A 60,948-nucleotide genomic window follows, 5' to 3' on the forward strand; every position below is an offset into this window, starting at 1 on the left:
GATCCTGACTTGTCTGGGGGAAAAGGGCAGTGCCACAAAGCACTAAGCCCCATCCCAATTGCCTGGCTTCCCTCCAGCCAACCTCTTCCCTGTACTGGTAGACACTGGATGGTCAAAGATGACCAAAACTCTTTGTCACAAATTCACATGGGTGAACTCAGGGCCACTGATGACAGTGGGACTGAGGGCGAGCGGCAGTAAGCACTTGCACTGAGGCTTTTTCTAACAAGCTCCAGGAACTGGAGGCTGCTGTTCTGTTCCAGAACAGCTGCAGCCGCTGGAATCCAGATTTGTCTGAATAAACAGAGCCCAAGTCTCCAGAGAAGAAGCCTCCCTGCTTCATCTCTGGTTTGGGAACAGCACTGCCTCGTTTTACCACGTGCAGCTCCTCCACAGGGCTGGTGCTGAGGCATATTCCCTCCATACCTTAAATGCAAAGATTAAATTAATGAAGGAAAAAGCGCAGTTCTGCAGAGTTTTGCTCTCCTTCAGGAGGTATCAAACATTCTTACATCACTCCAGAAGAACATCATCCCTCACACTGTGTTTGCAAAAGGAGCCTTCCCCCATCCCCTGCATTTCACTGCAGCCCTGGCCCTGCAGGTGTTGTCTGCAGGTTGGAGCTCTCCCACAGAAATGCCTTTGCCTCCTGTCCCTCATCACTCCTGGCAGATCATGACATGAGATCCACACCATTATTTCAGGGGAAATCAGGCTTTTTACAGAGCCTGGCCTTTACCCTGGGCCTTTCTTATACTCCAGGCTAAGTTTGTTTCACTTGTAATAACTTTATCATCTCCTTCGATTTTTGTTTTTCCAAGATGAAGTGTTCTGATGTTGCTTTTTCTTCAGAAGTGTTTTCCTTCGGAGGGGGGAATCACAGACTGCCAGATTTGGGCTGAGCTTAGAGATCCCCCATTCTGATCTAGATGGCAAGAATACAGCTTCTGCCTAATAAGGCAGGAATCTAATCTCCAAAAAAACAAGAGGAAAAAGGTGCTGTTTCTGTTCAGCTGTGGTCAAGTCAGGCACTGAGGGACTTTCTTCGCCCTGAGATGCTGTGAGATTTCCTCCTGTGCTCTCAACTCCAGGTGCCTGCTGGATGCAGAGAGAGGAAAAACCACCTCAGAGGTGCCCCTGCCTGTGTGTGGGGATGCAGGAGAGCCAGCTCTGCCCCTGTGGCAGCTAGTGCTGCCCTCACTGTACTGCTAGGCAGCACCACATTCTGTGCCACGACCTGCTGCTCTAATCCTGATGATAGGGCAGGCTGCCACAGAATTCTAGGAAATCAATTTTCAAAGACATATTTAAGAAGAAAGCAGGATGTGAGCAACGGAAGTGATGGCTGGCAGCAGGGCAAGAGCACAGATTCTCTCCCTGCTGCCTTCACTCCTGCAGATCACAGCTTTTTCACAATTCAGGCAGAGCCAACGTGTGCCCCAACTGCTGCTCACCCCGTAACGTCCAGCATGCTCCAACACCAGCCAGCAGCAGCTGCTCTGCAGCAGGTCAGCCGTATCCTGACCAGGAATACACAGGGCTGGCTCTAGCCTGCAGTGTAGGCAGATACTATACAAGCTCTTCTAGGAGGATTACCAACTGTGAAGTAACAGCCTTTGAATACCCAGTCAGTGCCATCCCCATATTAAGTAGCAAGAGCTACTTTTTTTTTTTAATGCCTGGGCATTGAAAGACAAATCAATTTTCACTCGACTGAGGGCTTTTTCTACTCCCATCTCAGTTCCTAAGGGCAAAAGCTGTCTACACTACAAACTACAAGCAGTCTTTAAGCTTGTCTGAGCAGAGGCATTTTCCCCTGAAGCAGTGCCCGAGATGTGCTGGGTGATATGGAACACAAATAGCATTTTAGTCTGTGAAGTATCAAGATCTCAGATTTGGCTATGAGGACCCGGAGGAGTTTCACAACAGCACCAACCTTATGGCCACAACAAACAGAGTTCCCCGGATCCAGCTGCCAGTAAAGGCACATTCCAGCTCAACCACATCTGGGTGCAGCCAGGAGGGCAGAGCTTTCAGGGCAGAGAGATGGATGTGTGCAGGCAGTCACAGACGTCCCCCAGCCCCCACTGCACTGGGCATGCTTCTCTGCAGAGGGAGAAGTGCACGCAGCTGGGATCTGCACCACACACAGACACGAGCTGAGGGCCAATGACATTACCCAGCCACCATGTATCCCACTCAGAGCTTCAGTTTCTACAGCCCCAACCTGCACTCCTGTCAGAGCTCCAGCTAGTGGCCTTGGGGAAGGCTCTGCTCTGTTTCTGCATCTCAGACAGATGTGCTGAGGAAGAATTTTGCAATGGGACCGGCCTCATGCCTCCAGAGAAAATAGCTTTTCAAATTCTTCTCTAAATGAACTCATCAGAGTGGCCTTAATCAGCAGGGTGAAGAGCAATGCTGCTCTGAAGCAGCACAGCTGTGGGCAGGGAGCATTTCCTGCAGGCCATGGATCAGCCCGGAGGATGCAGACACACACCTGGCTGATGCTGGACACCCACACCATAACCACAGTGCCAGGCTGAAGGCCAGGCTTGTCTTGCTTTAGCTCCAGGTGACCGGCCCTGATCAACCTGCCCAAGGGCTCCTCCTCTGCTAGGGAACCTCCACCTGCAGAGGCAGGAGGACAGCACTTCTCTCACTGGCTCTTTTTTAGCATGCATCAGTTAGGCTCCTGCTGCAGTACACGCTGCTTGAGGCAGCACACGTTAAGAACAGCCCTGTCCAGAGCAGAACAGGCTGTCAGGGCAGTATGTGGCACATCAAAACCCTCTCACCATGCTCCTCTGATCTCCCCCATCTCAAGGGGCTTCCTCCATCCAGGAATGAGTATTAAGCTTCTTGAGATTAAGATAACTCTGTCACGATGCAGAAAAGCCAAGGGTATGTGAGCATACATTCAGGCTCCTCGAGATGACCAGAGGCCCTAAGTGGTTCCCTTTGTCCTCCACACAAAAAGGGGGAAGTGATGACTGCACATCCCTGCCTGCCACACTCTTACTTTAGCCCATGAGGCCTGACAAAGCTCTGCAGAGAGAATGTGACCATTTTCTGCTCAGTGACATATTCAACTGAGAAACAGTAAAAAAAGAACAACCTTTAAGCATTCAATTACTGAGGCAGCTGCTTGTTAGGCTTTACCAAAAACCCACAGGCAAGCCCTCATCTCAGATTAAAGCCTGTGTTCTTGAATCCTGTGTGTTTATGAATCATGCTTCTTTAGAGGAGCAGATGTCCTCTCCAAGCTCCCAGAAGAGATGAAGATTCCATGTGCAAAGTAAGCAAAGCAAGCTCTGAACACATGAGAAATATTTGTTTCATTACCCAGGCCCAGTTTCCCAGCAAAGGTTTAAAGAAGTGCCAATGACTTTTCCTTCAGCTGAGAAGCCCCAGCTGCCCTCCAGTCCTGTGCTGTACAAGGAGCTTCATCTTCAGGATGAAGATGAGCTCTTCTGTCTATACTGCCATTTCATGAAGATGCTTCTGTGATTCACAGACTTGACTACAGTGAACCAGTGAACCAGAATAAAAGCCACAGGCTTGGCCTTCACTGCTTCCTTCCAGGCAGCAAGGATCCTATTGGAGGTCACTGGTATCAGAGACACTGAGGATTTGGAGTGCAACGAGAAAAGAAATGCAGTGACTGCAGATAACACTTCATTGTGTGCAGTTCGTCAGGAGGAAGAACTGCCTTTGCTGGATAGGATGAAAATAATGCAGCAAAATCAGCAGATCCTGGAAAACCTCCCTCTGACCCTAAAGCTCACAAACAAATCAGAAACCATCTCTAGCCAGGAGCTGTAAAGGAAACTGTAGGGCAACATGCTGTTCTCATTCCATCCCGTGGCTACTGCTCTCCAGTAGCTCTTGAGGGTTTGTAAGGCAGACACTGACTCTGTGTTTGTCTGATTAGTCAGTAGTTGAGTAAAATGTCAGCTGGAAACATCAGCAAGTGAAACTCGGGAGAAAGACAGTGTGCTTACCTGATAGGCAGTCCTTCCACTCGGGGACACGACTCGGGTGACAGAACGGTGATCCACCAAATCCAAAGCTGGGACAGCAGATGGGCCAAATATGAACTTCAGCCTGAAAGAAAGAGTGTCTCTGTTTATGTCATGCCACAAAAGGAGATCACCTGAGCTAGTTTAATCCACAGGACTTAGCCCTGTAGAGGCCTGTAGCCAAAGGGTCCCTTTGCATCCCCAAATCCCACCAGTTACAGCTCCACTATCCACCAAACAACGTGTCCATTTGCCATTCTCAGCTTTGCTGGCTTTCACCACTGACTGCCAACCCTGCCTCTGAGACAGCCCAGATGACAGCCCTGTTCCTGGAAGACACATCTCTGCAAATCCCAATGCAGATTTAATTACAAGGCATTTTTAGGATTTTTTTTTTCCCCCATGGAACATGCAGTGGTTCCTGTCCTGAACCAAATGAGACAAAGTGCATCAGAGACACAGCAGTGAGATTTGTACCTCAGCCTCTGACTGTGAGGCAGCGTTAGCCATGTAGGTGAGAAGAACATCTGATAAGCTGCATGTCAAACCCAGACAGCTGTACCTCTAGCCTATTGTCCAGACAGCTCATGAGCCTGAAATTATTGTAGAGCTGCACATCCAGCTGCTCTGAGAGCATTCCAAAGAGCGCAGGGGCAGCTGAGATAATCCTTACAGACCTTTTATTCACTGAGGAAAAAAATGTGCAGTCTAGATTAGCTGCAAAGGTAACCAACAAGAGAATCAGCAGCCATGAAACAATGGTACAAAACATGAGCAGGAGAAAGGAGAGGAACACTTCAAACAGTGCCAAAGAGCTGAGGCACAGCCGTCCCAGCAGCGTGACTGACCTATGAGGCTGAGTCAACCTCACTGCTGACAAGCCAAGCAGACAGACTGATTCCAGGAAGAGCAAAACTTCACTTGTACAAAGTCGAGGCACAAGGACTGGCCCCACTTGAAGGGCTGAGCAGCGATGGGTGGGGGAACGTCAACGTAAGACATTCCTTAGCGATTAGGTTTGGGAATAGAAGGGGGCTGAGTTCAATGAGTTTCAGTAACTCAGTTTGAGGGAATTCTTTTTTCACGTATATAATTTGATCAGTCTAACAGGAAATAAGCAAGGGGAATGCCTGAAGGAAACTGAAGTTCTTTAGATATTTGGAAGAGATTCAGAAGTGAAATCAGAACACTTCAGATCCCTTGGTTACAGAAAACTGATGGGAATTCAGCTGCCAAGAGTTACCACCCCAGTGTTACTAAACTTAACGAGGGAATTTCTCTTAACTTTTATGACAAGAAGGAAGCAAAAAGTTGAGAGTTGTCAAATGTAATCCCACGCTTCAAAAGCCACTGTGGTCCAGAAGGCCTCAGCACACACCTCCCCAAAGGCAGACCTTTCACAACTGTTATATTAAGTAACCTCACACCCAAAATTAGTAAGGCCTGAAGAGTTCCTGGTGATCTCCTCCCCTGGCTAACCTACAGCAGGCAGGAACACAAAGTTAAATAGGATTTGAAAGAAAAGCTTTTCTCACTGTAGTGGTGCCTTCTCTCTACCTCTGTCACCAATCAGTGAGGACTGGAACAGAGTTCTTGGGTCTGCCTGGGTACGACTTATTCACCAGCTTCAATCAGTGCACGGGTGTTGAAGCCGACCTAAGAATTCCTACAGAGGAAACCTCTCAAGGCAATCTTCAAAGTAACAATTCCCTGGTACAGAGGGATGGAAAGTTCAACTTTCCCTTTCCATCACACATATGTATGACTCAAACACAGGAGGGGATGGCAGGAAGCTGCTGTGCTCACAGTGATAGGAACGTAGAGGAGATACATTGCTCCAGTGGCATGAATCACCAAAATAGCCTGCTGCCACAGAAAACTCATGACGGATCTGAAGGTGGACTCAGAGGTCAGGTTAAACATCCTGGATTTCTGCATGTTTTATCCACCCAAATCAGTGCACATCATCACAGGAAATTCAGAGATACATTTCACAAATGTGGAAAAACCCTTGAGATATCCTTATTCCTGCTATAGGCAATGAACACTCAGCAACTCTGCAGGAGAAGCATTACACAGGGAAAAAGAGCAGCGCTGCACTGACAACGGGTTACCAGCTGTCCTTTGGCAGAACTTGGACAAGAAGCAAAGCAAAAGATACTCACCCCAGCAGCAGGTCATCGGGCACTGAAACAAAAAGGGTGATTTTGTTAGTGTGAGCCACTGCAAGAAACTTCATCCCAGGGAAGAGAGGCTCTCCCTGATCTGCCCCCAGGGGCCTCACCGTGTGCAGCCCTTCCAGCCCTGAGCCTCCCATGTCCTCCTCTGAGACCAGACCCACAGCAGCACTGCCTCTTCCCAAAGCACATGTAATAAACCCCACATCTCCCTCTGCCACTTTAAGAAGCTGGTTAAAAATACGTACATTGTTTTCCCTGAAGCTCTCTTGGCATCAGTCGAGAACTCTGTGGCATTCTAACTTTAAGTGTGTTGTTCTTTTCCCAGCATGGTCTTTGAGGGCCCTGCTAGTTTATAGCTCTTATTACAGTGCACAGAAACATAACATTCTCGTGTATTGGAACTTCTTGTTAAGATGGAAAACTGCACTTAAGAAAAGCAGTCTGTATAATCAATGGATATCAAGATGCTACAATCACAATATAAACAAGAGAGCTAGGCAAAGTGGACTATGATAACATGAGAGAATAAACGGAAGGCTTACCCTTATGCTGGGCTCACCACAAAACACCAGAAGGAGGGATCTCCAGACGAGACCCTTCCCCACTGCAGCCAGCTCTTAAACAGGTCTAGGAGGAGCCAGGCTCCACCCCTTCCTGCAGCACAGGTGAATTGCCTTCAGCTGTGCTCCTCTGGCTGGCTCATGGCTCGCCTCAGGTGATCAATCAGAGGTTCAGGCCGTGACTCAGCAGTTCCCATACACAGTCTCTTTTAGCTAGCAGCTTACACTGATCAGCCAATCTGCTATTTCTGTTATCACCAGCAGGACACAGTGTACATCTCAGTACTCTGCTACAAGACTATCAGTCTCCTAACTTTTAAAGCCCTTTCTTCCAACAATTCAAAATATTTTCTCTGACTTCATGCTGTTGGTTTGACTTTTCCAACTTTCTTCTGATTTTATTCTCTGAAGAGGCTGACCAGCTTCCTCCCGTGGTCACATCCCAGCACACAGCTTTGGGTGCTGTAGGGAAAAGTGGACTTTGAAAGGAACTCTGACTTTTTCCTTGTTTACAGAGGGATTTATGAACTTCTTTAAAAAGTCACATGCATGTTTTGGATCTCCTCTAACCTGACAAGAGCCACACAAGTACAACAAAAAGCAGTTGAGGTGGCCACCCTGTTTTGATATGAAGTCTTTGTTCCTTCTGCACTCCAATGCAGCACTCAGCCAGACTTCCCTGATCATTTATTTGGTCAGTTTCAGCACAGTTAAAAGCACTCCTTGCACAGACACTTTCCTTAGGACTTTTTTAGCGACAAAGACTAATATTCTTTCAGCACAGACCACAGAACTGTGTCAGTAATCCAGAATGCAAGGAAGGTAACAGTTCTGAACTGGCTGCTGGAACGGACCAAGGTTGGCTTGTGCCTTCTTCCTTTAAGCAATAGGAAAGCAGCTCTTTGCCACGCGATGGCCGACGCTGTACCCTCTGCTGGTCACTGATGAAACACAATCAAGTTTAGGAAGATTTCCCTTTCAACTCTGGTTTTGAGTCCATAAAAAGGAGCACCGTGTAGGCATGACAAAAAGCCCCACAGAAGCATGGAAACGGTCATCCCTCACACACAACCACCCGCACTGCCAGCTCTGGGCAGGCAGAATTTCCCTAAGTGCCGTGTTGGAAAGCATCCAACCATGTGTTATTTTTTTTAAAGGGGTGCTGCTCCTCATTATCTCTACTTCAGAGCCCTTTGTGTTGATTCCAGGCAGGGACGCAAAGGCTGGGAACAGCCCAAATAACAGCGAGGACCACAGCTGTGTGACGGCACGCAAAGGGCGCAGATGAGGGCAGGGCACCGACGCTGCTACGGAGGCTGTGCCAGCACCCGGGCAGCAGGGACGGCTCTGCTGCTCCTTACGTACCGTGGGAGGTCTCCCGAAAAGCCTTCCTGATCTCCTTCAGAAGCTCTTCTGCCACCGCCGGCAAGGTGCCGTCCATCCCACAGCGCTGCCCAGCGGACTGGGGGCGAGACAGAGGAGATCAGGAGGCGGTGGGAAGCCATTAAGGTCATTTTGTCACGGCAGCGCTTCGTCCCAGCCCGACACGAGGCCAAGGAAAAGGCATCCGACCGAACCCGAGCTGCGCTCCGGGCGCCTCTCGGCACCAAGGGCTTCGCGAGGCGCGGGGTCTTTCAGGCGGGCCTTTCGGACGCCGCACGCATAAACGCACCGCGGGGGGAGAGCGGAGGGGGCAGGAAGAGGCCCAGGCCCGGGGCGGCCCCGGGGAGCCCGGGGGTCTCTGGGGAGCGCCGGCAGCTGCCAGATCCCGGCAGCGGGAACCGAGCCGGAGCCATTCGGGGCCGGGGCCTACCTGCGGCCGCGTTGCCATGGCAACGGAGCGCGCCGCTCCAGTGACGCGGGGACTCCCGTCACGTGACGAGGGCGAGCTCTTAAAGGGCCCGCGCCCCGGGAAGATGCTGGCGGCGGCGCTGCCGCGGGCTCTGTGTCGCTCGGCCTGGCGCTGCCCTGCGGGGCTCGCGCGACCCCGGCCCGCCTGGCACGGCAGGGCCCGGCAGGAGCGGGGCGGCAATGACGGCAATGGCGGCAATGGCGGCAATGGCGGCAATGGCGGCGGCGCGGGGTTCGCCAGGTGGCGGTGGGCTCGGCCGGGCGGGGCTGCGCTGGCCTTCCTTGGAGGTGAGGCGCGGCGGGCCGCGGGCGGGCTGGGCCGGACCGGGCCAGGCGGCGGTCACCTCCGGCCCGCAGCTTTCTCCATCTTTCCCAGGGACGACGGCGAGGAGGACGGCGAGGACGCCATTATTCTCCTACTGCAGAAGGCCAAGGTGAGGCTCCGAGCGCGGCGGAAATGGCGGCCGTGCGGTGACAGCTTTCTCCCGCCGGGTGGGCCCGGAGCCCCGCAGGGGAGGGCCGGGTAAAGGGGTTCCGCCTCTCCGTGCCGCTCTCTGCCCGCAGCTCAGCTCCATGAAGGGCGAACTGGATGAGGCCGATCGACTGCTGCATCGAGCGCTGCGCCTGGCGCAGCAGGCCGACAACAGGAGGGCCATCATCTACACGTACAGCACGGTAACCAGCCGGGGCGGCGAGCCGTGGGAGCCCGGAACCGCTGCGGAGCTCCAGCGCTGTCTGTCTTTTCCAGATGGCAAACGTGGCCTTCATGCAGGGACAGCTGGACAACGTGAGTGGGTCTGGCGGCCGCTGGTTTTCCTGCCGGATGGGCCGACAGCTGAGAGCTGGGATCTGTAAAGCAGAACATTCAGCCTGCGGTCTCGCGGTGCTGCTGAAAACAAAGCTTTCCCAGCTGGGCGTTGGGCTCCAACATCCAAGGGAAGGATTCTTTCTTACTATTGAACGCCACAATCCTCGGCCCGAGGAGAACCTAGGAAAGCACTGCAGAGCCCCAGCTGGGATAAGTTTGTGGGCACCGTGGGGGTCCTGACCAGCGGGCGGTTGCACCAGACTCTGGTTGGCCTTTGACTTCTTACCACTCTTGATAATAATTGTGGCAATATGAATGCCAGAGTTTGAGGCAGATTCCTCCCAGCAGTTTTCCGTTGTAGGGATGTGTTGTCCTCACCCTCCAGTGATTCTTCAACATTCTCATTTCAGGCAGAAAAGCTCTACAAAGCAACGATGAGCTACTTGCTTGCAGGAGACACGAAGGAGGTGGGTTCTTTTGGTGAAGGCTTTTCACTGGGAGCATGAAGTGCTGTGCTCAATTCTTTGGTCTGTTTGGTGCGATGCTCTGCCTCTACTGGTACCTGGCAGCAGTAGCTGTGAGCCTGCCAGCTTTTCAGGAATGTCCTTTAATGGAAAGCTGCTCTGGAAACAGGATGGGCACATTGAAGGACTTAAGTTTGTTTTCTGGCAAAGTAACGGTTCTCCTGGGAAGGTGCAGGAGGAGTAACAGTTGCGTTGTGTGTCCTGGCAGGATGACAATGCAATCCTTGAGATGTCCCTCAAGCTGGCCAGTATCTATGCTGCTCAGAAACAGTGAGTTCCCTGCTAAAGGCATGTTTTGCTTTAATCTCAGCTTCACAGTGATAATGGTGGCCAAGCAGAGGTTTGTGCCTCTAAGAACAGAGTGCCTAAGGAAGCTTTGATATGATAAGATACCATCATATGAAAGTTCTGACAGATTTGCCTGCTCACCATCGTGCAGCAGCGATTGCTGTAACAACCTGCCCAGCTTAGGGCAGAAGCAGCCATAGAGGCCACAGTGCTCTAGCCTTAAATCCCCACCTCGCAACACGTGCTTTTGAATGTAGCTGGTGTTTGGTGATTTGTAGTTTCTTTTTTTCACAAAAGAGAGAGCACTGGGGGGGCAGCTTCTGTGGGCTTTTTTTCTTTTTTTTTTATGGGTCTCCTTCCTCCCTCTTGGGTCCCTTTGCACATTGGGTGCGCACCATAATCCAGGAGCATTGAAGGCAAGAATGGAGGGGTAAAGTCTTATAGGATAAGGAAAGGATTCACATCCATCCTTCTAGGGATGGAAGAAGCCTTGCACTGCTGAGCTGTTGTACATTGCAGGCACAAATTAGCCCTGGCTGGCTATGAGTTCTGCATCCTGACCTTAGAGGAGAAGATTGCCAAGCAAAAGGACTTGCCTGAGGATGTCTTGCCAGGTGAGAGTGCCTCAACTGCCAAAGGCTTTTTTCATTATCTTTTCCCTGTTTCTCTGTCCTTGCCTAAGCACCATCTTCATGCCGGTCCATTGTCTTCATGCTGCTTGGTTTTCCAGCTCTCATAGGAGGAGGTGAACTCAAGCTTCATGTTGCAGTGTTCACTTCCACTTGCTCTCTATTTGCAGCTGAAGAAAAAGCCAACACTCGTCTCTTGCTGGGGATGAGCCTGGACTCCTACGCTCGCTATCTGCTAGACATTAACCAGCTCTCAGTGGCCCAGAAAATGTACGAGAAGGCTCTGCAGATATCAAGTGAAGTTCAGGGAGAGACTCATCCACAGGTAATGTGTACAATGGGAGTCAGACTAGTAAGGAAGGAAAGGCACAACAGCTGTGAGGGATTGAACGGGGGAGGGCAGTAGCCTTAAAAGCAGCTTTGCTGGCAGTGAATATAGACAGCACTGTTCTGCTGGTAACAGGGAGCACGTGTCACGTTATACAGGTATAACATTAACATATAACATATAACATAATATACAGGTACTTCCTTACCAAAAGCTTCTCTGGGAAGCACTTTTATTAGCGTAACATATGAATGGGGAGCTGCTGTAGGCTCAAAGTTCTACACAAGTTTTGCTCTGAGGATTCCTTTCCTGTCCTGCTGCAGACTGTGGTCCTCATGAATGACTTAGCAACTGTGCTGGATGCTCAAGGGCACTATGATGAGGCATACTCTCATGTGAAGAGGGCAGCTGAGCTGGCAAAGGAGACACAACACCCTGAGGAGCACATGGTGCTGAATAACCTGGCAGCAATTCTGATGCACAAAAGTAAGTGAATGAATGTCCAGTGTCTGTCACTTTTGTGCATTCCTGTTTTTAGTTTAATTCGTGGGCCTGCTGACTTGGGGTAAGGCAATTTGTGTTGCATTCAAACCAGAGTCAGCTGCTGGAAGGTCTGGTCCAAGGTGAACCAGAATGTCACCCACAGGGACCTCGTTTGCCTTGTCCTGTACACAGTAGCTGTTCCAAAAGGACAGAAGGCATTTGTGATTTGTTTCAGAGACCTTGATGCTGAAGCAGTGCCTTGACATGTCATTATAGTTGCTATCTGGCTTCCCCAGTTGGTGGCAGATACTGAATGTTTTCCAAATCACCCCAGTTCTATAAGTGTTCCAGGTGCTCCTTTACTTGCCCTCTGCATGTGGGGGATGTGGTTGGTTAGAGCCACTTTTTTTTTCTCTTCTCACAGAAGACTTTCTGCAAGCAAAACAAGTGTATAAAGCAGCTCTGAAACAGGCAGAACAGAAGGGAGATGCTGATTCTGTCCGGCACATCCAGGAAGAATTAGCTGAACTGGCCAAGAGGAGAAAAGGCTCTCAGTGAGTTTGGCCAAAGAGTCCAACAGCAGCAATGGTGGGTGAATACAGGCAGCCTGGGACTAGTTTGGTACAATTCTCCAAAGGAGAAGCAACTGGGAACTTAAGGAGAGCTTAATAAGAAGGGCTGTTATTGCCTAACTGTTAAGCCCAAAATAAAGTTCTGAAATCTTAATAGTATTTGAATTTGTGGTGTAATCTATGGGTATAATAACGTAATATACAGGATCTTTGTGCTAGTGAGTGCAGTTTGCCAGCAGACTGCAAGTCCAGCCTGTTACTGATACCTGCAGTTAGTCAAGGAGCAGCCATTTGCTATTCCTGACTTTTCACAGTATTCAGTTTCAAAACATGTCTGTCCTAAAGCCATGTTGTGAAAAACAGAACAGCCTGCCATGAGGCAGCACCGACTTAAATTTCAGACTAAGGAAGGAGGATCCAACCTAAGACAGGAATTCTCACTCTTTCCATGCCAGCCAGCACAGCAGGGTGCACCTATCAGTGCTGCAGTAGAACACTTTCCACCATGTACCCACATCATGACAGAGCTGCAGCCTCCTCATGTTATTTTCAGACAGGTTGCCTGAAGATCAAGTGTGTACCTTCAGAGCATTTATTGTGCAAAGATAGAGCCTGCCTTCTCCAAAGAGTAAAAATGTTACTAAACCAGAGCTGCTATCAGAAATAAAAGCCTTTGACTACCTCACTCCAGCAGCCAGAGCACACTAAATGCCAGTTCTTCCTATGCCAGGACACAGTCTGGTGCTAGAGTGCTGAGGTTTCCTATTGGGAAGGATGATATGTGACAAGCATCAGGCTTATCAATTATCACTTACGTGCCATCATAGGGATTCAGTGTGAACAGCCTGCTTAAACAGCAGCAGTTTTCACTTTTTCCCTGTAGGGAGGCCTACTATGAAAGACAAAATTAAGAAGTTGCCAAACTGTTGTTGATCTGGGCGTGCAGAACTACAGGTAGCTGTCACTGATCATCATTTTAACTGCTCGACTGCAGGGTCTTCAGATAAGCAATATAACTCCTGGTTTTAATTGCATCATTATTAATTTACTTACAGCAGCATTAGCAGTGGCTCCAGCTCTTTGTGAACGTGAGCTAAGAGGCAGCACGTGAGCAGGTGTTGCTGAAGCTAGGAATTCAGTCACACATACAGCGTTGCTGTCAGCGTGCTAGGAAACAAGAGATAGGGATGTTATAGGCACACTTGTACCAACAAAGAGGCTCTAATGCATTAGAGCCAATTTTTCTTTATTATTTAGATTCTGTTTTTAGATACCAGCAGTGTCAGCTGGGAACCCTGCAGCAGCCCCTGAGGGAAATGCTTTGCCAGTTCTCATGAGCACAACTTGATGCTGCAAATCAAGAGGGAGACACAGGAGAATCAAACTGAGAACTGATCCCCTTTATTAGTTGGTCCGAATCCAGAAGTCGCTGCCTACTGCAGAGACACTGCGTGGGGAAAAAACCCCAGAGATACGATGCAAGGGTTTTTCAAGTCTTCCATGATTTCGTATCAGAATCATGAGGTTGAGATGACAGCATTGCAAAAGCGCTGGCCAGAAATCAGTTAAAAATTTGCAGCAGACCACAGTTTGTGAGCGGGATTTATGAACACCTTCCTGTGTGAAACAGGTGAGATGTAATTCCATATGTGAAGATCACTGGAATTATGTTTAGCTCTAACTTAGGCTCTGGAGAGGTCTTCACACTGGAGAAGTTAGAACTTGGATAACAAACAAAAGCAGCAGCAGCAGCAGCTTATGTGCAAACACCACTCACTGCACCTCAGAACTTTCCTCCTTTGGGTATCTTGCTGTTGCAGCATAAAGATTAGTGAGGAGCATGCTGTACATAGTGTACAGTTAGCAGCAAAGACTTCTGCCTGTCTGTGCCTCTTCTGTGTTGCATTTGTTATACTAAGAAAGTGAAAACAACTGAACTTTAGAATGCAACTCAACTCTCTGTTCCAATGTAAAAGCTCCAAACCAGGCAGATGTACTGTTGGAGAGCACCTTGCTGGGGAACAAAAAAGGTGTAAAACCAGGATGGAGAAATCAGTGCTTTAAGGCAGCAGGGGAGTGGGGACTGCCAGCTGCTCCACTCTGATGCAGTGTTTAAATTAAAAGAAGTAGCAAAGCAATCCTGTATTTACAACGCACAGTCAAGTTTTCAAATGAGTTCCCTTCTGATTTCTCTTTCCTACACCTATGGCAAAAAGGCTTTCCTCCATAAAGCAATTTGCTTAAGTAGATTTGCTATGGATAGCGATTCTGTACTGGTTCTTAACTGGACCATTAAGCTGTATCTTATGAAAAACCTGCACACAGGCTTCAGGTTACACAGCTACATTACACCTTCCATAAAATGTATTGCAAATGCAGGGTTAAATTTAAAATGTTTTGGCTGGAAAGTAACTTCTAAGCAAAGACTGGTCTATGAGGTGCAAAAGCAGTTTGGAGTCTGCCAGGCCATCAACTCTCCCCCTCCATGCTATCTGAAAATCAGTTCTACCCCAGAGATTTAAGCTCATTTTCCTGAAGTCAGTGCAGCAAAGTGTAAGATGCTCCTGAAGATGGATGCCAGGAGACTCCATAACAACAGACCCAGGTGTGCACAGGAGCTAGGAGCAGACCACAGCAGGCAGTGATAGATGAGTAACGACTCTCCCAGTACCACATACAATTAAAAAAAGAAAATAAATCCACCCTGATACGTATTGCACACCTCAGGAGTTCAGCCAGGCATTTGTAAGGACTTTTACCTTTAAGTTTTCTCATAAAGTCAGGAACTGGGATGTGAACACAGGCTTCAAAATTATTGTTACATCAAGATTGTAGAATCAGTCTGAAGGAAGGTAAAAATCACAGTACCTATTTCAAACTGCTGTAACAGAAGTCAAGTAGCTGACTCGTGTTGCTCAATTATTCTATAAAAGCATTCTGTTTTTATTTCAACTTGGGATGTAGAGTTTTTCCTTCTTGAAGGACTTATCATCAATCCACCCAGAGCCTCTGTCCAGGAAAACCATTTGCTGTGGTTAAACACGACGGTAAGGTTTAGTAGCCTATTTCAACTGCATACAATGCAGAAACACAGAACACTAAGGTTTGCTTTGGGGGCACAGTTGAAATTCCCAGTGTGCATAACAGTGAGGTACAGCCTCCAGAAGCTGCTCTTCTTTTTTTTTTTTTTTTATCCTTTTTAAAATTAACCATAACATACCCATGCAATAATATTTCTGCAGTGTTGCTAAATGAAATCAACTGCACCAAAAATGTACAATGTGGCAGAATTCAAAATTCAAAGAAATATATCATCTTATTCCAGCGAGCTGCTATGTTCATGTACACAGTTCAGTACGGGGTCAGTCTTAAAAAAAAAATAAATCAACATCTTCACAAGAGCTTGAACACCACTGAGAAAGTGTGGCTGGGGAAGAAAATATGAAAGCACAATGCCTGCAAGAAGTGGCACAGCATTAAACGGGCAACGACGCTGGGCTGGCTGGGAGGTTTGGTGTGGTTAGGGGAGGCTGGGAGGGAGGCCACGGTTATGAGGAGTAACTCTACACTGAGAAAATGCTTTAAAAAAAATTACAAAATGACCCCCAAAGTTTAGGCAATGATTTGAACATAAGTACACCAGATACTATAGCAAGGGAAAAAACACTGCAAAAAGTACTCTCTATTTACAGAAGAATGATTTAAAGACATTATGGTTTTCTTTACAAATAGATGTAGAACAGGAATAGTCCACATTTTTAAAAACTTTTTACATATTTATCTTTAGTAAGTCAACCTTCTTGATCACAATCCTCCGACACACAGCCGTGCTGAAGGCATTTAACAGACTCTCCATTAATTCTTCATTGTGTGGCCCTCGCTCTCTTGGAAAGTCTCTCTGGGCACAAGTCAAAAATAAAATCTTTTGTTTTGACCCGCAAATTAAAAAAACAAAACAAAAATATCTGCATAGTTCAGTCATCACTGTCAGACAGAGTCTCATATTGTGCTGAAAGCAGTGGTGCTGGCTCTCGCTCCCAGATCCTGTTCTGTTGGTGAGTGGTTGCTTGGCTCATGGACGGCGGGGCGCACGCGATGGAGGTCGGCGGCGTACTGCTGAGCATCCGCATTGTCAGCGGGTTGTAAGGAAACTGTGTGGAACCTGGATGAGAGAGCATCTGCAAGTCAAATGTGCCGTTCTGAGGAGTTATCAGAGCTCACATTCACAGATAGCACGGCTTTGGGCGCGACGACTATCAGAAAAAAATCAGTTTCAGACAACGCTTGCAATCTTTTGATGAACACACAGCAGAGCTCTGTGTCTGCGTCTGACTGCTCCACAGTTAGCATATCTAGTGCATCAAGCTGACAGAAAAGCTGCATGTCTCACCTGTTGATGAAGGCCGATCTTCCCAGGCCCACACCGGAGTCTGTCTGTGGTAGTCCCCTTCCGAATGCACAGATGAGACAGAAGAAGGTCTTTCGGTTCCCAGATATCCCTGTCCAGGAATCGGAGACTTGGACTTCCTACTGTTTGATTTCCCAATTAACTTCTGCTTGCTGACTCCCCCTCCTGGAAATAGAAGGGACACGTTTTCCAAAAAGCATCACGCTGCATTTTAGCCTCTATATGGGTTCCTATAAATGATCACTTAGCACCAAACACGAGCTGATGCCTTTTGGAATGCTGATTTACTACAACTAGAAGAGCAGCTGATACAGTCACTAATAACACTGTTGCTAGAAATGTTTTCTGTGTTGTTTTTTTTTAATCATAAAATATGTGGGAGCTGAACTGCCTCACCTGAATTGGGTGATGGATTGGCTTCTTCCCTGCGTGTCTCATTGCTTGCTGATCCCACAGCACTGGAATTGCCAGGTGCTACTGCAATGGATTGTGACATTACAACTCCATGATCCTCGCTCTTGTCATCAAAGTTTCCCATCAATGCTTTTCTAATAATGTCTTCTAGACCCAGATTACTGGCAGGATCTGCAAAGGAATGACCCCTAGAACTGACTGCACCTGGGAGATAAAAAACATACATGGAAAGGTGGGAGGGGAGGCAAAAAATATATCTCAGAAATTACAAAGGGACATGGAAGATGATTTTAGAGAGAGGCAGAAAGTTAGGAGAAAAAAAAAGATTTTTTTAAAATGCAAAACAACTTGCTCCAAAGCAGCTCACAATGGCAGGAAATTCTGTGTGCCAGCAAACACCAAATATCCACAATAGAGTACATTACACATTAAAAAAATGCAAAAACAACAAAGCAAAGGAAGCTGACCATGCTGATTGTAAAAGCATATCAAGTCAAAATCTGCAACTACTCATCAGCTGTAAGACAAGAGACAAGAAAAATACTCCTCACGTTAATGATCCATGCTAATTCATCTTATGAAGTATGATTTGTGGCAATTTTTATTCCAAAAGCCTGTTTTTCCATCCAGTTTGATGGAGATCAGTACCTCCTCCACTTGAAAGGCAGAATCACTGTATGAGGAGAGGAGGCCGCTGGCCAAAATCACTTACAGGCAATCTGCAGTTCAGCTCAGATTTACCAGTTCTTATCTCCCTTATTTCTATTCCATTCTCTTTCACTGATTGCTTTAACATCGCAGTGTATGGGTTATCTTTAATATTTTTGTGACAGGAAGTTTGGAATTTTAATTTATTTTCCAGAGGAAAATAAAAAACAAACAAACAAACAAACAACTACACATTTCACGTATCCTGGTTTATCAGCTAAACTACATTTGATACCTAAGCTCAAGTTTTGTTGAACTACACTGTATTGGAATTCTATTTGAGTTAGATGCTAACCAACTTCATGGCTTTCTCTCCGTAAGATTTGCAGACAACACAAAAATAAAACACTAAGTCCCCAGTTTAAATATTTTCTGAAATCTTCAATCATTTTTGCTTCTTCCTATGACAAACTTTTTTCCATGTGGGATATTACTTCTCAAGTTTTCATTTTCTCACTTACTGCATTCCTCAAAGCACATACATTAAAATATTGCATTAGTTTACCTTCTCTGAAACATCAGTAGTTTTATTTTCTGAAAAACTCACCTGAGGTAGTGACTGCTGGCAAGTTGAATATTTCAGTCCCTGGCTGAGCAGTTGCTGCAATTGAAATACAACATTTAAATGAATTTTCCAGTATCTATTGATGTTCATTCACGTTACTTGAAACACATTGATGTTGGAACATCTGTGGACAGCAGTCACACAAATCTCAAGTTGGAAAAATTCAGCGAAAAAGCAAGAGCTGCATACCCATGTCAGCGTCGCCTCCACCAGATGAGTTCAGCTTTCGAAATATCTCTTGCTTCTTGGATTTTACCATGGGTGAAGTATTCTCAAGTTTGGTGAAAAATGAAGGCAGGTAGCTCATACTGCCCGGGGAGCGAGAGTCAGTCCTGCCAACAGCAAGTGTCGAAGAAAGAACTTTCTTAACACTGTACATTTACCTTCTTCCCAAAAGCAGTCACAGGCAGAAACTTCCAACATTCATCTGCTTTACAATTACCTCAGGATCTCAGTTCTACACATACCTCTGTTCAGTAGGCTCAGCTCTTTGGGAAAGCAATAGAATATTTTCCTGTTTCTCATGTACAACGGGGACCTGAGGGGGTGAGATTGGCTCATAGGGCTCTGAGGAAACATGACTCCTCTCCGGAGACTTTCCAGGTCTACATTTAGAATTCAGAGATGGATAAGTAATCTTAATGCATGAAGTACAGCAGTTAGCACACACAATTGCATTCTGACTGTTCAATAACTATTTCTGTTTAGTTATACGCATTACACGCATCAGTATATTTGATCACAAAAATATCAGAATAATTATAGAGAATTCAGTGTCATAAATTCTAAGTGATTAAACGTCTTCACTTCTCTAAAGACTGGAAATCAAGCATTGGTAGGGAGGGGAACACATTTATAAGTGATATTATGGAGCCAAACAATCATCAAAAACATGGCAAGATCAAAGGTTACCTCTATTTCCGATATCCTGATCTACACAAGGATTACCACCCAAGTTTTTGTAATTATCATATTTGAGAACTAAACTTGCAGTTAAACCAAATACATGCATTACCTTCCCCGGGACTTGTCAGACAGATTTTCAGGTGACACTCTGGCTCCTGGCCTCTGATGGTGGACTGGTTGTGACTGTGACTCGGGGCTGTAGCGATTTGATGTTTTTGCTCGGGTAGAAACAGGCGTTGGAGCTGGGGTAGAGTTCTGGAATGTAGTGGTGGGAGGCTGCAAAGAGGCCTGAGAAGCTGCCTGGTTTCGAGCAAAGTCCTGTGTAATAATTTGCTGATTGTGTCCAAAAACAAACAGAGAGAATTTGGTCAGACATTGGTTACAGAGTAATATTAAAAAAATCTGTGAACGAGACAAGTATGAGACTAACTGCAGCACATGAAACAACTGCAAGATCAAACACATTAGTGCATAGTGTTCCCTATAGCAATTCTACAATTACTAGTTTTTATTAATGTTCCAAAATGTATGTTTACATAATTGAAATATAACTTTTCGTATCTGCAAATAAACCTACACAGATGTGATCAGCAAGGGTGATAAGTCGGTGCGTCCTGGGCACGTGTGCCATCCCTTCAGCCTGGGAGGAAGGAGGTGGAGGTTGCTGGGGTGAAGGAGGAGGTTCCTGTTGTGCCCTGTAACGGTGAATCGTCCCTTCATACTGCCTGTTTGGGTCACCTAGTTGAACAAAAGGGCAGTCATAAAGGTCAGTATTACTGAAGTTTTAAGGTTTCAAAGCTCTTAAAGATTCTTGAGTTACAAACTGATGTATCTTAACTACGTTTTGAGTTCACGATAAATACAAGGAAGATAATTGCCAGCATGTTTGCATAAGCAAACTTACCCTCAGCTTGGCTTGGTTTAGGTGTCTCTTGTTGATAGGGCTGTAGCTTTTCTTGAGTTGGTATAGGTGAATTTGCAGGACTGATCACCTCAATGGCATCTCCAGGAGCTTCATACCGGTGAGAAGATACTGATTATCAAGCAGAGGTTATGGAATAAGGTGTAAATATTACAGACTTCTGCTGTCTATACTTTAGCAACACTAGTGCTTCCACCAAAATGACACCAGTACAATGGAAGTCAAAATACTGTCTTCTTTTTCTAATAAGAACTGCAGTGAAACATAAATTTCTACAGAAGAACATTCTAACATAAACTCAGTTATTTTACATCTCCTGACTTCTGATAAGGTTACTTCTAATACCCTCCACTTCATGATGCAGCATGGAAACCAAAGAAAGCTATGAGCTACAGTTTTGCAAGAATCCTCAGTCACTACATACAAAAACTGTATTTACCTATCAAGCACATGATTTGTGCAAAGCCAAATATTTTATCATTAAATATCAGAATCACTTCACATCTTATTATCTCCCTACAAGGCTAAGACAGTAAAGAAGTAGATAGTTACTAAGATACGTACAACTACTGGAAGAATCTGAACTTTGAGAGCCCCTATCTCGTGCATCCTTGTCTGAAGCAATCTGTCGAGTGATGATCACATCTATGAAGTTAGCAGCAGTAATTGTGGTCTTTCCTCGAGTTCTCAGCTCTTCCTCGTACCTGGATTTAGGAGGAGGTCCTTTTTCTTTACCAGCCTCTGAATAGACTACTGTTGAAGACTGTCCCTGGGATTTGCCACCAGAAAAATTTGCAGATGTATAGGGGCACTGGACAGCCCTCTTTTCTACCTCCAGTGTTTTCTGCTCTATCTGCTGCTGCTCAGTAACCACAGCTGATCTGCGTCCCACATTCTCTTCTATCCTGGTTCCTTCGTGCTTGGTATCTTTTGCTTTGGCAACTTCCATCTGAGGAGCAGAGGCTGCAGCATCTACTAGTGCAGCAAGGGCATCAGCAGCTGTATTGTAGCGGGAAGCAGGTAAACCTTGAGTTATGGAGGGAGCTCCAGGAGTGAGCTGCCTGTTGGCAAACATCGAATATTCCAAATTATATCACACTGAATATTCTGAACTATGTCACACATAAAAAAGAGTCATTTCACGAGGGAAACAAAGTAAAGCTTTAGTGACACTCATCTCTATCTAAACCGAACTGAGTGAAAATGCAATAAATTCAAGAGCCATCTGACAGCAGTACATCCTAGTTGCTTAGAATCTTCCTCAGACTAAATGAAACTTTAATAGGCTCAAATATTAGAAAAGATATCCCTGGAACAGCAACTTAAGAAACATACATGATACGAAGCTGAGCAGCAGGATCCAAAGGTGTGATTACGCTCGTCCCATTGGTTCCTTGAAAAATACTAGGCCTTTGCTGCAGTATGTTCTCCTGGCTTCTAACTGAAGGGGATGGGGACCGAACATATCCATGACTGCCAGGTCTGCCAGGCTGCTCTGTTCCTGCAGGACATACAGCAGAGAGGGAAAAACAATAAGTACTAATAACTCTTATAACAATACAGAACTACATATCAGTGTTTTCTCCTCCACATTCTTTCCCAACTGCCACCACTACTATAGATATAACAAACTGAGGTTTGTTATTAAGAGTTTAAGTAGTAGTGTTCTGAATGTAAGTAGCAAAGCATGGCTGAGATTCACACCTTTCCCTGGGTACTTCATCATTGTGACAGAAAGATGAAGAAGCCTGGTACTTGCTGAAGTTTCAACCAGAACTGCAAAGTGTTAGGAATCACCATTCAGTTTAAAGCCAAACGGTACCAAGCAATTGTGTTGTTAAGAAGCTGCATTTTGTTTACAGTGGACATAGAAAATGAGCAGTTACAGTCTACAAGACGACTGATCCAAATGCAGCAATGCACACTCACCTGGTCGAAGATAAAGCTCAGCAGGGACTGAAGTTATTCTCTCCCTTTCTCGCTCCCGTTCTCTTTCCCGCTCCCGTTCTCGTTCCCTCTCCCTTTCCCGCTCCTTCTCCCTCTCTCTTTCCCGTTCCCTTTCAGCATTTGCAGCTGCAGAAGCTGCCAGGTGTGTAGGGTGTCCTGAAACATCCACAAGACAAGAAGTAGCAAAAACAAATACTGACCTTAAGCACTTAAGTTTGATGTAAACACTGTCCGATGCATTCTGCCACCTACTTGCAACAAGTTTCCCAAATCCATTTCCTTTCCAGTCAAGTCTATCCACTTATTTAGGAAAGCAAAAGCTTAGCACACAGCCAGTGGAAAGCTGAACAGCTTTTTACTAAAGGGTTTTCTCTACAGTTAAAACTAGACAGATTAGATACCCAAGTTCCACCCTTTAACACACCATTGGATGTTAGTGAACATGCAGTCAATTTTTAACGGCTTATACCTGGTGACAGAGAGGCAGGATTGTAAGGCCTAGGGGGGAATGTAAGCTGAGTACCAGGGATGTAAGTGATTCTCTCCATGGGTGGTGTGCTCGTTCCTCCAGGATGAGGCACTAAGATAGTGGGAGCCATATTGTTCAGGTCAATAATTCCTGTCAGGAGATGACACGTGTAAGAAGGACTTTTCAAGGACAGACCAAAGGCCCACACGTTAAATACGCTGTTCATTGATAACACCCTTTTCCAGACTTCTTACATTCAACAAATAAAATGAAACATTGAAATGCACAGGACACACTCCAGTATAACTTTTACTATGAAAAACACTTATCCTTTCTTTTCCAGCCAATTAAATCGCTGCAAGAGCTGGTATCTCATCCCCAAGATAGTCAGTCCTACTGGACTAACTCCTTCACATTTCTTATCTTCCATTCTACGAATAACTTCCCAAACTGATTTAAATGACAGGCAGATTACCACGTTCAGTAACCAAGCTCATGGCTCAGCCATTTCCTGTTATATCTCTGACTCCTGAGAATGCCATGTAACCCCAGGGATTCGTAACTATTTGTTCACTATTTTAGCCTAATATTGCACTTTTCATTTCAGTGTGAAACTCCTCTTCAAAACTATGTTCCATTTAAGTCTTCACAGAAATCTGTGCCTCTAAGAAATGTAAATCCCTCCACAGTGAACAGAGCTCTGATCATTTATCAACCCCTTCTGCCAAGCTTATCCAAAATACGCTTTAAATAACACCAGACCAAACGCCATAGGCATACCTCTTGCTCCTGCATACGGGAGAGCTAGAGTTTGCTCTCTGGGAGATAATCCTCTGGTTACATCAGGACGTAAATTGACTTGCATTTGCTGTGAGGTAATGTAGTCATTTAGGATTGTCTGTCGTGTATTCTCCATTGCGTAAAGCTGGTACTGACTTGGGTAGCCTGGGGTGGGTGAGAGCTGCCTTTGGAACAGGTAAGCAGCAGCAGCTGAGGGTGAGGAAGGAAAAAGAAGATTTAGTGCTCAAGATACAGAATCAAAGTTTCAGATGTTTATATAGTTTCAGTGAGAAGTGCTATCAATTCTCATAATGAATCAAAATAGCACTGTAATACTGGTATTTTATTGAATATAAGCACTGAATGTGGACAGAAAAAGCTAAGCAATCCACATTCTCCTAGAGAAGAGACATGAATAAAATCATAAAGTTTTGAAAATGAATGGCTGAAACACCTGAAGAAGGTTACAGCACCCCACAAAGTCAGACTGACAGATTATGTTAAATAGAGGCCTACTGACTTAATATCATCAGAGACAACCTGATAATCTCTCAAGTGAACACAGGAGTTCTGATTACACTTTCATTCTGTGGCATCTTCCACAACCTTATTGGCACAGTTTTCCTGAAAGCTTTTAATACATTTCACAAATACTTATTTTAAAATACCATCTGAAGCTTCCAGAAGAAATATTACAGTAAGTTTCCTGGCTAGACATCAAGCCACAGCAGTGTATATATAACTCCTTCTAAATTATATCTGCCCCTCACTAAGAGCTTTATTAAGACATCTTTCCTGTGCCAAGCACACAATATTTCTAAAAACAAACAAAGCCAAAACACAAACAGATTTACCAGGATCCAGAGCCCTGTGAAATGGCATAGCAGGATCTAAGTGAGGAGGGAGGTGACTCCTATAGACTTCAGGAGTAGCCCCTCTGTGATGAGGGTCAAAAGGACTGTGAGCCACTACAGGATCAACCCCTGGGACCGGAGATTTTGCTGGCACGCTCTCTCTCTGTGTGGGAGTAAGTGTGTTTTTCCTTTCATGATTTGCTGACTTTCCAGAAGATATTCCAGCTAATGAAAATCAGGAAAAATCCAAACTCAAAATACATATTTTCAATAGGAGATACAGCTATATGCATACATGCTGCAATTAATTACAATAAATCATAGGCAGTATTTTATATCACAAAATATCTAGTGAAAGTTTAAGTCCTAAAACTACATTTGTTTGCAGTGTGCCACATTATCTTCCTTTTTCAGGAACATCTAATACAGAAGTAGTTTCTGCCCTCAGAACATTATGCTCTGAGATAACATTAACACAAATGCCAATGGAGATTGAACTACTTTTTGACCTCCATGTTATGACACGGCAGATTTTCATTTTCTTATTTCAATTAACAACTCATAGCCTTCTTTAATTCCTTCTAACCAACCTCCAAATCAAGAGGAACCATTAGAGTGAAAATAAAGTAGAACAGGGTACGGGAAAAAAGAAGTTAAAAATACATTTCAAATGAAATTACTCAGTTGTTCTCTTACTGTGGATCAGAATAACATACCCTCACTAACTCTATTCATCATAGGTGAACTCCTGGACATTGGACTCTGATAGTTCACAGGTGTTCTCCGTGCATTGGTATCATCATAAATCCCAGGGCTCAGTTGTGATTTAGGAGTTTCATGAAGAGTTGACCTGAGAACAGAGGGACCAGAGCTGACTACTGACGTGTGACGGGAACGAACTGCATCCCCGGTCTTCACATCTTCGTATTTTCCTCGCTCCACCACCTTCACATTTTCTGGCACCATTTCCAGCTGAGGCATTCCACGGGGTAGCTTGCTTGGTCCAGTGATTAACGATTTTACATTGTGTTTGATGGCAGACTGGCCAGAATTGCTTTCATATTTTATGGGTGTGCCCTGAGAAGGAAAGAAGGATCAGGTGAGGTTATTCTGCCAGTGTTTCACTCCTGCTAAAAAAAATGAAAGAAAAATTAAAAAGTAATCACATGGCTGATATTTATAGTTCATTGCTGCTGTCACAGCATAGAACATAATTGGATTTTAGCCACTGTTACTAGTCAGTTACATCATACTTGCTAGTGAGTGTGTTCCCTGCAGGTCAAGTGTCAAGATTTCTCTAACACACAGAGGATATTTAAGCCTCATACATCAGTAGCTTTCTTGGAAAAGAAAACAAACAGAACACCTACACATTTGTCCTTACTCAAATACCTGGAACTGATTCACTGCTGACTGTGTAAGCAACCATAAGATTCTATGAGTGCCTTCTGTAATTACCTGAGATATGGAGCCTTCTATGATTGGCCTGGCTGTCTGCACGATTTCGGGAGTCTTGCAACTCTCCTGGCTTAACAGGTCCTGTCTTGGGATCTCGTGGATGGAACGGCCCATTTCTTTGATGGTAGTGACTCCATCATACGGCTTCCCTTTAGTGATGGCTCCTTCGAACGCCCTTATGGGAGGTGACTCTCTCTTAATCTGTTTAGGGTATTTCAAGCCTTCCTCGAAACTTTCAGATGTTGCTCTTGGTGTGCCTTTTATAGAAAGAAAGTCACATCACTGGTATTAATTATCACTACAACTCCTTTTTCATAAGCAGAGTAATTAGCTATTAGAACTCTGATTTGCTGAGTCTATGATAATGGATAACAAGAGTAAAACTATGTCACAAAAATCACAGTGAACAGATTTTCAAGTTACTCAAAGTATCCCAGGTTATTTCAAATGCTGAAATAAAAGCAGTACCATACACCTTCATGTCTGGGGGGAATTATTATTGTCTATTTAAAATTTTGTAAAAAAATTTTAAAAATAGGAGAAAGTGCTAAACACTGACAATTTGTACTGAAAAAAATCTATTTTCAAAAAATACATATATCGACACTTAATATATTAGTTTTACATATGGTGTACTAGAAAGTGTGTCTAATAAAATAAGCTCTACTCTTAACACAGCTACCATTCTTAATAACAGATTTCTGGGAATGTAATTAATGCCTGCCTTCCAAACTAGCAAAACTTACCTTGCATTATAGAGCCAGACAACACGGTTCTTTCTTTAAGTTCAGCATGTGGGCTACCCCTAGGCAGTGCACGGCATATTAAACCTGAAATTAAAATGAACATAGTTTAAAGAATTAAATAACAAGTGTTCAAAAACACCCTCCTCCTTCTTACATAATTACAGATATTATCTGTATGCCCAGAGCTTTGCCTCATTATGCCAGGCCTTGCATCAACATGTCAGAAGACCATCTTGCCCTACGAAGTTCTTTGGTTCAAGTATTATAATGCTATTACACCACTGCAAGTTTTAACGTATTTCAAATCAGAAGGTTATTTTACAGTTCAGCTTAACTTGTTCCAAAACTTAACACTTTCCTTTATTTTCCAGAAGACAAACCAAGTGCATGAGCAAGTTGAAGGTACCACTGAGTTTTTACACGTGGTTTAGAAACGTCTTATTCATTGTTCAATCTGATGAAAACAAACCAAAGTGTCCTTTAAGGGCTACTCAAAGGTGGGACAAAAATGCATCTTAGGACCAAGATTCCAGAATTCAGGTAAGAAATATTTTCTTGATATTTTGTGTTTTACAAGACAACCATAAAAGTTATATAATGGCCTGTGCTGACCTTTACAATCTTAGTCCGACTGCAGTTTGTTAAATCAAAATAATGCTAGGGATGCCCAGAAACAGAATACAGCAGCTGTGTAAATCTTCTGCTTGGCATAATCTGAGCTATTTAGTGAAGGAAAGCAAAATGTCATAGCAAACACGTTACACTACTGTGCCACAGCAGAGAAGCAATACTGAACTGAGGAGCTGTGCGTCCATGCAGTCAACACCAGTATGACTCAGTGCTGTTTGAGCTTTGCAACAATTCACTGGAACTGTGAAAAGTCCGTTACTTCTCTGAGAAAATGACACATGTGCTAGCTGAGTCACCTGCAGTTATGGGGACCATCCAGTAGCAAAAGAAATAGAAAGTCTCTACTCCAGTAATAACTACAGCATGCTTTTATTGTAGTAGTTATTATACGGATTTATTAATGGCATAAGATGTAAACATAATTCCTCTTTTAATGTGCCCCATAAGACAATTCTAGGTTATCTTACATCAATACAAAAGACCTGACTAAAACACAAAACAACTCAGAAGCAGCTGTTTTTACCTTCCAGTGGTGCAGATACTGGAGACTCCCGCATTGACATTCCTTGCTTTATATTTCCTTCCATTGTATCATAACTTCTTTTTAAACTAATTTCATGAGCAGTTCTTGGGCTCCTTGTTCCCTCACGAACATTTTTAATAGCTGGTAACATTTAGAGAAATGTGGTTAGAAAATGCAGAAGTCATGAGCATTACATTTAATGAGACCTGAGGACATTAATACTTTATTGATGACTTTGATGTAATACTGAAACATTACAATGAAAGCTTAATGATCTTTCATGGTTTGTTAAACAAAGCACTTTCTCAGTTACTTGCGTATCAGTATTTCAAATGAAGCATAGTTTAAAAATAAAAAACAACAAAAAACCTGTGGCCTTTATTTTAATATAGGGTATTTTAAACTTGATTGTCTCAAAAATCTTTTCAGGACACAATAAAAATCAGCAGCACAGCAATTGAATTAACTACATTTTATCTACACATACAGGATACTCATCAGAACACATAAAATTTCCGGACCGTTTTAGTCTTTATACCCACAGAAACACACAGGTAGGTCAGTGTTTCTTCCAGGTGGCACCCAGTGACTGAGCTTTATATCCATACATTTGGAAGCACACAGACTTGAGCAGAATCCACTGCAGTCTTGGCTTTCATCGAGTAGAACATATAAATACTCACCATCATAAGATAAAATATGCCCACTTTTGCCTTCATAAATAACATGGCCTTTGGCTGAAGCTTCCTCTCGGCACTTTTCTGGGCTGCTGTCTTCTGTAGCTAGCCGGGTAATAGTCCCCTTCAGTAACGCATCAGCTGCTATGCCAGACTGGGACAGAGCTGGTGTACCCTGCATTTAAATCAATCAAATATAATTCAGACCATGTGTATTTAAGCAAGAAAATAGGCAGCTATGAAGGACAGTGTTCTATTTTTAAGATTTAGAACACCAACCACTTTAACAAGCAGCATTTCTTAAGCTTCTGTCCCTATTATCAGGAATTTAACCCACATATTAATAAAATTATTTGTAAGCAATTCTCGCCTTTAAAAAAAAGCACATAAAGCAGAATTGGGAGTACAATATTATAGAATTATTTAGTGAACTAGAACATTTACACCATAGTATCACCTGGGGGAAAGACAGCACACTCTACATACTTACTGGAGCCATTAAGATGTATGTCTATCTACAGTAATGAAATCTACCCTTCTGAGAATAGAATTGTTCCTATTGCTGTCTGTAACTAAGAGAGATCCCAAATCACCATTTAAAACAGTTTATCCATCCTCTGTGCAAGACAGGTTACAACTGATTTTACTACTCGAACTCAGGCATGATGCTGTTTTTCACAAAGGTTGGATGACACTAATAAGCCCTCATGTATATGTTATATATATTAAAAGCTCCAGCGATTTTATTTGACAAGTTTGAAAACATGAAGATGAAATCCTTGCAGTGCTGACTTCATTGATGGTTGGATTTGACTATCTAATTCTATTTAAACTTTTGAGGTAGTTCCTGTTCTGTGGTATTTACTCCTTTTAGACATGCAAAAATACAATCACAGCAATAACTGAAATACACCGTTATGCTACAGCCTTCTCAGTGAGAGAATACCTGAGTTATGGAGCCTCTCAAAGAAGGAATGGTCTCAACAGAAACTTTATTGGTTGGAGTTCCTCGTGTTATACTTCCCTCCTGTATGGTTGTGGTGCCTGATTTAAAATAAAGATATGTATAGATAAAAAAGCAAACAACAGAAAATATAGCCACTCTACTTGAAACAGAAACTGTAATAAGAACCACTAGTTTATATCCTAAAGTACAGGGAAATTTTCAGCTTGTTAACAACGTGTATGCGAGGCAGCTAAACTATTTCCTCTTTTGACTTAGCCCTTTTATGGCATGCGAAGCTATTAACCCACGCTGCTTAGCTTCCTCTCCTCTGAAATATTTCTATATTTCACAAGTATTGCACTTGTGAAACTGGCATCTCTGGAAACCAATTTTTTTAAAACGAGATATGCAGACAAGAGGAGCTTTACTAATACACATGTAGACATGCCTCAGAAACAAGGGAACAGATTAATCCTTTAATGTTTAAAAATAAGACTTGAGTAGCTTAGGCTCAAACTCTCTGCTCTCCCAGAAAGAAATTTCTTTCTTAAACTGTATGACTGACATTACCTCGAACAACACCTTCATGCTGTGCCCTGACCAGGAGTCCCTCAGGTTGGGAATTCTGACTTCTGGGAGAAAATTCTTCTTGTTTGATGTAAGGCAGGGAAGCTATTCAGAAGAAAAAATAAAAGGTTTTTTTTCTTGCTTGCTGGTATTCTCTCCCCCACTGTCTTAGTTACAAGCTATTAAACAGTCTGTCCAAAAGGTATGTCAGCTCCTCTTTTCTTACCAGATTTGGCTGACTCCTGCTGCCTTGGCAGTCCAAGTGATATGGAACCCACTGATGGCTTTGCTGTTTCTTGCGTATAGGAAGCTTGAGTGTGAGATGTTAAGTAAGTGCCAGGTGTTCCCTGAAACAATACATTATGTTAATTGTTGGTTCTGGAAAAAAGATTCACTTCTGTGTTTGAAGGAGACAGTTAAAACTATCATCCTAAAATGCTACAGAGCATTGCTGCAAAATAAGTGCAGAACTATAGGAGTCCAGAGCAGAGATGCAGTCCACCTGAACAGTGCATTCTCAACTATGTAATAAACACAAACAACTGCAGCATGTTTTATTTTATAAGACACCTCCTGGATTGTTAGAGATAACACGTGTAGTATCTTTAACTGTTAATGCTGTGAACGTGTTACTGAATACAAGATCCTGGAGGTTGGTGAAAGGGCAAAAAGTGTTGTTACAAGGCACAGATTTTCAATGAATAATTCTCTTACTTGTGAGATTGAGCCTCCCATAATGAAAGAAGGTTTTTCTGATGGCACACTTGTTTTAGAGGATGGAATGAGTGGTGGTGGTGGTCTGGTAGGTCTGGTTGTAGGAAGGCGGACTCCTTCAGGAATATTGGTTATTACTTGATGAGGAGCAGGCTGCAGAACTTAGGGAAAAATTGTACATTAAACATGACAGTCTGTTTCAGCTCTGTTAGTCAGTAGAGAGACAAGAACACAAATTCTGTAGCTCATCTGACAATTTCCAACAAGAACAGCCTCGCAATACCCAAAAGCTATCTCATGTATTTCCAGCTCTGAAACTGTGTCCAAATATGTCATGCTTTAAAAATCAAGTGGGTAATACCCAACCTTGCAGTGGCGTTCAAAAAATGACAGAAGCTGCCCATTAGAATTACAAACTCTTAAAAATGAATTTTTAAAGCTAACAATCCAGGGTACATTCATCTTTTTTGTTGTTTTCCTGTTTTTAGATAAAGCATTCTATTTAAAGAATAAGAACAACTGAGCAGAGTGTAGTTTAGGCTTCTCTCAGCTCTGCCTGAAGATGACAGTATTTGTCATATTGAGCTGAAAAAACTTTTGATGACTTTGTCCCTACGCTGTTCTAACACTTTACAGATCATCCTATTTGTTAAGTAAAATACATGTTAGCTGATAAAACAAAATCCAGGACTAACAAAACCACAACCTCACTGGAGGCAGAAAAATACATACACACAAACAACCCCCTTCTTCTGTTAGTTCACAAAGCACTCAGAGAATAATTTGATACTGCAGAAAGTAAAAGAAGTCCATCTTTCAGAGACCACACAGTGCTGTGGTACCACAACAAGCATTTACCTGGTGGGACACTATAGCGAGCTGCATTCATATCGGGCTGAGGAGAGGCTTTATTGACTTCTCTTGGAGACAGCCTGTATGGTGATGCTGACCTTGCTGCTGTAGTTTGCACTTGTGCTTCCTGTTCTATTGCTCGCTTGACCTCAGCGTAGGGCATATAGGCCACTGGTTTTCCTATCAGGGTTAAAAAAAGAGGAGAATCCTAAGATTAGAAATTGGAGTCAAAAGGTCCAGCATGCAACAGAATTTTAGCAAAGGGCCAATTACAATGGTCAGATTGTACTCAGCAGGTACAGATGTTTAAATGCAAAGATGCAATTTGACTAAAAAGGAAACAACTGCCTTCAAAACATCACTTGGCACTGAAATAACAGAAAAATTCCAAAGTTGGGCATGTGGGCTCTTCCTAAATGAAAAGAATGAAAGTGCTACATACTGAGGCATGAGGATACCAATTCTTGTGTCAGTTTCCTGGCTTACAACAAGTAAGCACTGCAACCAGTAGACGGTGAGTGTATTTAGCACTGCTATCTTTTAGATAATTCAGACTCATGCATTTGTTTCAAAATCAATGTGCACATATACATACATAAATTCATTCTAGAATACTGTCCTTGGCAAAGACTTCAAGTTTTTTTTTAATTAAGTTACACATAGGTATCAGGTTGCTTTCCAAAATAATTAGAAAATTAGATTAAAGGTGCAACTTAATTTATTATGTTCTTAGGTCTGTACAAAATTTTGAACAACTCTCAAACTTTGTGAAAAAAACAGTATTTGGTCCCTTTACACCTCTTAACTGTCATAAGCCAGTTCAGCAGCAGGTCCTGCAGTCCAGCTGAAATTCCTGATGATTTTTACAGAGACTACATGCTCCCTCCTACATACAAGAGTGAAAGGACAAACTTGCATCTTAGGAAGTAGCTACTGTAATGATCTGATGACAAGTCAGCCTCTTTAATTTGCAGATGAAAACGTCCAGGCTTGTAGAACCCATTTGCATTAACCATGTTATCCCCCCACTACTTCAGTAACACTCCTGATTTTTGTGGGCAGACTTCATGCTAGAACTTTCCCACAGTTTATAACACAGTACTGCCAACGTCAAGATTTATTGAGGTAATATTTTAGCTAAATGGTACTTGAGCAAAGGTTTTGAGCAAACCGTGACTTTGCACCTAAAGAAGCAGCTTCCAAAAGCCACAACCTTATACCCACTCTCTCAGTGTAAAAGCTCCCTTTCTCATCATTTTAACAGGGGGAAAAAAAAGTATGTTTCCTTCTTTTTAGGTAAAAATAATGAAGACGAAGCATTTTCATAGCATATTTTTTAAACTTACACATGTTAAATATAAAATACTCAGAGCACAAAGAACACAACAGTTCATATTGCTAACGTTGTGGAGCCACCAGACACAAAGCACAAGGATATTAAATCAATGAATGAAGAATTAGACATCAATGAGGATATCTCTAACTTTGCAGTGCTCAGTACATTGGTGCCTCACTGGTTTTGTTTCCCTGTTACAATGCATTTTCTGGACTGCTTCCTCCTCCAGTAAAGAACATTGGGTATTCAGAGGTAACACTTACAGAGAAGAACTGGGGCTTCCACTGAATATGCACAATTCTTGCATAAAGACAATCATCTGCTCAGCTGCTTCTGAACACTAAATTCTGACCTCACCCTAAGGGAGCCCAATTTGCCTTATTCAGTGAGGTTATAAGGTAGCTCCCTAACCCTGTAACTGTAGCAGGACCTGTTACAATAGACTGGCTCCTTCAATCAAATTCCTTAAGAAAGCAGGAATTCATCAAAAGTACGTTAAATTTTCCTTCTTAAACGAGACAGAGAGGTGAACATGTGACATACAGTAGAATTACTTCCACGACAGATGTAAAACCTACCTTCCCACTCAACATTAGGGCTTTTGGAAGTGCCACACGGGCTCACAGAGCTTCGATACTCCATGTCCAGCTGTTCCTGCCTCTGGCGTTGCTCCTCCAGCAGTGCTGACTCGTGCATTGCTTTAATGTGCCGTTGATAGAGAGCATAACCACTCACTGGTGTTCCAACAGGAACAGTACAGGGACTGCAAGAAACCTACAAAGAGGGGAAGATGCTCACAATTGGTAAGTTAATACTAAGTATTTCCTGAAGTAACCATCTTGTTCAATGGCCCCATTGCATCAGGGGTACAGTCTGCATGAGCACTTCAAATGGTCTACTTCTCTTTTTAGGCCAATACTTGTATATTTGTTTCTATTTCATTTAATTCACTCTTGAAAAGTACCACGATAACAAAGTAAACAATGTATTTCTTTCTTTGTTTCAAAACTATTTGCTGCTTTAGCATTGAAACTAGCTATCAGGAAAACAAATATTCCTTCAAACACCACTTAAAACACTCCCATACCATAGGTGGTATGACAGCTGCTCGGTGGTGAAGCTGTTGTAGGTCCATCTGCCCTTGCTTTATTGTAGGTGACACCAGTATTGATCCAGCTGGGTTTAACAATGAGGGCTTTGACTCCCTGAAGATACTGGAAAAAGAGAGAGAAAGAAGGGAAAAAGCATCACCAAAAAGACCAAGATTCAACATGCTGGACAACATCAAATAAACGAAATAAAGATTATGTTTTGTTTGTCCCAAAGTACATCAGGTAGAATAAGCAACAGATTTTTCTGTGTTGTAAGAGTCACAGAAATAACAAGTGTACAAAATCTTCAGAACTATATATTTATGTATGCAGTTTCCGTATGTACAGTATTACAAGAGTGCAACCTTCTTTATAAAGAATGCCTTGAAAAAAAATAGGTGGGAAGTGCAAGATTTATACATAAACAGTAGTGTATAACAGAATTTCCACCCAGAGACCTAATACATTTGTGATGTCTGAAGAGGCAGAGAGAAACACCATCAACTGCACTCTTCAAAACAGCACATGCAGCACAATGACACTGGATACTTATGACATTTAACAGCTATCCTTGGTACAGTGTGTATATTAAGACCACTGGCATAGAGGAGGCATCGGCTCTGAAGCTACGCTATGGTTACAGAGGAATCTCACCAACAAAATACACTGGGGTGGATGAGGAGCAGAACTCGTAAGCGCGCTTACGGATCAGGACTAAAGGGAGAGCAGAGACAGGTAACGTCACCAAGCTCAAGAGTGAAGCATCCCAACAAAGAATTCAGGCAAAAATAATAGGAAGCATGCATGGATGAGCAAAGAGCTCAAAAATGTCACTACTGATGACAGTTTTTAATCACTAAGTAAAACCATATCAGCTTTTTAAATACGGAAGTTCTTGAATGCTAAATAGTTAAACTCACCCTTGTCTGTCAGGCTCTCCATCAACTTCCTCATCTGCACTACAGGTGGCACTTGAATCATTATCTGAATGGGATTCTTGTCTTGCCGAGTTAACCTGTTGTGACAAACTATAATCCATTTCTTCAGGTTCTGACTTCTCCTTGGGTTTCTCCACCTCTCTCTCTTTGGTATCACTCTCTATTTTTACTTGAATATTTTCTGGTAGCCTCATTTCAGTCTCTACAGGTTCAACTTTGGTATGCACTGGAAGATTAAGCACAGGCTTAGCTTCAACTGGATGGCTTCTACTGTCAACCTCCATAGGTTCTTCAGCTTCAGTATTTATTTCTTCCTTAACCTGTGGCTCAGAGGTCTGACTTTCAGCTGTTGATACACTTTGGGATGTTACGGAGGGAGATGTGCTGGCTGCAGGTTTAACAGTAGATTCCTGTTCTGCTGCCGTCTCAGTGGTCATTTTGGGAGCAGCACTCTCAGATGGAGTTTCTTCAGTTGGTTTAGCAGTTTCTGCTGGAGTTGGAGATGGAGCACTTTCAGTATCAGAACTATTTTCAGCACCTGAAAATTACAAAGTTTTAGAATCGACTCAACATTAAATGAGATCCAACTAAGCTTCAGTCAACTGCTACTTAGTATTTACTATAACGATGAAATATACGTCTGCAAAACACAAGACAATTGCCCTAAGAGCATCGACTAGCAAAGATCTGATTCAATTTTCAGACTGCTCAATACCAAAAACAATTTTTCCTCTCCACATACAACTAGTGAAGTAAATTCCAAAAGCTGAAAATCAACTGTTTGAGTACGACATTATGAAATGGAGTCCAGCTTTCCGATCAACACCTTTCCCTTCCAGTGCACATGGGCGTCCCCTTCCCACGAAGTTACCTTCACTGTCCTCTGGATTCTCTTCTTCATTAGATGCTTCGATGTCCTCATCCTCCTGAGCTGACACAGTCGAAGCTACACTCTCACACTGTGATACATCTCGCTCTTCACGGGGCCTTCGTGAGGACTGATAAATACATGGCATTTATACGTACTGAAAATTTTAAAGTATTCTTTCTTTCTAGATGCAGTCTCATTTCTTAACCTCAGGTTGAAATGAAAGGCACAGAATCTCTTTAGTACAGACTCATTTGCAAGGACATACTCTTTCAAGCTCTGTACAGCTTTTGCTGCTCCTGACCAAAAGTAAGTTTGGGAACAAACCACTGTCTCCATACACATTTAGGGGAAAAAAGGAATTACTGCAGCAAACAGAGAAACCAATGCTCTTCACTTCAGCAAAGAGAAGACTAGGACACTACAGCATAGAGGATACCAACTTCCACTTCAGATGCCACAGAACTTTCAGCTCATGCTCTTGTATTAATACTGTTGCTCTGTTCTGTAAGGTCAGTGCTTACTGTGCACTGAGACATATTTCAAGGTAACTTTTCCATAGCCATGCCCTGAACTTCATCTATAGTTGCTGGTGTACAAATAAAAACACTTAGGAATTCTTCAAGCTTAAGCATGCCATCCAATAGACAATTTTCTATTGTATTTTAAAGCATTAAGTGATTACTATCACAGGTCAGTGAGCATCACTTGCCTTCTCTAGATTTACGCCACAACACAAAAACAGAAACGGAAACAAGTGGCGACTGCAAAACAGTTTTAGTGAAGTGCAATGAATGACTTCAGAGATCCTAAATTTTTCTCTGCAAAATATGCAATGTCCACTGTATTTACCTTCTGTTTGTGCTGTTGAAGGAGACTGTCCAGGTTATGTCTCCTTTTATAGTTGAAGTAGAAGTTTTTACACTGAGCTTCACTTTTTGTCCCAACCATTTTGGCAATTGCTGCCCAGTTGCGGCCATGTTCCACAAGGCCTGTTCAGACATAAAGAAAACAGATATTTGCTATAATGAGTAATTCAGAGATCCAAACCCTCATAAATTGAGCAACACGAGCAGTTGGAAAGGAAGGTACTGAAGTATTGCTGTCCTTACAAATTATCACAGTGAGAATCCTTATGCGACCACTAACTATGGGGATGGAAAATAAACTGTCTATCAAAATGCCTGCTAAAGAAGCCTTCAGACTTAACTCTGCTGTTGCTAATACATAATACTTCTGTGAAAACACTGGTTTTATGGGTAATATTTAGAGATAACATTATCTGTCAAATGAATAGACAGCTTACAAAACACACTGACTTTTCTGTCAGAGGACTGTCTCGCATCTCGCACAAAAGGAACTTTTGTAAGTTGTAAACACAAAAACAGCAAATTTCAAATAATTCATTTAGTGTAGTGCTGCACAGAATCACAGTACTTACAGAATTCAGAAGGAAGCATTCAATAGTTCAGTAAATACAGTAATCAGAAGTAAATCAAATTTTTACAAAGTTTACCCTTCTTAGCAACTTCCATTTCTTCTTCTGTCCAGCGGGATGTCTCCACAGGCTCTGAAGAAGCTGAAAGAGCAAATGATAGCTGATCAGAAAAAAAGAACAACAGTTTCTTTTATGGCATGCATCCCATAATCCATTACAGTAAGGCTTATTCAAGACACATGGGAAAGCTGCTCTTGTCGGTGGGAAATAGTCTTCATTAAGCCAAGACAGAAATATACATTCCCAGCAGGGCCCCTTTTCCTCTTTTGATCCATTCTTTCCTTTCTATCCACCAGGGTTCCATAAGTTTAGATGTTACAGTAACGCAAACATGCTATATTCTTCTAAAATCACAAAAGAACTTTCTGCACTCTTATTGCCCACGTGATTGTCTACGTTTTCAGCATGTTGATTACTGCAGTGGCTGAACAACAACAATAAAAAAAACCAACAAACTGATTCTCAGTTGTAATTTAACCCTGACCTCATAAACCCAAGCATATAATCAGCTCAGGTAAAACAAATCAGCAGTATCTTGTTGTTGTTGGAGGGAGACATAACACAGTAGCTTCTTTAAAAGGTGTTTGGCACTTTTCTCACAATCCAAGATGCTATAGAGTGGTTCCACCTTATTTCATTGACTACTGTGGAATGGACTGAAATGGTTTTTCAACAATTAGCTGTTATCAAATCTACTATTCTTGTACTGATTACGTTTTCTACTTGAGTAACAGAAAAATAAAAGAACAGTGAAAACAAAAACAAGAAGGAAACTATGATTTATGGCAAAATCTTTTTCATTTACTTCTCTGGATTCGACAACATTCTGTTTCTGAATGGCATTAAGTGGCAACAGCCTCCATTTCCTTTTCATAAAATCTGCCATTACAAACAGCATACAACGTGGACTTTCCAACAACTTCCATTAACAATACAAGAAAGATGCTACAAAGAGGATCTGACCCTCTGAAAAGCTATTCTGGATTTTCCAGAAAATCCTGTAAAAACAAAGAAAAAAAAAGTAACTATTGCCATTTTCCAGCAGCTGACAAAAAAAGAATCGTCAACTGAGAAAAAGTGTTTATCACAATTACTGATATTTACAGCTAAAGAACTCATTTGCCTACTTTCCCTGTTAGGATGTGAAGAAAATTTGAGCAACAGAAAAGGTTGTTACAAATTCTGTAAGAGCAGCTGCCAGTAACTACCCAGCTGGAGAGCTGAGACTGATGTTTGCCACAGCACAGCAGTGAAGGAAAAAAAGCCACACCAACTTGGCTTATTACTGACCTGTCACAAAGCATTCTGTTTGCCAGTATTTCTGCACCACCACAAATTATGTCAGAAATGCAGCTAGAGTACTCCCTTCTAACACGCCAAGGGAGTAACATTTCTATTTTAAAGAATTCTCTTGCCATCTAATGCAGAAATGATAACAAAAACAACTTGCTGGGATCTATTTCAGATTATGAAACTCCCCAATATACTCAAATATGAAGTCTACTTATTTATTTAAAATAAATTCTATGAGCTACGGCCTGTAAGTCAACCTCTGCCAAAAGCATTTGGATCTGCATGCATCCATCAATAACTCTGAAAAACAGAAAAAGTAGTTAACGCAAAATCTTAATTGGCTCCTACCATATGTGGTTTTGAGAGTCATCTGACTATAACTGTATCATTCAGATGCACCTATGAAATTTAACAGTAACAAATGGTCATAAAATTATAAGCAGGCCTAAGAATAAAGATGTAATACTAAAAACAATCCCAAAATGTACTCCATGTATAGAACACGCTCCTATGTCAGTGATGAGCATGACCACAGATGGGTCCCCAAGTGTCCCATCAATGCTACTCACAAGGTTCTGGTGGGGGTGGAAGAGGCGGTGGTGGCTCTTCAGTGGCTGCAGCTGCAGCAGCATTTGCTTGTGCAGCTTCATTTGTCATTGATCTGGTGATTCTGCCCTTACGACGACCTTGGCTATTGGCAGTTTTGCGGCCCCTAGGAGTGGCCTGCTCCCTTTCCTCAGTTTCCTCTGTGGCAACTTCAGTTTTGTCCTTTTCTTTGGTATTCTCTCTGAGAATAGTTTAAAAAAAAAAAAAAAAAAAAAAAAAAGATAAATACAAATAAAGTTATTATTTATACTCATTCAGATTGTAGTTATGGACAGTCTGATTAGTTAAAAAAAAAAAAACAACAAATTAATCTATGTTGTTTGATGCATAAGAACTAAATAGGAACAAGATGTCACTGCTGGACTCATTCATGCTGAACCTTATCTGTTTTCTATAAAAAAAACTGCATAAAGGTTACTGCAATCTAGATTAAGTATATTTTCTGTAGATATACTTACTTAGATTCCTCCTTCTCATCCTTTTCCTCCTCATCTTTCTTTTCCTCGTCTTTTTTGTCTGCTTTTTCTGCTTTTTCCTCTTCTACCTTTTCTTCTACTTTTTCCTCTTGAGAAGGACGAGCAATTTGTTGCTGAAATAAAACAGAACGTACATGTTTTAAACAACGATTTACACACCAAGGAACAGAAGCTCAGAGCACCACAAACTGATGTTATTCCATTTGCAAATTATATTTTAAGCTATAATCACCACACATCTGTCAATGTAACAGTAAAACTGGGTCAGGAATTTAGACTTGTTTCTAGTGAATTTATGTTGTGTAGATGGAAAATTACAGTTCAGATTATTTTTTTTAAATGCTATACCTGTATTGAGATGATAGCTCTGCAAGTACTTAAGTACTGACAAAAGACAAAAGGTAATTACCATTACCTGTTATTGCTCTACAGAGAACAGCACAAAATACTGTTTATGCATTAAGGGACACTCACTTTTCAGAGTGAATCCAGATGTCTGCTACGTGGGAAAATTACAGAAAGCACATAAATTTGATTTAAACTTTCCAGAAGATATAATCTATTCCAAATCAGGAATTAATGGAAGAAATGCCTGTTACTTTATATGACTGCATGGAATTTTACCACTGCTAGAAAGTAAAAATTTAATTTTTAAAAAGTCTCAGAAGTGTGATGAGAACACGTGCCATTATTTTTGCTACTACCTGTCACACATACACAAAAAAATATCTCAGTGTTCCCTATCAGATTCACTTGTTAGCTATAGGATAGCATTAAGCAAGCCAAATATCCCCTGATGTTCTAAGAAAGCATAAAGAAAATAAGAAATACTCATACAGAAAAATAATATGTTAAGGAAAATATATTAAATATGGCTGTTGAAGAAACTTCCTTAAGTTCTAGCATTCTGTCCTTCTAGTACATTGCTTCTCAGCACTCTGAAGACCTCAGTTTTTCTGACCTGAACTGGTCAAGATAGAAAGTAGAGCTGGTAAGTATTTATTAGCATTAATGAAGAACACTTCCCTTTGGATCCTTTTTAAACCACTGACTGCTAGCCAGATAAAATGCTGTTCAGTTCAGCAGCACCGAACTTTGCCACACAGGCCACAAGTCTCATTAAGCATGACAAAGAGCCTCATATTGCTTTTTGCAATCCACAGTGCTCAACCTGAACATGACAAACACATCTTATGCTTGTAAGTCATGAAGGCAGAAATTCATCAGTGCTGGATATTCCTTCCTCTCCCGATGAAAGCATCAAGCAGCAGCTGGCTGTCACAAAATAAATCATGTAACCCACTCCCAAAATTCACAGAATCCCCACATGCAAACAATGGCAAGTGAGTGAATTCTCCTGATGGGCCTCAAAAGCCAGCAAGACCACAGAGAGTATTCAGAGCTTAATGCTGCGTCCAGATGTTCATGCTGAACCTTATCTAAAACAAGGTGATCCTCCAGGTGCCACAAGAAAATCCAAGCCTGCTGTATTAGGCACGATACATCAAAACTGGGAAAATCACCAGCTTCAGATTGCAGACGAGTTAGAGCAGGAACAACTCCAGCCAGAGGTGAGGAGGGGAGAGGGAAGAATTAAAAAAAAGTTCTCTTCCTCCTCTCTGAAAATGTGTTTTCATAACATAACTTAAATAAATGATTACAGTTTAAATGTTTTCATAAGAAACTACAGCACACACAGAGAGAGGGGATTCAGAAATAGCCACACAGAGGGAACCATCAGCAGGAATTCAAACTGAAAGAGCTTGAATGGGTTAAACAAAACCACCTCTGCCAGAGTCCCGATGCCAAAGAACCACCGCACTGAGGTGGCTTTCCACTCACATTTGTGTTGTGCAGAACAGAGCTGCTCCTTGCTGGGTGCTACACTCTGCAAATCTACTTTAAAAAGCAAAGTAGGTGTAGTATTTACATACGGCTAATTTTATATGGGGCTACCTTTCACATAAATGCCAAACATACACTGGGAAATCTGTAGAAAGCCAAGGACGGGGATCTAGAAGATAGCTGGTTTAGAGCTAGCCATTCAGTAATTGATAGCCCACTGAAATATTCCTCAAAATAAGCTTTTTTTACTGAAGAACCTTCTTGAAAGCATAGCAGCAGGTGTCACTGTTTCATCAGCAAAGCTGAAGCTGGAAATAGTTAAGAAAAGGGCTTGTTTCTGACATTTTAATAACGTGAATTGGAGCAGAAACCCCGAACACTAACCATTATTATCCTGCAAATTAGTAGCACCTAAGTTACTAGTGTTACTTTGTGATCCAAAACATTCCTTCACAGAAGATGCCAGAGACACGTACTAAGGTAAATTATTTCCACTGCCCCACACAGAGCAGCCTTGAAAACGAGGAGTTAAAATCTGCATTTTCAGAAGAAAAACTCCGTATTTTACATTTAATCTAATCCCAAAACAGTTGCTGAAAACCCTCTGCTCTTTTTGCCATTTGGTTAATATGATATCATAATTTTTTTTAACATGCATAATCGATAGGTCAAGGGCAGGTTAAACACAAACCTTCAAACAGCTGAAGCCTCAGTCAGCGACGTACCTGCACATTCATCTGTTGATTAAAACTTTTACTATCCAGAGAAGGGGACGGGCTTTAGTTCAGGATAAGATTCAAAAGGACAAAACCCCCAACAGCACCGACATCACACGGCTCTCGAGCAGCAGCTGCCTGACCCAGCAACATGTTTATTCCAGGAAATTGTGTCATTCTGCCACTTAAGCTGCCCGCAGAAGAGTTGCCCATCTCACATACAACCTTCTAATCTCACCGGGGTCACACGAGGCGATCCCGTCAGCTCGGCTGATTGGCGGCCGCAGGAGCACGGCGAATTTCTGTCTAGTCAGGTCACCGGGCTGGGCCACCTGCTGCAAAGCACAGCCTGCAGACACTGCTGAGCAGGCAGCCACGGAATCGCAGCCCGGCTGCTGCTTTGCTGCTGAATGTCAGTGAGAAGCTTTACTCAGAGCCTCCTTTCAATGAGCTATTGAAGGAGTTATCTGTAATGAAACCAGTGCAAAAACATCGACTTCTTCGCTCCATCAACTCCCAACTTGCAAAACAACAACCCTCAAACCTTCTGTGGGCAACTGTTTTTCCCTCCTGAAACAAAACTTGGAATACGTCTCGCAAACAGCCAAAAACGTACAGTCAGGCTTGGATCTTACAGCCACGCTTCCTTTTAATACTATGTTAAAGATCTGCACTTTGTTTTATAATTCACATTTGGTTTAAGGCACACCACCCTCCTCACCTCTGTGAGCATTCTGGGACACTTTAGGCAGCATTTTATAACAAGATCCTTCTAAGCCTATTCAAGGACAATACATCAGAATCCACTAAGCTTTACATCTCTTAACTTTATATGCCTTAACCTAGCAGTCAGCTTCTGTAAGCATAAGCCTCCATTGAAATTTGAGTCAGGCTGTACTCACTGAAGTTCTCAATGATTTCAACATTGTTACCATGTTTAATATCTCCACTGCAACGTTCTATGTGCTTGCCTTCTACTTTATAAAAATATATGAACTCTGAAGAGCTTAAGCTGAAGCACCTGTTATTGGCATAAGCGTATCTCAGAGCACATCATAAATCTTCACACCTTGTATTTGCCAATCAGCAAGGAAGTTTCAGGTTGCCACTCAGATAGGAGAAAGATCAGCTTCAAACAAAGCTGGGGTGAGGGAGGGACAGGGGGAATTAATTACAGTCTGCAGCCACAAGGAAGAATCCTGGCAAGCAAGGCACTTCAACACTCTCAAGTCCTCTTTAACTAGTTTACATAGATGTCACTAATCAATCATCAATAAAATTAAGAACTAGAAATATGACTCTTTACTTCAGGGTTACTAAACACCAACTGTAACACTCCTAAGTTTAAGCTTCAAGAAACAGTAAAAGTGTTCACATCTGGCACATTCATAGCATTTCTTTGTCTTTCCAAGTATGCTATAGCAGTCACCATTTATCTGACATTTATCTGTATCCTTACTGCAGAGCACACCTTAAGTCCACGCAGCAGCTGTCCATTGATCTGCTGTTGTATTTAATGTGGAACAACAACTAGCAAATAAGATCCACAAGTGACAAAATTCAAAGACTGAGTAACCTGAGTCTAAAAACCGACTTCAGCAGCTCCAGTGCTCCAACCCACGTATGTGCTGCGACTTACGTATGGATGGTATTCATAGGAGAAGTCACAAAGCCAGGCAAGAGCACCTTCATCTTCCTTTTAGCTGAGGTCACAAATCTATGTATGCACTTTTGTACAAGACTGTAATTCAAATCTTTCTTGTTTATAAGTGTTATTCAAGGAAAGTAATTTATGGACAGAGAAATCTGTTCAAATTTTGATTCTACCAGTTCTGATGCTCTAAAATGCAGCAATGCTGAAAGAAATTTAAACACAGTTGTGATCTTCTGAATGCTTCACAACTTAAAGTGATACAGATGGAGCCAGTTATGTCTCCTCACCTCTTATTACAGAGAACATCGTATGGCAAAGGCATCACTTAACATATGTGTACTATCACCATGCCAAACTCATTTTATACTGAACTCTAAAACTAAACCACTTAAAACAGCAGCAATACGTGTATTTGGTTCTTACAGCAAATTTTGGACTAATCTCATTTATTTTCATCTTCTTTGTATTTTCCATACAATCTTAATTGAATTTTTTTTATTTTTTTTTTTTACCATCACTAGTCACACAGAAATACATTTTTCTTATTATTAAACCAAAGAAGTCTAATGTAAGTTCTGGTAAAATACAGGGCATATTTCATTTACTTCCAACCACTACCATAGTCATAGCTTCTACCCAGGCTAACTGCCAAGTCCTTTACATAATGAAATTATTTTCTCCCATCAATCCATAATTTGTGGGGCTACAGAGAAATCACTCCTTGTTGGCACAGTCTCTTCTGTCAGAATATCAAACAATATGTTAAAAAGGCTTAAATGCAGTAGCTCCATAGAAGCACAGAATACTGTTTTTAGCCAACAGGATCAATTTGTCAGCTGCAGTTGCATTACACTTACTGGGACTTATTATTAGATAAGAGGATATGCACATATATGACCTTCTTTCCTAACCTCATTACTCTTTTATTCTATTTTCAGAATGCTGTTAGATGCAAAGGAAAATCAAAACACGATGACAGTGAATATACAGCATTGCTCCCTTTTTCTAAACAAGTCTCAGCATTTTTGTTTCCCTAATATCCACATTAAACCCAGAAGCCTAACAAACATATATATTCTTCATAATATGCTGTTCTTTCCCCTTGGAAACTCTTCCAAAGGTTTCCAAGACTTCCAAGTGAATTATTCCAGAATCAGTAGAATTTTTAATTTGCATGCATTAAATTTGTCTCTTTCTTCTTGCTATTAAGTTCCAGTTTGACTTTGAGCCTGACCACCAAGAAACTATCACTACTAATTTCTGCTTTTTGACAAGCACTGCCATTACAAAGTGATTATATGTTTTCCACTGCAAGTCACATGTGAAACCTTATTTCTGTTGGCTCCACCATGGAATTTAATAATTATGGATTTGACCTCCATGTCTATGGCAGGGTCCTCAGATAAAATGAGTTGACATTGGAGAAAAAAAAAAAAAAAAAAAAAAAAAAAAGACAGTCATAAATGTGCAAAGGAAGAAGATACTGCACAGAGTTAAGTACTAACCAAAAAACCTTTAATGACAGATTCCTTAATTTTAAAGGGAGGTAAGAACGAACAAAAAAGGAACTTTCTTTTCCACTTCATACCTTCTGTATAGGATATCAAGATAGCTATAAATATGGAACAGTAAAACAATATTCAAGTGAGATATCAGTGTCAGATACCTGGTTTCTTCCTCTGCGTTTACCATAATTCCTTCGCACAAGGGCTTTATAGTTTTCATTTTTCTTAGTCAAGTAATAATAGAGTACACAGTCAGGAACATTCTAAAATGGAAAAGGAAAAAAAAAAGTTTTTATACCTGCAAGAAAACCCCCACATTGTAACTACTTAATTTCCTCCAACATTAAAAATACTCATCCCCTAGATTTACAAGCTACAAGATTTGATAGTTACATCATTAGGAAAGTAAATTCATACACAAATGTAACAAATATAACCATGCATAAAATTACACAGTGCTAAATACAAGTCTTATGTATTTATAATATCCCTCAGGTACCCTAGTTGGCACAGTTTAATGTATACCAGTCAGTTTGCAAATTTGTGAAAGCCTCTATTTATAATAATAGTCCTAAGTAATCAAGATCCTTATGTCTCAACAAATCATAATTCTCCATTACTTCTTACATGATCTCTGCAAAGTCAGTTCTAAAGACTAATTCAGCCAGCAGTAGGATCTCACTGACCTGAACTGTGGAGGCAAGGTTTCTTAGAGTTAGCACAGTGGCATAGCAGACCAAATGATACCCTTACTTAAAGATTTACATCACTAAAGCAGCTTCTCAGCTTCAAAAGTAAAGTAAATCAAAACTAATTCAAGTGTCATTTACTTTTACTGCTATCAATAGTGTCATTCCACTAACTTTTGTTAGATGCTTGCTTGTGCTGATCGTGTAACTGTTCAAGCACTACAAAATCCTGTCAAAGCAGGAACTTTTTTCAGAATTGCAATTTTTCCCAAGCTGATAAAATAATGCTGGAATAAACAACTTACATTTAGAAAATTAGGGATCCCACCCATGGCTCTACATGTATTCAAAAAGGTCTTACCTTTCGTTCCAGGTAGGAAGCAATTAGACCAAAGTTCTTGGGATGTTGGACAAACCTTTTACAAATCAGAAATTATTTAAGTTTAACAACATAATACATATCAAGTAAACAAAGCAGTCTTCTAAACAATCTGCACCATCAGCAAACTCTTGATTTCTACAACTGAAATTAGTCTAAAAAGTTTAGTTTTCAAATCGTTCAAACTTAGAACAAAGCTAATAATTGTCATAATGAGATCCTACACATAGTCCTCTAATTTTCACCTTATCAAAAAACTGAAGTGCTTTAAAAATAATTTCTGATGTACAGCCTAACTGGATGCAATTGAAAGACATACAGAGCAGTCTAGAACTTCTTGCAGTGTTTCAGTTGGTTGGACTAGGTGATCTTACAGGTCGTTTCCAACCTTGTGATTCTATGATTCTATTCTATGATTCATTCAACTAAGTTATCAAATAGTTCACAAAAACTTCAGTTTTTCCAGTTTAACTCATGTTTAACTCCAGTCTAACTCATGAGATAGGTGTTCAGCTGTCATCAGCATGCAGCAAAAATAAGAGATAAGAAAGCCCATTACTTTTCTTTAAAAATCTCTTTCTCGTGGTCCGTCCAGACGTTCATGAATTGTCTGTCCTTATAAACTTTCATGGGATCCTCCATCAGACCATTCATATTAATAAACTTCACTCTTCTCTGTTCTGCATCAAACATCATGGGAGGAATGACTGAGAGCTGACGCATTTGTTTTTCGTTATTCTATAGGTAAAGAATAAAAGAAAAAGTAAAAAACACACACAAAAAGTTGTTATTAATGTTTACATTTCTCTATTTACACAACTCATAGAAGCTCCAGCACAGCAGACATTCACAGATAGTTGGAAACATCTTTCTGTTGCCTTCTTAATTCTTCTAAAAGTTGTTCATTGGGGCAGTAACATTTACACAGTCAGCTAAAGGAAAAGAAGAGAGTGTCTCACTACAAAAAAATGAAACGGTACAGGGCTTTAGAATGGATGACTTTCCACATATCTCACACAGCTGTGAAAACAAATAGGTTGTGACATGTCTGAAATGGACAATGAGTAGGTCTAGGAAACACAAATTAGGAAATTAGGAAACACAATCCTTAAAAGAAAAGTATTTCTCAGATTTGTTTTAAGCCAAAGCTTGCATAGACTCTCCCAAACCAGCACCCCAAAATGTTTCTCTTCCAATAAAAAAAACAAAACAAACCCTCTGAAAGAGACCTTTCCTTTGCATAGTCAGATAGCAAAGCATAGCCAATAGCCTCACCTCCTGCTCAGAAAGCCCATCAATGATTTCAGAAATCTCATGCTCACTTCTAGCAATAGTTGCTGAAAGTCCAGCCCCTCTTTGACCAACTCTAGAATTAGGAGTAAAGAGAAGTAGAATTAGTGCTCAATGCCATGAAACACAGTGAACAAAGCAATTAATTATAGAACAAAAGAATGTTTTACTTTGTACAGTAAGAAACACTAACATGAATTACCATATAAAATAGCCTTTAAGCAGAAACAATGTCATTATAAATAATTCTAAAAACTGAGTTCTAAGAGATGATGTACAAGAATGTTCCAAATCCACATTTATACCTCTGAAATCGTTCTTGCTGTTCTCTTTGCTTCCGGATTTCTGGAAATTGTTTCTCATAGTACTCTCTTGTTTTGCTCTCCTTAGCTTTCCTGCGTGGATTATTTTCTATCCTGTCAACTTTTTTCTCCCATGCTTCCATCAGCTGATCGTAGCGTTGGCAGATTTTCTGTTCCTGTTAAATTCCAAAAGCAAAGGTTGAACTAAACAGAAATAAATTAAGTGATCAGTATCCCCAAACTGGGTAGGCTCTAGGAATTAAGAGAAATTCTTCCTGCAGCACTGGCTTTCCATTTTGAAAATGACACACAACTGTTTTCAATAGAATGGATCTCAGAACTTACACTGGAGAAAGATACACTAATTCTCTTTTTTTATACATCACAATGACACTAAATAACTGCAGCCCTTTCTAGAAATCTCACATCTCCAGGAACCAAGCTTTTACTTAACAGAATGGACTTAGGGTTTTGGGTTTTTTTTTTTTACATTTAAACTTTTGCTAAACGTAGTAACAGAAATACCCTTGGGATATCACCCAAAACATGACTTGCTGTAACAGTACTCAAGGTTAATACTGGTGTTTAACATGCAAACATTTGATTAAAAATTCTGTCAGAATTCAGAATCAGATCTGCTCGTTTTCTTTCAGACCCCATAGCTACTATACAAGAAAGGTGCACAGAGGGGCCAGGCAAAACAGTTCAGGATTCTTCACTGGCTTTCTCCCATTCATACTCTAAGAGCAGATTGGAAAGGAGAAGAGGGGAAAAAGCAAAATAAGACAAAAAAAAAAAAATCCACAGTATTTTCCTAATAGCATTTTAGGATGGTTTTCAGTTAAGAATTAGCAAATAGCAGCTATAAACTGACAGTTTCTTTTCAAATAACTTGACAGAAAATTAGTTTAAAGACATTTTTCTAGCCAATTGAATTTACATGACACAATGGATAAAATACACCAAGAATTTAGATAGAAAACTGACAACGTCCTCTTTTTATAAGAAATGATAGTATTACCCGTTGTTTCCTTGCATGATTTCTTCTTTTAAAAAACAGTATTAGCTTTTTCCTCATCACCTGGTTTCTGGAAAACAAAATTTGAGATGTGAACTACATACAATACAAGAACTTCAAAGTTACCCAACCAACTCCACGTGCATTATAGATGCCAGATGGTTGCTACAAAGAATAATTTCAGAGGTAGAAAAACTGGGAAAATTCCTGACGAAACAATCACTTAACTTACACTGTATTTTATCTGAGGGAAAATAATCTAGTAGATGGCTTGAGAGAGACATGGAAGCTCCCAGTTTCAAGCCAGATGCTCTCCTAGAGGTACTAAAATAAGCAAGTTTGGAAAAGATTTTGTGCCTTGGAAAAAAGAAAAAAATAAAATGCATATTTGTAATTCAATCCTAAAAACCATAAAAAAATTGGTAGAAGACAACCAGCTTATTTCAGCTAGGCGATTTTTGTTTGCCCCAGCAAATCAACATAGCAAGCAGCAACTCTATTCTCACAGCCCTCGACATGAAACAAGTACAGAACGAAATCAATGAGAAAGTCAGGACTCCTGCCACTTTGTGATAGCAGTAACTTTTGAAACAGTTCTTTGAAACACGAACCTTTGGGAAAAGTTGACAAGGCACATCTAGGTCAGATGTGATATTTCAGGCTTTGAAAAATACCAGTGCTACCAACTTAAAATAAGTTTTATGACTTATTTTTCTCTTTAATCTACAACGCAAAGCTACTGTTTGCCATTGCCTGCAATAAATACAGCCATTTCCTTGCAGCATTGTTCTACAATGTAGAAGTCTGAAGGTTACATGGGCTGGAAGGATGTACATGTGAAAGTGTACATGGTATATTTGGAAATAGCAGCAATTAAAAATTTGAATCTTTAAGTCCAGACCATTTAAAAGGCACAACAAGAAGATATTAAAGCACTCACGTTTTGATGTTTTCATGGTAGACTTTCGTGTCTGATGGTTGGTTGTAAAGCGGCTACAATTTTGGATTAGAAAGATAAACTTAGTACTTTTCAGTGCACGTAATTTTTAAGTATATGGAATACATTTAACTGCATTAAAATATTCTGCTCACAATTATTCATTCTGAGATGCAGCAACCCAAAGTGACAAGTTTAAGATACTCAACACTTACAGCATAGATTTCATTACTTTAAATTAGATCATTATAACTATTTATGTATATAACACTACTTCAGTGCAGTTCTATTTCAACCCTGACCTCTGATTCAAATCTATTTTAAAAGTCATACTTTTAAAATCATCCAGTCATCCAGTTCACTCAAGCCCTAAACCACGAGTGTATTTAAACACACATTAACATATTCTTGTTAAAATAAAGACTCCAGAAGATTAATTGCTTTCTTGAGAATTAAAGATGAATATCAGGCTGAAGACAACTTTTATTTGAAACATGCATTTAAAATGCACTGTTTGCAATTTCAGGAAGACAACAGAACAACATATATTTAATCTGCACTCCCATGTAGCTGTGCTACCAATTCCACTATCAAATACCTGAGATATTCAAACAATTTTTTGGCTGATAAATAGACAGGCCCAGGATTTCCAAGTTTATATAAAATATCAGCCACCAAGTGAAAAGCAAGAAGTCCCACTCTTTCCCTTCCCAAACCAAAAGATTAAATCACCCTATAATGTTCTTTTATATGTGAACACAGAACAACATGTTTACCACAGCAGAATTACAGATGTGAAAGCTACACTGGCAACACAGTAAACAGAACAAAAACAGACCACTTACCAGTTCAACTTTGGGACCAAGACCTTCAAAAATCTTGTGAGCTTCTTCTGCTTTTTTCTGTAAACAAAATTTTTCTTTTTATTTTAAAATATGGTCTCAAAGCCCTCCGTAGTTCAGGTGTGAAAAGTGTCTCTGAACTTTCACTCAGTCCAGCTGCTATACCCACCTGAGCACATTGTATCTTCCTTCACCTACTTCTGCAGCGCTGCCTCAGTGAACCGAGAAGCCTCTACCTGAATTTTGCAGTTACTGCTGTGCTCTCTCAACTCAAAAGTGTGGAAAGGTGTACAGAAAAATAAGAGTATACTTCTGAATTAAGGACAAAAATTCTTCAACTGGAAAGTCTGCAATTGTTAACCAACATGTGCATACCAAAGATCATGCCAAAGTGCACATGCATGCCAAAGATCTTTCCCTTAAGCTGGGCAAGGACCCCAGAGTAAGTCCAGTCCTAAAGGAGGAAGCACTGGATAACACAGCTGGCTTTCATAAATTCATTTCAAGCCAGTACAATTTCCCAAAGCCCTCTGTCAGAAGACAAGGCTGCCCGAAAAGATCCAGCAGACTAATTCACATTTGCTTCTTTCCCACTAATAGTTGTATGCACTAACCCTAAAAGCAGATGCCTGCAAAGAAAAATGTAGGATAACTAATCCACAAAGCAGTTATTATTAGAAGGAGTTCTGCTAAGTTCTAATTTCACATGTAATTTAAGTCTTGAGATTTTCTTTGGAACTCACAGCTGGACACAATAATTGTATATCCAGGCAATGTTACAGCATAACCCTGCTAAAATGGTTTGTTTGGTTTGAAAAAACATAAAACTGAACTCTATCCTATTACTTCAACCAAAATTTGGCCAATTGTATTTGAATATTAGAAGTAATTATCCCATACTGCATGCTTTTAAGATGAAAGCTGCCAAGGGGAGACTGTCCTCCTATTCCAACTGTAGAAGATACCAATGAAGTACTGCGTGCCTGAATGGACTAATGTTTCTTTAATGACCATTTAAAATAATATAGTGGGTACTGACACATAGGATTTGTATTCTCAATGACATTGCCATTCTGCAGTACAAGTAATGCCTGATAACGTGAGTCCTCTTAGCACTTGGTTGGAGCTCTTAAATGCAACAAGCTTGGTATTTCCCCTATTACAGATGTTACTACATGGAGAGCTACAAGAACAGAAGCAGCTAACACAGGACCACACTGACACACTACTCCATCTCACTCAACAGAGAAATGGATTTCCTCCCATCCACTGATACATACAACACACTGGAAAGAAACAGTAACTTCAAGACTCTCTTAAGCCACCAGCAACCAGGGCTAGCAAAGGAAGATAGCAGCCCACCCAGGCTTCTTCAAATACATCCTAGTTTTGCCAACTACCCATCACAAAACTCACCTTAAAAAAGTTTTCTAAGGTGATCATGTGGTTTTAATGCTTTTTAATTACATTAGTGTGAAAGAGACTTAAAACAGTAGAACTGTTTCATCATCAGTAGTTAAGCGATTGCTGGACATTGGTTAGATCAGTCTGCGTAACTTAATAATTGCCCTCCTGTATTAAGTAAACACCATAAATTTCAGAGACAAACTAGGTGAAAGGGAGAACAGGAACACCCAGGGCACAGTACTACTATGTATGGTCTAGTATTGTGCTGTTTGTTTGGTGTTTTACCATCTCAAATTTTCAAAAATGCTCTACTCTGAGAGAAGCTACCTATTCCTCTGAATTACAAAATAAAATGGAGTAATTAAACATTAAACAAAAGTCTACCAGTCACATAAGCTTGGAACACTTGGCACTTTCAAAAACAACAGATATCCAACTCCCCAGTCTCAAACCACCAGAAGGAAAAGGTCAGGAAGCACTTTGCTACCACTGCTGACACTACTGAGCTCCTGTACGTCACTCATCCATTATGCAAAACGAAATCAAAATTCATTTGGATACTTCTTCGTATTTGTTCACTGATCCCAACTTTAAGTATAAGAAAACAGAGTCTTAAAAGAAAGTACAGAATCCTATGCAGGTTTTTTTTTTTTTCCTTCTGCTAATCTAAGTGACAGGTCTTCATCCAAACTCATTGGTATTTAGTGAGGAGGAAAGAATTCAAAACAAATTCCTGAAGCATTTATATATATATATATACACACACTATATGTATGTGTGTGAATACCTACATATATATATGTGGGCACACATACACATTCACATAAATAAAAATATGCATAGATGTACACACACACACCAACACACAGGTCTAGGGATGACAGCCATCGATGTATTTTCAGTACACTGTTTATAAGACAGAATAAGGTTCACACCATCAAGAACAAAGATTTTGTGCAGGAGTTTATCATGTAAAGAAGTAAATAATATAAAAAGAGGGCAAGGACAAAAATCTATAAAATAAAAATAGTAAAAACTGCCCCAGAGGAGTGTATTAATGGCTCTCAGTAAACTTGTTAAGACTCACAACTACACTCAGTCAATTGAAAAACATGCTTACCCGATTTTCATCATAAATAATTTGGACAATACTGCGGTGCTTCTGTTCCACTGGAGGAGGGGAGACAGGCCTCTCTGGCTCTGGTGGTTTAGCAGCTTCTTCTTCGAGTTGTTGCTAAGAAACCAAAGAAAGAAAATCAGCCATCCGCACCATGTTACCCTTACAGTAATTAGTCACCAGAGATAAAATATGCATCGGATCAACAGTTTGCACTGTTATTCTTCTTTTTAACTGACTATGAATGAAATGGTTTCAATGTCCATGGGACAGTAACGACCACTCTGAGCTATCAGTAAACTGAATTGTTTACAAGATTCACCCGCACTGAATCAGACTTGTTCCAGCCTGACACTTCAAGCCACTGCAGCACTGTATTCTATCAAATATTTAACTTTAAACAAGAACAACAACTTCAGAGAACAGTTACACCAAACCTGTCATCCCACAGAAAACATTATCCCCATATATATCTACAAGACAGAAAAACTTCTAGCTGCCATTATTACTACTTTTTTTTTTAAAAAAAAAAAAAAGGTGTGCAAGAGATTCTCCACTTTCACAACTATGGAAGAAGAGAGATGATAGCCAGCCCCTTAACCAGCAGTCATTCTTGAAATTACAGTCACAGTGCCCTTGTTTCATTGGACATCTAACAAGAGTTTAAAATAAAGTCATCTGCTTTTGGTGTTTCTACATGGCTTTCTCTTAGTTTCAAGATGTTTAAAATTACATTGCATCCAATCTATTTAAACATTCCAAGAAAACTGTGCACACAACCTTTCCTCTTTAACCTTTGGTTCAAATAACCAAAAACAAAAAAATCACCACTAACACAAGAGCAGCAGTTTTCCCACATATTTTGCACTAGCAGATAAAACAGCAGTGTCTGCTATGCTCACTTGCTTTTTCTTCAGCTTAAGGATTTGCTGTTCAACCTTCGCAATCTCACGATCCACGCGGTCCATGCTCTGTATCAATTCTTCCTTTGACAGCTTTGAAGGTGAAGCATTCTGGTCCTCCCCACACGGTTGACCAGAAATTGGAGAAGATGGTCCCTCATGCTTTCCTCCAAAACCTGGGTCCTTTCATTGGGACAGGAGGTGGGGCAGAATTGAGAAAAATCAGTCATATTAATATCAGTCATATTAATATCAGTCATATTAATATCAGTCATATTAATAACATGCAAATGAGTGTTCAGTAACTAAACTGGCATGCATGAATTAAACAAGAACTTCCAGTTATTTATAGCTTAGGTAGCTCTTCAGCAGAGATAAAGTTTAAGATTTCAGATTATCAGTGCTCTAATTATCTTAGAATCAATTGACAGCTCATTTACGTTACTACAATTTCAAAATCCATCTTTAAATATGGAAGCACAATGCTAATTATTTTTAATCACGAAATGAAAATAAGATCAAAACATTTCCCTTCTAAAAATACATCTTCATAAATATAAATAGTAACTTCTATTTTGAAAGGTAGGGGGTCACTTAAGAGACAACCCTCAATACTCTGCGCATATACTGATGAAGATGCACTTGAACAGAACTGTGATCAGAGAGGAGCACATCTGGAGTTATTTGTGGAGATGCTTTGAAAGGACAGGTCACAGTTCATTTGGCTTTGCTTTCTCATCACTTTTTTTCCCCCCCACGTGTTTCCAAAAAACATCAGAACATGGAACACACTGAAATATGTCAGTACTGTTGTACCTTGATTTTATTTGCATCCTCAGAAATGACGCTCTGCAACTGCTCAGCTGGCAATGCTAACTTAGTAAATGCATCCCTCACTCAAGCCAGTCTAACCAAAAGATTGTGCCTGAATGCCATTTCTCAAGATAACACTGGGACGTATTTCTAAACTGAGACAGTAGATTTCTACATGTAGTACCTGGGTAAAAATTCAGTAACATGCAAGCATGCTAACATTGCATGTCTTAATTTGGTTTCTCCAGCCCCCTTTGATCTTATCTTTGCTATGCAGCCCAGCAAGTTACTAAGAGATAATGTGCTATCCTAATTTTACTTTACTTCCCAGACAGCTTTACTTACTTGATAAAAGGAGTGGTAAAGGCAATGCAAGACAATTATTCTACTGTAAAATCTGAATCCATGTGCTAAATGCTTTCTTTAATGATAGGAGCTTAGAAACTTGAGCTTACCATGACACACAATTTTCACCTTCAGTATTATGAGAGAAAATGCCTTTACCTTCTTAATATCTGCAGATCTCAACCCTTCCTGCAGAGGATGTACTAAAGGCAAGACAGTAGCAGCACTGACACGCTGAAAATGGGAATCAGAAACTTGTTCAAGACGTGGTCGCTTAGATTCCAGTGAATCATGATCTGTCTGAGATGGACCTGGATGAAACTGCTGTTCATATCCAGTTCTCCTTTCCTGAGGCCTAGTACACAGAAGAGATCATAAGCTATTAAAATACACATTTTTATGCAACAAATGTGTTTTTTGTTCCTCAACCCTTACCAAATGTACAGGAAACACAACTTAGCAGAACTCTTTCTGAACAGTAAAGCAGAAAAACATTTCTAGGTGCAGTCTTCAAAAATATAATAGTTAAAATCCATTGAAAAAGAGATGAATCTTAAAAGATGCTGTTTATATGCATTCCTATCATTGCAACCGCTTCAAGAAACCACTGCTACACTGATATTGTTCAAATCAAAGCTTTGATTCAAATTATAAAAATAAAAAATCCATGAGATAAAGATAGCACTATATTCAATAGAGCACAGATGGCTACAACAGCTCCATTATTTCATTTTTGCAATCAAATCATTTTGAACATACACAGAATGCTTGAAATGAACCATGAGCTTATGTGGAATTTGATCTATAGTCAAATGCTATTAAAATGCAGGTGGAACCAGGGACCTTAAAGGTCCCTTCCAATCCAAGCCATTCTATGAATTTACGTTCCTGTGATATAACCAAAATAAGCTCCTAAAATTAATACAGCATGTGAAATTACTCCTAGCAGTAACACGTACTAAAAGGCCAAGAAAGAAGGTTGTTACAACCAATAAGATCTGCTTAGACTTTTACATCAGCATACTAATACACTGAAGAACTGACGTGCACAGATCATACAGTAACTTGTCCCTTAAACACACACATAATCCTGCCAATTTTCTACAACCCAATTCATCTCACACTGGTCTGATATCTACCAAAAACTTTTTCTTGAGCCCATCATCTCTACGTAAGATTAATGACTTCAATATTGATTGTAAAGTAACCTATTTTACTAAGAGGATATTGCCAATCTGACACTAAATGACAATACATGATTCACTGTAGCTGTTCACTAACCTGTCCTCACTTAACCTACTGGACCCAGATCATTTGCATGCATTTACACACACAGGAATGTTATACCAGACCCACAAAAAGGGTATTTAACACAAATGATAAGAAGCTGTCAAGTCTCTTGCCAAAAGCAGCATACTTCAGTCTCATTTTTGTGCCACAGTTTGGTGTTCTACAATTTCTGCAACTCAAATACCCAATTAGCTCCATTGTTTATTTCTTACCCAGGCACACAAATACCATCTGTTGAATATGCAAGCCTAAGAATTTATTCCCACTGTAATCTAGGAAATACAACTAGTAATATTCACACTGTTAATGATTCTTGCATTTGTTACTCTGACTTTGTGAAATCAAATTATCCAAAGATGATATTTTGCATGCTTTTAGCCTAAAGCTTTAGAAGCTTGCAATATGCAGCTGTATCCTAGGAGCTTTCTGTAGGGAGGGTGCAGCAGATTGTTACTTCCTGTCTGTGAAGCAAATGTAATTGAAGCAAAGGAACTAAGGAATTACACAGCAGATGAAAACCAGGCAGACCTGCAACACTCAAATGCAAGAGACCACAGCTGCTCAGCAATGGAGCACTGATGAATAAAGTCATGTATGTACTCAGGTGAAATCGTGCAACTCAAAATGTTTCTACTCAGAAACTACAACTCACTTCACAGAAAGCAGAGACATAAAAGATTCCTCTTCACGTAAGTCAAAAAAGAGAATCCTAACCTGTCAGAGCCTGGGTGAAATTCTGAAAGCAAAGAAGGCCGGCGCCGAAGCTGCTGCTGTTGCTGCTGCTGCTGCAAGAGTTGGGTTGCCTGACTGACTTCCAGGTGAGACGAGCGATAATCGGGAACTGCAAATTCCTAAAGGAAACACACTTCAGATGTTAACGAATACAAAAGGCACAAAAGACAGGATGAAAAGCATTTGGTGTTATAGAACAATCATTTCTTCAAACATTAAAAACAGACCAAGACCAGATCACCAAAGCCTTACTTGAGCTCAAAAAGTGAAATATATAAAGGGCAGTTCTCACTTTAAATGAGCACATTATTTGAAAATAAAGGAGAAAACCAAGAAGCTTCAGATTTTGAATTTCCTTCTCTAAACACAAGAGCAGAGCAAAACAGATCCAAATTGTCTGTAGTGGGAGGAGAATTTCATTAAAATAAGGAAAGCCTGAGCTGTCCTAGAGGCAACAGGCTGTCGTCCCCAACCTACAATTCCACAGCAAGCCCACAATGACAGAGCACACGCTCAGCAGAAATGAGCAAGTCAGAGATCCTTAGAAATCCATTCCCCCACTTCTGGCAAGCAGAATGCAACTGGCTGGAAGCACTTTTACAGATGCTTCAGAAAAATTTTGGGGTAAAACACATCGGTATGCTTTAGATTCACATTCTCCAGCATGAACGCAGATTTTGTCAAGCACAACATCAGCTTAGAGCCAATCCAACCCAACGCTCCTCATGTACAGGTTTACTTTTGTCCTCTTGGGCCTAAGAGGAAATTCCCCATACAAATTCAGCACTCACCAATGCCCCACTCCTCCATCCTCACCAGAGATCTGTTACACCCAGAACCCTGCATTCATATTAAACACACAGTGACTGCAGACAACTTATTTGCAGATTCTTGGAAAATTCCTCCCATCAATGCATATGGACTCAGCAACACTTGCATTGGCCAAATTTAGTACAATGACTAAACATTACTGAATTGAAGCAAAGCTAAACCAGAAGTTTATGAAAACAATCCACAGTGAATTTATTCAAGCTAGGAGAAACCGATGATAAGAACTGGAATTTAATATTAATTCTCCATGATAAAGATATAGGATTACAAAATTCAGATTTCTAAAGAAATATATATAAATAAATAAAAGGAGAGAGGCAGGGAAGACATTTATTTGCCTAGATGACACAAGCAGCAGTTCTCCTCAGCAGGGAAAACACTTCATTTGCCACTTCAAAATCATTTTACTTTTGATTTTTCATTACTAAAAAAGAAGGTATTTTAAGACAGGCCAAATCTTTAAAAAGTGTTTTGTTATTTTTAGTAGATTCGTAAACGTTAAATACTGCAGGAAATGCTGTCAAGCCAAAATACTGCCTAGGATTTTATTTAGGGTACCTTCACAATTTTATGGAGCATTTTTAAATTTTAGTCTGTGTGAGAAAAACTGGGAGGAAGGAGAGGGGGAACAGGCCAAAAGTAAGCTTTAAAGAGCCAAATTTGAAGGCAAGGATTTCAGCAATTTCATCTACAGTATTGCAGCAAGGCATAAATCAACAGGTAATTATGACCTTTCAAGTTCATACTTCAGAAGGAATCACAGCACCAAATTACTACAGATTATACTTCCCAGAAGTTACACCACAGTCAGACCCTCATTCACAGAGGAATCAATTTGAACAAGTGGACCCATCAGCCTTGATTTAAGAGCCAAATTTCAAGGCTACAAACAACACGGGTGCACAGATTTTCCCAGTCAGCTTTATCTGGGCATACTGATCAGCAACTGCTCAGTTTTCGGATGTGAAGAACTTACGTGACAGCAGTAAAAAAAAAAAAGTCCCATTTGACACAACAAATATCTGAATTATTTCTAGCTAGGACTGCAATCTTTGTGGCTCCTTACCTGCTGGTGTCGGGTGCTGGGGAAGGTGTACTGGACAGAGTGGGTAGGGTAACGACTCTGTTCTGTGCTGAATGCTCCTTGGTTAGGAGGGTAGCCTGAACTTGACATTATCAGAGAAGAAGTCTTCACAAAGCTGTGAGATCAAGACCAGCAAGCAATCATGTTTCTAGGAAACCGCCTAAAGGAAAAAAGATCACTGATAAGCACTGAAGTACCAGATGTACCCACAATACATTACAGCCATAGTCACCTAAGCAAAACAACCATTACCAGTAAAAGCTTTTTCCTGATGTATTTATTTAATAGGTTACTCTAGTCTGAAACATGTTAACGGGTCTTAAATGGGCTCAAAAACAGGTATGTCAGCATTGTCTACACAAAGATTTGAGGATTATACTGTCAGAATACATCATTTTACCAGCTACCAGTTGAATTAATAGGATTTTAAAGAAAAGTAGGTCACTTAAATAGGTGTTAAGAGGTTATAATAGTCCATAAATGGAACCCACAATATATAGTAAGTTTCTTTAGCTCAACATGAAGTTCACTTTCTTTTCTACTGCAGCTTTTGGATTCTATGAACTCTTTCCTACTTTCAGGTAGACTTAGGGCTGCTTGACTCAGCGCTGCCTACAGTTCATTAAACCACAATGCATTAGTCAAGCCATAAAGTATTATTACCACCTAAGAGCAGCTTGACAGAAGTAGTTCTCAGAAAAGGAAAAAAGCCCTCACAGAGGAAAACAAGCTCATTCAGTTCACAGTATACACAGTGTGTCCCATATGGGATGCTAGGAACTGAACATACTATGAAGCTTTGAAACAATCCGGCAATAGTAGACACTCGATGACAAATTTGCCTCTACTGCAAATTAGCTGCAGATTAACGGTGGAATGTACACTGATAGGAGGAAGATTAAAATACTGGGGGGGGAAAAAGGCCACTAACAAAGTTCAAGCGTCCATAAAGCAGTGTACAGCTTTATCTGCCTAAACCATCTGCTGAAGATCAGAAGACAGCAACCAAACATGAACGCTACCCATTAGTGCTTTGAGCACTTCTCCATGCAGGTGAATTACAAAAGAGAATTTCTTTTTTTAAAGCATAAGCTGTTTCTTCCTGACAGCCCAGAAGAGGCAATCCTTGGAGCCTGAAGTAGTAAATACAGAATTCTGTCAGACCTGTAGCAACCTCTGCTCTGGAGCCCAGCAGACATGCAGACCTTCAAACAAAGTAATGCTGTTCCCTGACCAGATGGCTTCATTTTTAAGCGCATTCAACTGCAACTTTTTACAAACACCAACATAAAATTATGCTTCTGAACTGTGGTTTCTATTAACAGTCAATAGACAAAATCCGCTTAGGAAAAGATCTGACACAGCAAGCTATACAAACAGATTTTCAAGTTTATCTAATGTATTTTGTCACTCCTGCCCTAATTACTTTCCTTTCCCACCTCTCCATCAAAGAAACCACTGGAGTTCAAGCCTTTCTGTCTACAAGTCTTTAGCAGCTTTCTCTTCCATTGGTTCACCCAGCTGTTTGCTGAAGCAGTACAAGTTCTCAGCATGCACAATCACTCTTTGCACTTCTACAGCTCAGTGACATCTTGCATGAGAAACCATCAGCTTTTGTTTGCTTTGGACCTGCAACCTTCATTTGGTATCTGTGCTTTTGGCACTGCAACAAACCAAACATCCAATTTCTAGGTTTTTTTCCCCTCACCACACATGGGATTCTGCAGAATTCTTTCATATCCCTTTAGCCATATTTTTTCCACGCTGAACAATCTTAGTCTGCTTGGTTCCTCATCAACTCGCTTCAAAACCTTCT

General features: G+C 41.1%; 3 protein-coding genes across 3 annotated transcripts in view; 1 reads left to right on the plus strand and 2 right to left on the minus strand.

Annotated features, from left to right (window-relative positions):
- ZSWIM7 (zinc finger SWIM-type containing 7) overlaps positions 1-8,200 on the minus strand; it is a gene marked incomplete at both ends in the record, with an annotated part of 8,952 nt that extends 752 nt beyond the window's left edge. The window contains 2 exons of the mRNA XM_079545220.1: positions 4,002-4,122; positions 8,121-8,200. Of these exons, the coding sequence (XP_079401346.1) occupies positions 4,002-4,122; positions 8,121-8,200 (201 nt within the window). The remainder of the gene's footprint in view (positions 1-4,001; positions 4,123-8,120) is intronic.
- A 475-nt stretch (positions 8,201-8,675) lies between these two features.
- On the plus strand, positions 8,676-12,228 carry TTC19 (tetratricopeptide repeat domain 19; the record flags this gene model as incomplete). Its single annotated transcript, XM_079545309.1, has 10 exons — positions 8,676-8,898; positions 8,968-9,044; positions 9,175-9,285; positions 9,359-9,397; positions 9,829-9,885; positions 10,151-10,212; positions 10,750-10,844; positions 11,030-11,184; positions 11,511-11,673; positions 12,095-12,228. 10 exons carry the CDS (start codon positions 8,676-8,678, stop codon positions 12,226-12,228), a joined length of 1,116 nt encoding a protein of 371 aa, XP_079401435.1.
- Positions 12,229-16,216: 3,988 nt separating this feature from the next.
- Positions 16,217-59,222, minus strand: NCOR1 (nuclear receptor corepressor 1; the record flags this gene model as incomplete). Its single annotated transcript, XM_079545310.1, has 46 exons — positions 16,217-16,404; positions 16,633-16,812; positions 17,047-17,268; positions 18,320-18,373; positions 18,527-18,669; positions 18,805-18,942; positions 19,353-19,576; positions 19,821-19,981; positions 20,148-20,276; positions 20,730-21,226; positions 21,501-21,666; positions 22,095-22,268; positions 22,582-22,731; positions 23,362-23,571; positions 24,216-24,440; positions 24,932-25,292; positions 25,674-25,930; positions 26,420-26,503; positions 27,573-27,713; positions 28,256-28,424; positions 29,196-29,293; positions 29,766-29,867; positions 29,989-30,109; positions 30,477-30,637; positions 33,243-33,438; positions 33,752-33,878; positions 34,461-34,469; positions 34,676-34,919; positions 35,565-35,691; positions 36,414-36,553; positions 37,078-37,140; positions 38,922-39,139; positions 39,417-39,547; positions 45,319-45,417; positions 46,205-46,259; positions 46,782-46,960; positions 47,498-47,588; positions 47,818-47,990; positions 48,836-48,902; positions 49,773-49,825; positions 50,615-50,671; positions 53,139-53,252; positions 54,038-54,220; positions 55,355-55,550; positions 57,200-57,336; positions 59,115-59,222. 46 exons carry the CDS (start codon positions 59,220-59,222, stop codon positions 16,217-16,219), a joined length of 7,122 nt encoding a protein of 2,373 aa, XP_079401436.1.
- Positions 59,223-60,948: the final 1,726 nt, after the last annotated feature.

This window comes from Tetrao urogallus, assembly GCF_951394365.1.
Source record: "Tetrao urogallus genome assembly, chromosome: 20".
NCBI classification, from domain to species: domain Eukaryota; kingdom Metazoa; phylum Chordata; class Aves; order Galliformes; family Phasianidae; genus Tetrao; species Tetrao urogallus.